Source organism: Perognathus longimembris, chromosome 5 (assembly GCF_023159225.1).
Source record: "Perognathus longimembris pacificus isolate PPM17 chromosome 5, ASM2315922v1, whole genome shotgun sequence".
Taxonomy (NCBI): domain Eukaryota; kingdom Metazoa; phylum Chordata; class Mammalia; order Rodentia; family Heteromyidae; genus Perognathus; species Perognathus longimembris.
This window is the reverse complement of record NC_063165.1, coordinates 63,654,345-63,726,433: the sequence shown is the minus strand read 5'-3', so window position 1 is coordinate 63,726,433 and position 72,089 is coordinate 63,654,345. Positions and strand designations below refer to the sequence as shown.

At 42.4% G+C, this 72,089-nt stretch overlaps 1 protein-coding gene across 1 annotated transcript; it reads right to left on the bottom strand.

The window, feature by feature from the left end:
- Window positions 1-12,040: 12,040 nt before the first annotated feature.
- On the bottom strand, window positions 12,041-65,599 carry LOC125351928 (kelch-like protein 6). Its single transcript, XM_048347031.1, has 7 exons — window positions 65,213-65,599; window positions 47,623-47,788; window positions 30,211-30,660; window positions 19,787-20,024; window positions 16,390-16,592; window positions 14,619-14,832; window positions 12,041-13,119 (listed from the first exon to the last, which is right to left on the bottom strand). The coding sequence occupies exons 1-7, from the start codon at window positions 65,494-65,496 to the stop codon at window positions 12,818-12,820; spliced, it is 1,857 nt and encodes a 618-aa protein (XP_048202988.1). The 5' UTR covers window positions 65,497-65,599; the 3' UTR covers window positions 12,041-12,817.
- Between the last annotated feature and the right edge of the window lie 6,490 nt (window positions 65,600-72,089).

The following is a 72,089-nucleotide window of genomic DNA, read 5'->3' as shown; positions in this document are numbered from 1 at the left end:
AAAACAATAACAGTTAAAAATAGAGAAAGGATATGAGCGGACATTTCTCCAAACAGGACAATGGAATGGCCCATCAGCAAAAAAGCTCATCTCCACTCATTAGGAAAATGCAAATTTATTAGATACTACTTCATATGTCCCAAAATAGTTATTAAAGACAGCAAGTACAGACTATTAGAATCCTTTTCATTGCTGGAGAAAAATGTTAGATAGTACAACTACAAAAACAAATAAAACATTGAACATGTTACAACATGGGTGAACCTAGAAATTATTACCTAAGCCCCAAAAGCCATTATCAAAGTCAAAAGACCATACATTCTGTCATTCAATTTTATTCAAGGGCAAGAACAGACAAAGAACCAGAAGTACCAAGGAGCTTCCAGGAGACACAGAGAAACACTAGAATAACAGAACGGGGATAGTGGCTGCTAGGCCTGGAGGGACTGGAATTTAGAGGGTGATGGGGAAGGCTGAAATCCCTAAAATTAGATTTTGATGATGTTTGTGAAAATAAGATTCTTAGCCATCAGGCCCAAAGTTAGGAATCCCAACTTAGGTCTGGCCACTTGCCTCCATATATCAAATAACGCCACAGGGCGACCGGCAGAGAAAAATTTATTACTTGGCAGCCGTAGGAAGACAGCACTTCAGTACCTCTTCAGCCAGCTTCAAAAGGGCAGACATTGGCGTCACAGGAAGAATTGGGGGTAGAGGGTGAGAAAGGTATGCAGAGAATTAAGGCAGTGTCAGGCCACAGGTGTAGACTGGTTGACCATTATCTCAACATTTGTCCTGGGAGGAGTTACAGGAGAACCATTATCACTGGAACGGAAAGGATCAAGGTGGATTCTTGAGTTTGGGGCTGTACTCTTTAAGATGATAAGGAGAAGGCCTTGCCTTTTCAGGGCAGTTTGCCTTCCACACAAGATGCTTATCAGTGACTCCTCTCCTTTCCTGGGGTCCATGATGACTGCAGAGGGGCTGCAGCAGGGAATAGCTCAGATCCTAAGTCACAGATATTAAGCTGAACTTTTATAATTCACGGGACCTGCAAAAGCATCTTTTAGGTTTCCCTTTACATTTGCACATTTGCATTATCAGATTATGCTTGAATCAGTTGAATTTATGGCATGTAAATAAGAGCTATTTGTTTCCCAATCCTGGGGCTTGAACACAGAGCCTGTGCTGTCCCTGAGCTTCTCAGGCTCAAGGCCAGTGCTCTACCACTTGAGCCACAGCACCACTTTCAACTTTTTCTCAGTGGTTTATTGGAGACAAGTTTCACAGACTTTCCTGCCCCTGTTGGCTTTTAACTGTGGTCCTCATATCTCAGCCTCCTGAGTACCTAGGAGTACAGGTGTGAACCACCAGTGCCCAGCTAAGAATTCTTTTTTTGGTTGTTTTTTAAAGAAAATAATAAATCTCAAGCAAATTGCTGAGTGAAAGAAGCTAGGCAATAAATTACATATTTTAGAAACTTGTAGAAAATGCAAACTAATTCATAGTGACAGTAAGCAGATCACTAGTTGCATATGTGGTAGAGTACAGGGATGAGTGAGGGGGTTATAAGGAAGTCGGGGGGGGGGCTTAAGGGGCATTGATTTCACTATCTTGTTTGTGAAGATGGTTTCCCAACTTCTACACATGAAAACACTTTATCAAGTAACTGCAGTTTGTTGTATGTCAATTACAACTCAGTGAGAATTTCCTATGAAATTATCTCATGGTAATAATGATATGATTGGTTACTGAAACAAAACAGTTATGCTGGTTCATGCCTGTAATCCTAGCTACTTAAGAGGCTGAGATCCAAGGATTGCAGTTTGAAGCCAGCCTAGGCAGCACAGTCTGTGGAATGCTTATCTCCAACTAACTGGCCAAAGGCTGGAAGTCGAGCCATGGCACAAGTGGTAGAGTGCCAGCTTTGAGTGGAAAAGCCAAGGCAGAGCACAGGGTTTTCAAGCAAGGACTTCAAGCCTCAGTAGCAATACATATTTTTATTTTACTAACAAAGTTGTGCACCTGGAAATTGAGCAGTGGACATAAATTTTGTATTAGAAACAAATATTTATGATAGAAGGAGTGGTTTACAACTCAGCTTTTCTTGCATAGAAGAAAGAAGTGTCATGATCACCTAAGTAAATGACTCTATGTTACAATGTGTTGCTGAAAATATGTTAGAAAGATCCTCTGCATTACATAAGTTCTGCATGTGCAGGGTAGACCTAAGACATTTAAAAGTAAAGCAAAGATGGTCTGACTGATTGACCACTGGGCCATTCCGTCATAAATGCCAGCGCTGTATTCTTTTCCTCTCTTAGAATCATCCAAGATGAAGAGGAATTCAGGGAAGAAGGGGATCAGAACCCGAGCCCCGATGACAGTTGAAGCAGGAGCTTTTCTTGGTACAACACTGCAACCCAGCCAGCCTTGGCTCCGCCCATCACCCGGAATGTAGCTAAGGAGCTTGTGGAGGTCCTCTGCCCCCCGGTGGACATTTTAAAAAGTGCAGCCCTATGTCAAGCTACAGGCTGAAAGTGCGTTTAGAAGAGGTCATGTCCTCCCCTCGTTTTTTTGTTTAGCATGGGTCTCTAGTGTAGCACAAGTCACACAGTGAGCTAGTAGTAAGCAGTTCTTGGTTTCTTTCAGGGGTACCTTAATGTTGTGACATGTATGACCTAAAATCCTCAAATCACAGGCCCATTTAATATAACCCTGTCCCTGCAGAGGAAGGGCTCCAGCTTCAGGAGGACTGGTATACCCCAGACCACAATGCTTTTCAGAAGAGAATATTCTCTATTCGTTCTGGAAAGCTCAGTAGGAGTAGGGCTACCCTCTGTTGATTTTTTTAACATCACATAGTCCAGGGGCTGGGGATATAGCCTAGTGGCAAGAGTGCCTGCCTCGGATACACGAGGCCCTAGGTTCAATTCCCCAGCACCACATATACAGAAAATGGCCAGAAGCGGCGCTGTGGCTCAAGTGGCAGAGTGCTAGCCTTGAGCGGGAAGAAGCCAGGGACAGTGCTCAGGCCCTGAGTCCAAGGCCCAGGACTGGCCAAAAAAATAAATAAATTAAAATAAATAAATAAATAAATAAATAAATAACATCACATAGTCCAGAAAAGTTATCTATGGTTTTCATTGATCAGCCTCTGATGTGAAAAAAAAAATTTCAAAAGGTAATCAATAATGGTGGAGTCATTACTAGGTAGAAGCTTCTAGAGACTACCTGGCTTCCTGACACCATTCTAGACAGTGGAACCTTTGCAGCAGCATTTCGTTGAGTGTACACCCTGTGCCCAGCTTCGTGTTGTATTACAAAGGTTGGTGCAAAAAGAGCCCAGCTCCATGGGTTTTCCATCAAGTAAGAACCATTATGGCACCTAACGTGATTGGAGCACTTACAATGTCAGGCAAAGAGCTAAATTCAGTTGTATAATGTCATCTCATCCTTCCCCAAATCCCATAAGATGTCATCCACTGTTATTCTACTTTCAGGAAAAGCCTATTTGGACCAGAGACAACATTGTAGCAAAAGACAGAAGTATAAGGAAGTGCAGCCTCTAGAGAGGAAATAAGCTTCTACATCTCACCAAATGACTCCTGTGTTCTAAATGTTTTCTCCTCATGATATCCTTAGGTATGATAAGGCTAAAACAACAAGCAAGCTGTTGAACTGGTTTATGGTCATCCAACTCATAAGTAAATACTGACTTCAGTCCCACAGTTACTTAAACATTGTGTTTTCGTTTGTAAGTTAATGTGTTTCCCACTGATGGTTCCACTGGTCTCCTGGGAAGATGCCTTATCCAAAGTAATTTGGAGAAAACATTGTTAGGACCCAATTTCTAGTCTGCATTGGCATTGCTACACAGTTTAAACAAGTTTTTTAAAAATTTGTTGGGTTGCACTTAGCCTCTGAGGATTTTGATTACAGCTGTCCCTAGTGTCTATGAGGAGGGGACCACGGATGCTATTCTCTGAGGATACAATATCTTGTACACAAAATGACTTAACTTACTCTTTGTTTATCTTTTAAAATACTTGAACTCACCACCAGTTTATTTACTAATACCTAACATTCTATACTGTATTGTTTAGAGGACAATAATAGGGAAAATGTCATTTAATAGCGATGCAAGATTTTTTTTTCTTTCCATTAGTAGTAGTATTAGTTGTGTGGGGGTGGTTGTGTGTCCATACTGAGGTTTAAACTCAGAGCCTTGCACTCTCACTTGGCTTTTTCCACTCAAGACTGGTGCTCTACCACTTGAGCCACAATCCACTTCCAGCTTTTTGCTGATTAATTGGAGATTAGATTCTCATGGATTTTTCTACCCAGCCTGGCTTCAAACCATGCTTCTCAGGTCTCAGTGTTCTTAGTAGCTAGGATTACAGGTGTAAGCTACCAGTCTCTGATCTTATTTTTAAATTATTTGTGACTGGTGGTGGGTAGAGTCTATTGCTGTGTTTCCATGAAGAAAGACTGGCTATAATTTGTGTTTTAATGCTCAATCACATTTCTGTTGGCCTCTAAGAAGATGTTTTCAAAATTTAACCATACTTCCCAGAGCTTATGGATGCAAGATTGAGGTTTCATTTGCTGGTGTTCTGGTAGTGCCAGTTTGCAGAAGGAATGGATTGGCAAGCTCATGCGGTCTGCCTGCTTTAAGCACGCAGGAATGAGCACAGTCTTAGCCATTTTCGAGGCAGGGCCTCCTGCTAGGATGGTGGGGCAGGCTGTGTGCAAAGCTAGCACAGCCCACCATGATGGTCATACTCAGAACTCGATCTGAGAGACCAAGGATCTGGAAAGAAACTCAACATGTTCTGGAGTCAGGTGGTGCCCCCTCCGTCAGTAAACGACCTCCTGCGAATGTCACCGACCTGGATTGGCAAGCCACGAACCTGAATGGGCAGCCTTTGAAAAATCTTTGGCATTTCTGAATTTATTTCATTTGCTATCTTCTTACTCTGATTCCACCCAACGGGGTTACAGTAACTCCCAGTGATAGCTTTGAATTCATTCCAGCCATGCAGGCCTTTTCTAACCACATTGAGCCCCTTGCCTCAAGGCCTTTGCATGGGCTGTTCCCTCTAGCTAGAACAAGCTTCCCCCAGAAGCCTCATACTTTCTAATCTCTATTCCAAGCCAAGAGTTGGTGGCTCCCATTTATAATATTAGCTATGCAGGAGGCTGAAATCTGGGATCACAGTTCAAATCCAACGTAGGCAGAAAGGTCCCTGAGTCTCTTATCTCTAATTAATCAGCAAAAGGCAGGAAGTGAAGGGGTGGCTCAAGTAGTAGAGCATTCCTCTTGAGCAAAGCTAAGGAGCAGAGCCTAAATCTTAAGTTCAAGCCCCAGTACTGGCACCCAAGCAGGAAAAAAGAAAACAAAAAAGCAGCCTCCTTTCATCCTATATAAAGCAGCATGAACTCTCTTAGCTTACTTTAGTTGTCTTTAGGGCTTCTCTTTTTTTTTTTTTTTTAGCCAGTCCTGGGCCAGGGCCTGAGCACCATCCCTGGCTTCTTCCCACTCAAGGCTAGCACTCTGCCACCTGAGCCACAGCGCCCCTTCTGGCCGTTTTCCATATATATGGTGCTGGGGAATCGAACCAAGAGCTTCATGTGTAGGAGGCAAGCACTCTTGCCAGTAGGCCATATTCCCAGCCCCTAGGGCTTCTCTTTTTAACATTATATTTTTGCTTTGTTTTTGTTTTTGTGCGGGTCCTGGGGCTTGAATTTAGGGCCTGGATGCTTTCCCTGAGCTTTGCTCAAGAAAGTGCTACAGACCTACTTCTGGTAGTTAATTGGAGATAGGAGTTTCTTGGACTTTCCTGCCCCAGTCTGGCTCGACTTTCAGATCTCATCTGTAATCCTGGATTCTCAGATTTCATCTGTAATCTAGCTGAGTCCTAGCTGAGTAGCCAGGATTACTCAAAACCATGTTTGGTACATAGTAGGTGCTCAATAAATACCCATTGCATTATATGCTGCTTTTCTCCTGGGTTTCTTTGGTGAGCTTTTTGGGGAATGCAACTTTCTTCCAGGATGCACTCAGACAACTGAAAAACCTTAGCATTTCTACTTCAACTGGTTATGTCACTGGCCTAACCCCTCAAGCTCATGTTTCTGGGAAATTACCCAATAGATGTTCTATTGCTACGTTTTTCTTATGAAATTTCCCCCATAACAGTCCTGTCTTTTAAAGTCAGAGGCGTTCCTCTGGTTTGTATGGGGTGCTGCCGCTGCTGCTGCTACTGCTGCTACTGTGGAGAACAGAAAGCTTCCCCTCCCTGCCTCTACCATCTTCTCCCAGTCAGTGCCCTCTAGCCTCGTGTTTGCCATGTGGCTTGTGACTGCTCATTCACTGGAGGTAATGAACTTAATTTGATGGATTGTGAATGACGCTTTAAGAAAAAAGAGAGTCAGAAAGACCAAAAAGGTATCTCTTTTGTTTATTTGTTTGGGATATGAACTCAGGGGCTTGCTTTTGCTGGCCTTGCTTGCTCAATTGACCCTCTACCACTTGAGCTATGTCCCCAGTTCAACTTTTTTTGGTTAATTGGGGATGGAATTTCTTGGATATTAATTTCTTACTGGCTTTCACTGCGATCCTCCAGAGCTCAGACTCCTGAGTAACTAGGATTATAGATAGAAGCCACTGGCACCTGGTTGGTTGGTTGGTTGGTTGGTTTTGAGACAGGGTCTCTCTAGGTAGCCTGGATTGGCCTCCAACTTGTTGTCTTCCAGCTTCTGTTTCCAGAGTGCTGGGATTACAGGTGTGCATCACTATACCCAGCTGAAAATGTGTTTTTATTGTAATACATGGTAGTAAAAGTTTGAAAGCACTGCTTTCATTTTTATACTGTTATCTGCCAACAGCACTGTGGTGTTCCTTTACCTGATTCACAAAGCAAGTGACAGGCTGGGTATCGCATCTGTACTCTACAGAGACCTTGTGCTCAGAGGCTCACCACACTTTAGCAGGAACCCTAGCAGCCTCAGGCCATACCCTGTGATGACTCAGCCTCTTCTTGAGCCACTGTCTGGGAAAACCATGGAAACAAAAGAACTTAGTAGTGACTGATGCCTGTAATCCTATCTACTCAGGAGGTTGAGGTATGAGGATCAGGGTTTGGAGCCAGTCCAACAGAAATATTGGAGACTATTATCTCCAATTAACCAGCAAAAAGCCCAAAGTGGAAGTGTGGTTCAAGTAGTAGAGCACCAGCTATGAATGAAAAACCCAAGCAAGGGCACAGGGTCCTGAGTTCAAGACCAAGTACAGTACTCTCTCTCTCACACACACACACACACTCTCTCTCTCTCTCTCTCTCTCTCTCTCTCTCTCTTACTTTATTGTAGTCAACACCTCATCAGAGGTCTCAGACCTTTCTCTTGGAGCATGTACTAAAGGCAGCTTGCAATTGTGAATCCTTCCTCCGTCCCTTTGTGATGCACAGGTCGCCTGCATCTTGAAAGCATCTTTTTGAGCACCTGGGAGCCATTCATTTAAAGAAATTATTGGAGACGATCTGCCAGTCCCGATGGGAAGATAAAACCCCCACTTGGACAACTACCAACTAACAGAGAGACACAGTGGGCCTCCATTTGTTGACCCAGACCCACTCTGTAATTCTTCACACCCCCGAACCTCCCTCCTTCCTCTTCCCTTTTCTCCTCAGAGACCCAATGGTTCCTGCACAAATTGTAATGGAGCACAACTCTTTCTGTTGCTAACAGCACATACTGAGCAGAACCTGTCTGTGCTGCTCTGGCAAATGTCTTGCTTTGTTCATCCTTAACAGCACATTTGTGAACTTGCGTGTACACATGTGGATGCACATGTGTGTACACACATGCCTGTCACATACTCCTCCTAAAGACCAATGCTGCTCTTACAAGATAGGGACCTCGTGCCACCCACAGCCCAGCGTTGTTGCTTTCTCTGCTTGTTTCCCTGTGTCATCTCTAGGTGATCGTGACGTCTTACCTAATTGTCCCAGTCTAGTTTTGGTATTCTCTGGGAAATTAAGTGAGGAGTTGAATACAGGACAGTTTCCTCATGGGGACAAGATGTGGCTTACTGTCTAGCTGTCTGTTCCCTCAGGGAAAAAATTGTCCAACTCACAGAAGCTGGGCAATGTCCCTGGGTCATGAGAAAGATGTCTTACACACAGGAGGCATGCTCCCTTGCTTCATGCCCAGCATTGGTAAGCAGGCAGGCTGTTATTGCAGTAGTTGGGAACAGACCTGAAGTGCTCAAGACAAGGATCTTGAAGTGCAGCTGCATACCAGAACAGAAATCAAGGCATAGGCTGTATAGCAAGAGAGCATGCACTCCTCTATGAGGCACTACTATATAAGCAAAAAGGAAGCTGGGCAGAGGTGCCACAGACCCACAGGAACTCAGGAAGATGCTAAAAAAAAACAGCAACAACAACAAAAAACAACCAACAACAAAACTGAAAAGGTCACAGGCTCAAATCTGTAATCCTAATTATATCTGAGGCTGAGATCTGAAGATTAAGGTTCAAAGCTAGCCCATGAAGAAAAGTCTGTTAGACTTATCTCCAAATAACCAGCAAAAAGCAGGAAAGTGGAGGTGTGGCTTAAGTGGTAGAGCCTTGAGCAAGATAGCTAAGGAATGGCATCCAGACCCTGAGTTCAAGCCCCAGCACCATCACAAAGCCACAATTTTTCTTTTCAAATGTATAGGATGGGGCCTGGGGTGTGGTTCAAGTAGTAGAGCATTTGCCAAAAATAAAGTCTTTAAGTGGATGCTTGCATTGTAATCCAAAGCACACCAAATGGATGGTACATTTTTTCATGGGAGAGCCCCAGCACTCAGCTGACATGGCCCACCCCAGTGTGTCTGACAATTTGAGAAGCACAGTGGTTCAGGTCTCAGAGAGAATACTAAGCACACTGGTTGAAAACAAGGCTCACAACCAGAAGTCAGAACCAGGCACCAGAGGCTCATGCCTGTAATCCTAGCTACTCAGGAGCCTGAGATCTGAGGATCCTGGTTCAAAGCCAGCCCAGGCAGGAAAGTCCATGAGATTCTTATCTCCAATTAGTCACTAAAGCTGGAAGTAGAGCTGTCACTTAAGTGGTAGAGCATTAGCCTTGAGGGGAAAGAAAAAGCTCAAGGATAATGCCCAGGCCCTGAGTTCAAGCCCCAGGACCAACACTAAATAAGTAAATAATCACCCTTCAAAGTGACACCTGGAAGAAGAGGGCAGGCAAGCCAGGTGGATGAAGGTCACACAACGTGCACAAGGGCTGCTGAAGTTTGTTCTAAGAGATGGCGTGCTGTAGGGAGGGAAAAGCTGTTCCTGTTGTCACTCCATAAACTAAACTTGGTTAATCTTATTTTTGGATTTGACCTAAATCAACTGAATTATTTTACATTTTCACCTCCTAATTTGTGTTCAAGTAGTATTTATTTATATCAACTAAAACGAAGCAAAAAAATCATCCAATGACTACACATTCTTAACCATTTCATACATACTTTATTGAATAAATAACAGCTTCATTTTTTAACATATAAACAATGATCTTAATTTGATCACTTAAAAAATACAACCCCAGGTACACTGTACTCATAAACTGACATGTTCAGTTGAAATCCCTTTGTACAATTACTTAAAGATAATTTTAATAAAAGCACAACCTAGTATAACCAAAATAGTTAAAGGGTTGGTTTTACCAAGTGCTGACTGTCTAGGCCTATACCTATCAGAAATGGTCTTGTAGAAGCATAGTTGAGACCAATGTAGATTTCCAGAAAAGTTGACTCTTCAAAGTGTGAAATCTGAGGAAAATACAATTCATCAACTCCAAATTACATTCTGTATACTTTTTGTCTACACTCACTGAAAAAGTTCTACTGTGTTCTTTCATAAGTAAATAGCCAACAATAGTACCTTAGGGACTTTTATAAACAACAAAGCTATGTATCCCAGCTGCAAAAGAATGATAATTGTATTTCCCTAAGAGCACAATGTGATTTGAGTTCAAGGGCACTCAGTGGTGTGTGTGTGTGTGTGTGTGTGTGTGTGTGTGTGTGTGTGTGTGTGTGTATTCTGAAACCACTGAGACAACAGAATGAAGCTAAGAAAAAAGGTTTCTCTGTTGGTGTTTGGGTGAGTTTAGCCCCCTACCTTTTTTAAGCCAATCTTGGCAAATGTGGTCCACTTGACTTCAGTCTCCATTCCATCAAGTCTTGAGACTTTTTTTTAATTTTTGGGCGGTGGAGTGTGTAGTATTGGGGCTTCAATTTGTGGCCTGGGCATGAGTTTTAGCTTTTTCACTCAAGGCTAGAGCTCTACCACTTGAGCCACAGCTCTCCTTCCATGTTTTTGCTTGTTAATTGGTAATAAGAGTCTCTTGGATGTGTCTGCCCCAGCTGGCTTTGAGCTGAGCAGCTGGGATTACAGGAGAGAGAGAGAGAGAGAGAGAGAGAGAGAGAGAGAGAGAGAGAGAGAGAGAGAGAGAGACAGACAGACAGACAGACAGACAGACAGACACAGAGAGACCGACAGAGACAGACAGACAGAAAGACAGAGAAAGAGTGAGAGAAAGGAGGAGGAGGAGGAGGAAGAGAAGATGCTGCTCTTCCTTAAAGTAGCATTTGAACTAAAACTGATTTTTTCTGTCATTCACAGATGGCTTCTAATCAAGATCTTGAAGAGACAAACATGTAAGTAGTCAAGTTAGGTGACCCAAGCACACAGCTTCCAGAAGGGACCCCATCGCAAAACAACCAAGACTTTCATTTCCATCTTATTTTTAGCTTGAAGAAAATAAAATATTCGGGGCTAGGAATATAGCCTTGTGGCAAGAGTGCTTGCCTCGTATACTTGAAGCCCTGGGTTCAATTCCTCAGCACCACATATATAGAAAATGGCCAGAAGAGGCACTGTGGCTCAAGTGACAGAGTGCTAGCCTTGAGCAAAAAGAAGCCAGGGACAGTGCTTAGGCCCTGAGTTCAAGGCCCAGGACTGGCCAAAAAGAAAAGATTCACTAGGGGCCTCCTTACCCCTTTGAGCATCTGTACAGCTGAGCTTTGCCATTCATTTGTGCTCCTGAGTCTTGCTGAACTAGGCCAAATTGCTTCAGTTGAAGGTTATTAGTGCTAAAATATAATATCATATAATTCTAAATGTTTGTTTTGGCTTCTTTTCGTAGCTCAAGGCATTTGACATACCAACATGCATTTCTATTTATCTCAACAATCTAAGCACAAACTGAACTAAATTTTCCAGTATGTCCCCCCAACATGAGATAAAACTCTATAAAAATAACTGAACTCATCCAATAAAAATAAAGCACCACAGGTAATGCAGTTACTATATTTTTAACTACAACCTAAGTAACAGAGTCTCTTACCTATTTCTTCACCTCAAGAATTAGAATGTATTTCCAACGAGCTTATTGGGAAGCTCTTCACCTAGAATGAAGGACAGTTTCTGTTCTTTGAGTCAAATTGAGCAAAGCTGATCCAAAACCCAAAGTGAAGGACTTAGAGAATCCTGACAACTAAGGTTGTAGGAGGGCAAGGTCCTAGACACAGACCCCAAACTCTCTAAATCCCAGAATGTACACCACCCAAAAGATTCTGTCTCTCCTGTAGCCAACCATGTTCACACTTAAAAAGAGCACAGTAAGCTGGGTACCACCGTCTCACACCTGTAATACTAACTACTCAGGAGGCTGAGATCTGAGGATTATAGTTCGAAGCCAGCCCAGACAAGAAAGTCTGTGAGACTTTCATCTCCAATAAACTATTCAGAAAAGGCCAGAAATGGCCCGGGAGGTAGCTTAGTGGCAAAGCACTTGCCTAGCAGGTGCAATGTCCTGGGTTCAATCCCCAGTACAAAAAAAAAAAAAAAAAGGCCAGAAGTGTTGCTGGGACACAAGTGGTAGATCACTAACCTTGAACACAAAGAAGCTCAGGGACAGTGTCCAAGACATTCAGGGACAGTGTCTGAGTTCAAGCCCCAGGACCAGTAAGAACAAAACAAAACAAAATAAACAAAAAAACAGAACAGTAGTTTGAATCTCTTGTCTCGACCATACAACATTAAGAGGCAGGTCACCAGAGTTACAGGGAAGGTCATTCTGTCCAACAGTGATAGTTCTTATCCAAAAATGGGCTTCAAAAATAGAGGCTGCTGTGTGGGGAGAGCAAAGAACAAGCTCTTTAGCTTTTTCAAGCAAACATGCCTTCTGAAACTGGAGCCCACATGCCTGGCCTATGGAAGAGCCTATGAAATGCTCTGGAAATAGGACGCAAAGTCTCCAGGGTGAAGGGTATCCTTTGGCTTACCTATAAGGAATAGAAGGAAGAAAGGAAACAAAAAAAAAGAGAAATATTTATTTTCTCTGTCTTGCTGAGTCAATCTTCAGAGCAGATTTGAGAGAACAAGCCATTGGCCAGATCTGGGGGTTTGCTTTTGTGTTGCCTGATCTAAGTATGGTGGGAAGGACACTGGCTTTAAAATGGAAAGACCTCTGTTCAGACTAGCTTAGGTATTTGCTGAGTGACCTGGGCCAAGTTTCTTAGCCTCTATGAAACTCAATTTCCTCATCTGTCAGTCATGAGAGATCATATCCCAGAACTATGTATTTTAACAGTGGCTAGGCTGAATGGGTTGCTATGGGACAGGGCCTGGCATTAGAACCAGGGATGGTAGGTGCCTTTCCTCGTGAGGTAGCTCTTGCGAACATTCCTGTCTGGTGTCCTGTGTCCCAAAGCTGTACTTTCTTAGGTGACCCACAACAAGCTGGGCACCTCCTGTCACACAGACACTGCTCCTGGCACAATCCTCCGGATGTGGGTGTATGACTTCCTGATGGTGACGCTGCCATGGTGTGACACTCCCCGGGGCAACACGCACTCCTCGGTCAGTTTCTGGGCCTCAGGGTCCCAACACAACACAGTGGCAATGACCTCATTCTTCTCGTCCCTCCCACCAGTGATGTAGAGCCGGTTGTTGCAGGGTGCGATGCCACAGCTGGCCCGCTCATGGCTGAGCTGTGTCACCAGGCACCAGCTGTCTTCCAGGGGGCTATAGGCATACAGTGCTCGCATGGCCCCACCTGGAAAGGAAGAGCACACACAGTGGGCATCCTAGCATCTTTCTGGTTCTCCTGCCCTTTAACCTGGAGAATTCTAATTCTAGTAAGGTCAGGCCTACCATCTTGCTAAGAGAAGCATAGACTGACCTGGCAAATTACTAATGTGAAGACACTTCACAGTGTCCTTCAAATTCCACAGCTAGGTGTAAATTTGATTCTAAAGGATACCTAGCTTAACATGGCTGATATCATGACTCTGGAAGAAACACTAGCCAATGCCTCAAGTAGTCTTGGTCTGGAAAGCACGATAAATACCAAGACCATGTGGTAAAAGAAGGAATCAGAAGGATCATGCACATGAAGCACCTGGAAGAGGCTATTCGTAGAAGCCATCCACCCCTTGTAGATAGGAGTGGCAACTCTTTGCAGACTGAGCATGATTTGGGATAGCAGCCCAAGCTGCACATCCTAAGAGTAGAAGAAAACACACCACAGAAATGTGAAGCAAGAAGAGAAGTGTTTTCTTTCTTAATCCATTCCAATGTTCTGCCTCCAAATGACTTCTCTGACTCTGATTATCACTGAAGTTACTTATTTTCTGACATCCTTAATCATTTTTCAATCCTGGCTGTACATTAAAATCATCCGAGTCTTTAAAAGTACAGTTATATTGTTCTGTAGCATGCTCCTTCCCATTCTGATTTCACTTTTCTGGGGTATGACAACTACTATCTTTTTTAAAAAGCTCCTTGGTGACTGAGAGCTCCCATCCTTAACAATTATTCTCCAACTGTGGTCTGACCAACCAAACTTTCCTCCCAACTAACTACAACTTTTCAGACCCTCTCTAGCAAGCAAGGAGGAGAAAGAAATTCCCATGGTCACAAACTAAGAGATATTGATGGCTTCCATTTCTTAAGCACTTATTATACAGTACACATTTCAATTTCTATGTGTTTGCTAATGTCTGAAATATAGCTTTGCTCTTGCTCCTACCTTGAGCCATAGCATCCATCTGTTTTGTGTCCCTATTCTGCCTCCAGGACTTGAGGAGAAATTCCAAGAGAGCCTGGACCCACCCCATCTTTTCTTCCTTTTCAGCCCCATCCACAACACCCAAGAGTTCTCAAGGCTACCTTTTCTTGCTGGGTGCTGGTTGCTCATGCCTGTTAACCTAGATACTAAGGAGGCTAAAATCAGAACTGTAATTCAAAGCCAGCCTAGGCAGGAAAGTCTATGAGACTCTTTAATTAACCACCAAAGCCAGAAGTGGAGCTATGATTCAAGTGGTAGAGAACTAGCCTTGAGTATAAAAGGCTCAGGGTCGGCGTCCAGGCCAAGTTCAAGCCCCAGGACCAACACACACACACACACACACACACACACACACACACACACACACACACGACAGAGAGAGCGAGAAATAGAGCGAGAAAGAGAGAGGAATAACATTTATCTGATTTCCCACATGGCTGCATGAGTAAGGTATTCAAATGAAGAAGAAGCCATCATTCACTTACCAACAACATAGATTCGGTCCTGGAAACTCACTGCATTGATACATTTAGCTTCTACTGGCATGGATGACTTCAAACTCCATTTATTGGTGGAAGGGTCATAGCACTGAGTCTTGTCTGTGGCCAATTTTCCATTGGGCCCACCCCCAATCACATACAGCTTCCTCTTGTGGCTAGTAGCTGCGAAGGAACTGACATGGACCAGGAGAGGTGCAGCCTGAAAAAGCACAGGCACAAGAAGCTGTCAGTCATGCTGCCCTGGCTGGAGGGGCTCACAAGGCACACATAGGACACTTGGGCATCCTTTGCCTGAAGTGATGAGACTCATGGGACTGATCTCCCGATAGATGTGCAGATAACCAAAGCCTTTATTTCCCACCCTCTCTACAGGCTCCAAGTAACCTGTCCCCATCTGCTTTTCCAGAGGCCAACTGTCAGGGAAACCTATACAGGGCCCTCAGGGAGAGCAAATAGGGCTATATGTAAATGGGTCCTCATTAATATGACAAGAGAAAGTGTTTAGACATATGAAGCCAGTCCATCTTGGAAACAAACGATTTTTCAAACAAGAATATTCACGTGTTCATTCATTCAAAGATATTGTATGAATGTTGATTAGCCCAAATGTCCTGATTACTTTCCAGAAAGAAAAGCTACTATAAGAGTTTACAGTGGCCACAGGTAAGTAGACTGCCCTGCTCTGGGGCAACATTGGAAATTTGAGGATTAAGCCACATTTTTATTTCTACCTTGATAAACGCAGGTCACTAAAAAAGATTTTGAAGACTATGCCCATTTACAATGATCGTGTGTGTGTGTGTGTGTGTGTGTGTGTCAGTTATAGGGCTTGAAGTCAGGGCCTGGGTACTGTTCTTGAGCTAAAATTTATTGTTTAAGGCTAGTGCTCTATCATTTGAGCCATAGCCCCAACTCTTTTGGTAGTTAATTGAAGGTAAAAGTCTCACAGGCTTTCCTGTCCAGGCTAGCTTTGTGAATCACAGTCCTCAAGTCTCAGACTCCTGAACAGCCCAACTACATGGCCCTTTTGAGTCATGGCACAACTCTGTGATGATCTTGGGCCCCTACCCCACAAGTGTTGAGAACTCCCTGAGAGTGTTGTTGAGAAGGTTAACTTGGTAACCATGACATCCAGCTCCACCCAAAATGACTGAGTCTTACACTCCCCAAAGCTGGGACTCACTCTGAAGTGGATAGAAAAGATTTTAACTTGAGAACCACCTGGAGATGCAGAGGTAAGGTCACTTCCCTTCCCTCCACTATGATTTACACCTCATTGCTAGCAATTTGTATGCAGGCATAAAAATGGCTCTTCGTTAATATGAAAATAAATAAGGACTCCCTTCTAATCATGACCAAGTGACTTTGGGCTCATAAACAGTGTAGCAAATAGATCCTTAGGTATCTGTTATGGAGAGAAATAGAACAGAAGGTACCGAGGAAACAGAATAAACAAGAAAACAGGACCAAGTGATCTACCATCTCAAGCAGCCTCCCTCCATATCTGTGGCTCTGGCCAGAACAGGACAGTGCCCACACAGAGCCCCACCTCCTGGAAGGATGTTGGTACTGTAACTTACCCAGCAATACTGGAGCCATGGGTCCTAGGATGGAAAAACAGAGCCACCCAGATGTCTCCCATGGAAGCAGAGCAATCAGAAAGGTAGCAGCAACCATAAGCAGGTGCCTTTGCATTAATGTTAGGCTTTGAAGTATAATACAGATGGAGTTGCTTATACAAAATAATCTTCCATACCTCTGACCAGCAGTTGTGGAAGGGATCATAGGTCTCCACATTGTTGATCCTCTGTAAGCCATCGAAACCACCGATTACATAGACCTTGCCACCCAATACCACCATTTTATGCCTCCAGCGGCCTATGTTTAAATACTCAATCTGAATCCATTTGTTGATTGAAGAATTATATTTCCAGACATCATGCTGTGTTTCTTTGCCACCTACAAGAGATACAAACATCTAAGAAGCAATCAAAGGTGTCAGAAATGTAGCTTCTCCCATCATTTTCCAAAATGCAAAAGTGCTAGTCCTTCAGCCTGGTACCACCCTGAGGGAAGACAAAACAAACACAGGGGAAGAGGAAGAGACAGAAATGCTGATGGGGGTAGAGTGTGATAAAACTGAGAGGATAGACTGTGTGCTGGACCATGAGAATTCAGAGAGGTGGCTAAATAAGCCAGATTCCTAGAGGATGGTCCCCTCTTGGCCTGGGTAGGTAAGGGCCAGGGGGAGAACTGTGTGCCCAGAAGGAATAGAAAGTAAAGCTGGGCGGGGATGGTAGGCCCTTGGCCAGCTGGAAAATTAAAGGATAGCTTAAGTTTTGTATTTACTTAAACTTAAAAAAAATATAAATAGAGAAACAAGTTTAGGTCAAGCACTGGTGGCTCACATCTGTAATCCTAGCAACTCAGGAGGCTGAGATCTGAGGATCATGACTTGTTTGAAGCCAGGCTAGGCAGCAAAGTCTGTAAGACTCTTATCTCCAAGTAACAACAACAACAAAAAGAATAGAAAAGAAAAAGCTGGAAGCAGAGGTGTGACTAAGTAGTAGAGTGCTCATCCTTGAGTGAAAAAAAAACCCAAGGGACAGTACCTGAGTTCAAGTCCCAGTGCCAGTAACCACCCCCCCATACACATGAAAAGAGACAGAGACATTTTACAAAATTCAAAATCAGTTGGCCTATATCTCTGATCTATGCAAAAATATATGTGGAGCTTGTCCTATTTTTAAGTTAATTTCTTATTATGAAAGTATGAGATGCTCATAATAGATCTTTCAAGAGTAATATTTTCGTTGTGACAATTACCTTAGTAGCAGAAAATGCATAATTCAGCAATTAGGGACCCAAACAAAGAAGAGCTGCTTTTGGTATAACTTTAACAAAAATATTTTAACAGCTTTGCATTCTTATTGTTCTCTGTAAGCCTATAGTACCACTAACTACTTAGAGCAAAATACTAGCCTTTTCAGACTTACAAATGTGCACTAAATGGACAAAGACCATTGACAAAGTTTCGTGTCATGAAAGCTTTCTAGGGTTGGAACTCAGGTGTGGGAAATCTAGGTCAAGGGTACGTGTGTGTGTGTGTGTGTGTGTGTGTGTGTGTGTGTGTGTGCCAATATTGGGGCTTGAACTGAGGGCCTGGAAGCAGCCCCTTAGCTTTTTCACTCAACACTGGTATTCTATCACTTAAGCCACAGCTCCACTTTTGACTTTGTGCTGGCTAATTGGAGATAAGAGTCTCACAGATCTTCCTTAGAGGCTGGCTTTGAACTGTGATCCTCAGATCTCAGCCTCCTGAGTAGCCAGGATTATAGGTGTGAGCCACTGGCACCTGGCTCTAGGCAGTTTTAATAGTGATAAACTTCCAAGAAACTTTAAATAATAAAGAAAACACTTAATTTTATGCATCAGATTTGATTAGTATTTTTTTCTAAACTTGGATTTCTATTTATTAGTTTTTCTTTTAGAAAAAAACAATGTTTTAATTGTGAAAAATACAGAAGAATGAAGATAGACTTTTCTTATTAAAAATTAAAATATGCACCCAAAGCTATTATAATGAAAAGTATGGTATAGACAGACATACAATTAAGCAAACTGATCAGTTAAAAATACAAAACAGGGGCTGGGAATATGGCCTAGTGGCAAGAGAACTTGCCTTGTATACATGAAGCCCTGGGTTCACTTCCCCAGCACCACATATATAGAAAACAGCCAGAAGTGGTGCTGTGGCTCAAGTGACTAGCCTTGAGCAAAAGGAAGCCAGGGAACTGCAGTGCTCAGGCCCTGAGTCCAAGGCCCAGGACTGGCCAAAAAAACAAAACAAAACAAAACAGGTGGAAACATATAGAAATTAAATAAATGTTACTGGAACAATTAGTATTGTTTGAAAAAAAGAAGTTATTCACTTATTTCACACTACATTTAAAATAAAATCCAAATGTAGCTGCTATCAAAGTAACTGGAGAATATAGGAGACTATCTTGATTTTAGGAATAGAAAAGTTTTGTAAGCATAACATGTAACTCACATAGGAAAAATTAAAAAGGTTATGTAAATATCAACCAAAGTTGGAAGAGAATATATGCAACACAAAAAACAAAGGAGATGCAATGAGCTCAAAAGTATAGTAAATTAATAAAATTTAAATGGCACAGATAAACTGCTATTATTTACTTTCTATTCTCTATATCACTTGACTCTTATGTAAAAATTGAAGATATTTCTACTGTAGCCTGTTACTATAGCCTAATCAGTGACATAAGAGCTGGCCTGCCCTTGATTTTAAAGGAAACTAACTGTGGGAAGCCATTCTTCCCAGACAAGTTCAAATTGGCAAAGAGGCTCTAAGGGTGAGGAGGGGCCTCTGCCTCCTAATAAATGGTCTCAAGAAGAGCCAGGTGGCTTCTGATGTGAAGAGGAACCTGGAACTTGACTCAGCACCTGGATTGAGATTATGCCTAACATTTATCAGGTAGTTACAAGATGGAGCCTCAATTTTCTCTTAAAACATCTACTTTACCCTGATGAGAAAGGCAAGAATTTGAATGCTATTAAAGTTATTCACATTCTATACAGTAAAGGTGATTCTAATTGTGCAAGTATTTATCAAACAGTTACCCTCTGAGATCGGGCACAATGCTAAGTGCTAGAGAGAGTGTTAACTCTCACTTTGGGAATGAAGTAATTATAACTACTAAACACTAATTCAGAATTAAAAAGTGTTCTTTTTTGAAATACTACTTCAATGAGATTCTGAAGTGTATAAATGTATGACTAGTAGACTTGAGAGGGAGTCAAGCTTGGAGAAAGACCAGATGTTTCATTCACTACTATATTTCCAGGCTTAGCTCTGTGCTCTATGTGGAGATCAAATGAAGTCTAGCTCCCCTTAGCTTCTTTCTCTATGAAGGGCCTGGAGCATGCTGCTCACTCTTTAGTATTTATTAGGTAGTAATTCACTCTCTGAGATAAGAAACAAGCACCTGGGCCCCTAGGTCTGTATCTTGACTCAGAGTGAGGCCATTGCCAACTCATAGTCACCTTACAGGATGGTCACCTGGCTGGCACTTGGGAAAATGTGGAGGACTACTGAGGACTGGCGTTGGCATAACATGGCTCCTGCTTACCTGAGATGTAGACCTCATTTTTTAATGTCACGCATGCAAATTCCACCCACTTCTTATTCTCACTCTCCAGCTCATGCTCTGTCAGTGGGAGTTTGGCCACCTCCAGGCGGCTGCGCCTCAGGGGGTCCAGGCAGGTTACCTCCGCCACAAATCGCTCATCCTTGGTGCAGCCACCAATGATCATGAACACCTCAGACTGGAACTCGTGCATCCTGGGCTTGGTGCGCTCCGAAATAATCTGGAAACCAATCGGAAGAATATGTAGGCTGGGGTCACAAAACAAAATGGTGAGGAGATTAGGCTATGGGGGTGAACACAGCAGGTCCCAGTTACCAAGGTGATATTGCCCTCCTTGAGCATCAGTTTCATCATTACTATAATGGGGATTTATACAATGGGGATTATTTCAATTAATACTAGTTTAGTATTAATGACCTCATCTGTTGTTAAGGGTTAAGTGGGATAGTGTGTGGAGTCTTTGGCCAGGGGCTGGGGTATAATAGGCTTCAGGTCTACACTATGTGAAGAAACCAGGGACTCTTGACCATTAAATGCACTTCCTGGCCTGAAACCTTAAATCCTGGAATGGAATTTCATTTGGGGGTATTTCTCCCTTATTTCAATTTCTTCATTATTTCTCACACTTTGCTTACCACTTACTTTTTCTGTAAAGAGAAGTCTTTGACAGTCACCATATAGGATGTTTGGAGAAATAAGAGCAAAGGAGAGATCAGGGTGTAGCCAGGGAGGCTGGGGCCCAGTCCTCACCTCAGGCATATAAGCCTTGAGAGCCTTCGAGCCTTGAGGTAAAGTCTCTCATACCACAGGCATTTGGACCCAAGAGGTTTGGGGGTCAAATACACATGATCTCCATTACCTCTTGCCATGTGACTTTGGGGGTATGACACACATCTGTAATGTGCCTGTTATTGCCATCAGGTTGTTGTGAGTATTCAAGAGCCTTGAAGTAAAGGGATGAGCAGGGCACTTGTCACATAACACAGCGCTTAACATGTTGTCCTGTCTATAGGAGCAGTAGTAGGTGTCAGATGGATATTACTAGAAAAGAAAGAATTGCCTCCTCCTGGACCATCCATCCCCTGGACTCGCACAGGAAAGTCTTGAGGCCATGATAATGGGAGGCAGAAAGACTGTATCCACTTCTGAGATAATCAAAACAACCACTTTTTCCTACAAAATTAGATGGATCTAACAGAGTTGGGGGTGTTGGGGATTCATCTTGGCCTTAAGTGGGGAAGGGCAATGAGCGCGCTCCCGAGGTGCTGCCCTTCCCCCAGCCCTGGGGCAGTGTGGAAGTGAGCCACACCTATCTCCTTCTGGGTCTGGAACCAGAAGGGATAGCTTTGAGACCATCCCACACCTAGCGCCAGCAAGCACTTGTGCTCCCTTTTGACGGGCTTTGCCCAGAGGGCAGTACTATGGGAAGTGACATTAGCCCATGAGGGAGGTCCTTGGGAACTACTCTTGGACGGACAAGCTCACCAGCCTATCGCCAGCTCATGCTCAATCCTCATCATCACTACTATATTACTGTGAGCTCCCGAATAAACCGGATTGCTCTCCGAAGCATCTCCGAGATCCATCTGCGCCTGGCTTCCTTGGTGGGTAAGGAGGGAGGAAAAGGAAATCTCGTTTGGCCGCGTGCACTTTAGGCTTGCCTGTGAACCTTCATTCCACCTTGGCCGCTCGCAGGTCAAGCGCCCAGGGGAGAGGGTGAAAAGAGGAGTACTGATAAGGGAGTAATCTTAGCATCCCCGCACCAGGGGAGGTGAATCTAGCCCAGCAATTGGCGCCCGAATGTGGGGCCCAGAGCCCGTGGGAGGGAGTCCGGCAGCTACCGGCAAGCCCTAAGGGAATTGGAGTAGAATCTCGGGGACACGTGGTTCTCCCATCAGGTCTGCAAAGAAGATGGGACAGAGTCAGAAAAGGTGGAATAATTCGCCTCTTAAAATACTGAGGTTCATCCTCCAAAACGCGGGGATGGCCATGAATGTGAGTCCTGGGCAACGCGCAGCTTTGTGCGTCTCCTGGAGCCAGGTGGGGCGGCGGCAGCCGTCTAGTTTGGGGCTCCTCCCGCCGGGGATTTTTAAAGTCCCAACTTGCGAGCGGCTGCGTGCACCGAGTGCTGGGCTCCGGGGATGCGGGGCCCAAAGCCGGCCCCAAACCTACTGGATTGGACTGTGTGGCTGTTGGAAAAAGAGACAGAATCTTAGATTTTTGTTATCAGTGTTTGCTAAGTCGGGATGATCTCCTTCCCCCCCCCCTCTACCTCCACCCTTGCTGGTGGGCATGCCAAATTCCTGGAGACTGGCAGGGACTCAGGGATTGGCTGACCTTTGGCGACTTCGCGCAGCTGGGCGGGGTTAGCAGTCTGCCTGCAGCCCGCCCCACGCTGTGGCCCTGCAGGCTTTCCTGCAGTGTTTTCTCTCTGTGTTAAACTATAGCTCACAGGCAGAGAGAACAAGGAAAAGGCCTCAGGTAAATGCAGGATGGTACCGGACCTAAGAAAAATTAATGAGCAGATAGTCCCCGCCGGCACCCCTTTATGGGGGCTGCCATGGATCCCCTCCATTCCTCGGGATCATAATTTCATTATAATTGATATCAAGGACTGTTTCTTTTCCATTCCCCTTGACCCCCAGGACTGTGAAAAGTTTGCTTTCTCCATGCCCTCGGTTAACTACCAGAGGTACGAGTGGGTAGTCTTACCTCAGGGCATGGCTAATAGTCCAGCCTTCTGCCAACATTATGTGTCACAAGTTCCTCAACTTCTTAGGAGCCAGTCAGATATTATTTTATACATCTATTTGGATGACATTATTATTGGAACAGCAGATGTCCAATTGCTAGATACTGCCTCTAGCAAGCTACAAACACTCCTACAAAGAGTAGGACTGAGGGGCTGGGGATATGGCTTAGTGGCAAGAGTGCCTGCCTCATATACATGAGGCCCTGGGTTCGATTAACCAGCACCACATATACAGAAAATGGCCAGAAGTGGTGCTGTGGCTCAAGTGGCAGAGTGTTAGCCTTGAGCAAAAAAAAAGCCAGGGACAGTGCTCAGGCCCAGAGTCCAAGCCCCAGGACTGGCCAAAAAAAAAAAAAAGAGGATGACTGCATATAGCCAGTGACAAGGTTCAGAAAGTATACCCCTTTAAGATCTTGGGGGCAGAACTTAAACTAGACTCTGTGTGCCCCCTTAAACCGCAGTTATCCTTCCAGTCATCTTATACTCTGGTGGAGATGCAAAGACTGTTGGGTGAGATTAACTGGTTAAGACCCTGGCTTCACCTGCCTACAGAGGAGCTGCTTCCATTCCATGACTCTTTGAAGGGCAAAGGGCCCACTAATGTTATTATAATAACTCCATCACTTCAAACAGCCTCCCAGAAAATCCAAATGGCCCTAAATATGGCACAGTTGGCCCACTACAAGCCTGAGTGTCCACTTTGCCTTTGGATCCTCCCCGGATCTGAGCTTTCCTCAGCCGCTATTACCCAGTAAGGCAAGCCTCTTCAATGGGTACACGCATCAGTGGGAGGAGCTCCCAGGGTTTATTCCCAGCTAGACCAGCTAGCTGACTTGATAATCAAGGGCAGGGATACTTCCCTGAAACATTATGGGCAAGATCCCGATGTGTTAACCATTCCCTACCAGCTGTCAGATTTTGAATGGGTCAGAAGGAATAATGAACGGGTGTCCAGTGCCCTGGAGAGTTTTATGGGAAAGGTAGATTGCCATTATGGCACCTCAAGGTGGGTGACCTCATTTTCCAGGCTACAATGAACCCCTCCTGTACTTTTCTCTACCAAGCCTCTTGTCAAGGCTGCCAATGTTTTTACAGATGGGGGAAGAGCGGGGTCTGCCGTGGTGGTACACTCCACCTCCCCTCCTGCCGATGGGAAAGGAAACACTTATTACTTTGAGGCAGTTACTGGATCTGCACAGTTTAAGGAACTGTATGCAGTCGCCCTGGCACTGACCCACGTCAAACAGCCGATGAACCTGTTTTCTGACAGTTTGTATGTGGTTAATTTGCTACCAAACCTGGTGTCCTCATATATTAAATTAGACGAAAACCCAATCACCCCTCTGATGATCCAAGTCAGGTCTCTGTTAAAAGAGCGGGCTGAGCCTATATTCTTACAGCACCTTCGCAGACACCAAGGACTGCCTGGGGACCTGACACAAGCTAATCATATGGCCGACCTGCTGGCCACTAATGGGACTATTGTAGCTATGGTTATTGTACAACCTCAAAAACTTCAAATGGCCCAAGGACTCAATGAGCGTACACATTTAAACTGGAGAGGGTTACATCAGAGATTTCCTTCAATTCCTATAAAAGACTTAAAAAAGACTATAAGGACTTGCAAGTCATGTATGCCCTTGCTGCAAGTCCCTCCTCTGCAATCTCCTGGGGTCAACCTCAGAGGCCTAAAGCCTAATGTTATCTGGCAAACTGATGTAACCCACTACGCTCCTTTTGGAAGGTTGAAATATATATTTATGTCCATAGATACTCATTCACATGTGTGCTGTGCCATGGCCCATTCAGGGGAAAGAGCACAGCATGTTGAGAGCCACTTTCTACAATGTTTTGCTATCCTAGGGCTCCCCTTACAGGTAAAGACGGATAATGGACCTTGTTTCATCAGCAAGCCTTTATAGGCCTTTTTCCAAACGTGGAATATTAAGCATACCACTGGAATACCATACAACCCAAAGGGTCAGGCCATAATTGAGAGGCGTAAAAAGACCCTGAAGGATCAATTATTAAAACAAAAAGGGGGGGGGAGTCCCCATGACCAGCTGAGGACAGCGATGTTTACATTGAATATTTTAAATTTCTCTAAGGACCAACCTCTGTTGGCTTTCCAGAGACATTGGTCAAGCCAAACACCTTACTTAAAGGTGAAAGTCCATTGGTAGGACTCCCTTACAGGAGCATGGTGACGCCCAGACCCACTTATCAGTGCGGGAAGGGCCTTTGCATGTGTTTTCCCAACTGGGGGACTGAATCCAATCTGGATACCAGCTAGAGACTTAAAATATTGTTCATCTGAATGACCACCCAAGGGCACCTGCCCTTGAGGGATGTCTCTCCTTGTTTTCTCTTCAGGAAAACAAAGACAGTGGTGGATTTTTCCATGGAGAAATGGGAAAGCCTGCCTGTACCAGCGATGGACCCAGTGTCGGCCCTGTTTCTTCCCTGGACCTTGCCTGGCGCCTTTTGGTGTAATGTTTGCTGTGGCAGTGTGGCCCACAGCATTGCACAAGAACTGAAGGAAAATTTTACACACTGTTGCTCCTTCCTTTGCCCTCCCCCTTGCTGCTTATCTTAGGGGCCCCCATTGGAGGGAAATAGGAGCTAAAGGATTTGGACACCTTAATGTTTTAGGATAAATGTTTACAATAAGCAAGGGATTGGTACCTTGCTGCAATGTTTTCTATAAAGTGTTTACTAACCTCAATCGTTAAGTTACCAGCACCCTGGCTGCCAAATCGCCAGGACCTGATCCTGCCTCTACTTCACCATCGAGGGAAGGGAGAGCCATCTGCACTAACTTGAGTGACACTGAAATGGACAAGCACTCCTCTATCTCCTATGGACTGAGCCAGATAAGAGACCCTCCATTGCATTGTGCCTGTGTTATAATTGCTCATGTGTTACAGTTGCTCTTGTTGCATTTGGCTTGTGTTATGATTGCTTATACTCATGTCTGCTTGATGCTTCCATTTGCATTATGTTTGCATTGCCCTGTGCTAGACAAATTGGTCTCTTATATTGTGAGTGAAAAGCCAGAGCTGTCCAGACAACAAGTGGCCTTTGGCCTTTAGCCATTTAGGAACCCTATGAGGTTGGTCACTCACCCATTAGGACCCGCTGCTCACTGAGGCCTGCTGGCATGAGAAAAATTAACAGGGCTTTCTTTCAAGTGCCAATCCCACTCTCCCCGAGTCCCCTCATCTGGCTGGCCAGCCTGGCAGGCAGGTTGGCCTGAAGTGCTAGTGCGTTAGCCGAAGACGGGTAAGATCCCCCATGGGGGGGGGGGGGCAACCTAAGACATGGAGCGCCCTCAAGTAAGGTGCCTCCTGCTGTTCAAAAGGAAAACAAATAAAAGGGGCAGATGTTGGGGATTCATCTTGGCCTTAAGGGGGGAAGGACAATGAGTGCGCTCCCGAGATGCCGCCCTTCCCCCAGCCCTGGAGCAGTGTGGAAGTGAGCCACACCTATCTCCTTCTGGGTCTGGAACCAGAAGGGATAGCTTTGAGACCATCCCACACCTTATGCCAGTGAGCACATGTGCTCCCTTTTCGTGGGCTTTGCCTAGAGGGCGGTACTATGGGAAGTGACATTAGTCCATGAGGGAGGTCCTTGGGAGCTACTCTTGGATGGACAAGCTCACCAGCCTATCACCAGCTCATGCTCAATCCTCGTCATCACTACTATATTACTGTGAGCCCCTCCCAAATAAACTGGATTGCTCTCCGAAGCATCTCCGAGATCCGTCTGTGTCTGGCTTCCTTGGTGGGTAAGGAGGGAGGAAAAGGGTATCTCGTTTGGCCGCGTGCATTTAGGCTTGCCCGTGTCCCTTGGCCGCCCGCGGGCCGGGCACCCGGGGAGAGGGTGAAAAGGGGAGCACTGATAAGGGAGTAATCTTAGCATCCCCACACCAGGGGAGGTGAATCTAGCCTGGCATGGGGGGATATTTATTTATTTATGTTTGTTTTTTATTCACAAATGTTGATAAATAGGTTGTAGTAGCAAAGACTGAGTCCTCAAGAGGAAAATCCAAGCAAAAGCCCAAACCAATCAATATACAACCTTTACTTTTCCATGCATTTTGTTCTGTATCTGTTTTTCCTTTTTCTTTTTTGGTACTGGGGATTGAACCCAGGACATTGTACTTGCTAGGCAAGTGCTTTGCCACTGAGCTACATTCCAGCCCCTGGTATCTGTTTGTTTGTTTTTTTTTCCTGTATCAAACAGCCAGATATAGTCAATTTCTCATCCTCAGTTCTTGAGGCTGGACCATGGCCTTACCTCTTCTTTTTTGAGTCAACAGAAAGAATTATCAGAAGGGGTCATTTGTGGCAGGACAAATCCTCACAAGTGGGCTTAGCTTGAGGGCACTGACAGTAGAAAGGCCATCAAAGGAGGAGATGGAGGCGACAGAGTGGTGATTGGTCCAGAAATTTAGAGACACTCAAGGCACCCCATCAGCAGCACAGATATGAGCAACCAGTTCATTATCAAGACATACTCTGCCACTCTGTAGCCTTCTCTCCAGCTATGAGTCAAGGGTCTGTCTCTAAGCTTCTCTTCCCTCACTGCTGAGTCATAACCTATAGTCTGGTCCTCTACCAGAGGGGATTTTTGGTGCTGCAGAGAAATGCTTAAGGGCACAGCACAAGCCTTCAAGCACTGGTTCATTTGTCTGAAAACCAGGCTTCGGGCTCCTCTCTGTAGCCTCCATCTTTTTTACATCTGCTCCCCTATGTCAAGAACCTGAGGGTCATTGCTGTTACTGGGGAACCTGAACTAGCCATGATCTTTCCGCCTGACTCATGAGCCAGCATCTTGTTCTTTGGTCCTGTCTGTCCTATACCCTGCTTCTACCAAAGTTCTTGGGTTCCTGCCTGCTGCCTGGATCTTCCTCAGATACCTACCCCTTTCCCATGCTGTCCCTTCCATCTACTTAGCTTTTAAGCATTACAAATTATTACACATTGCAATGACACTATCCCCTCCTCAAGATGCCGTTTCTGACTTTTCATACCTGCTCCCATAACCCTTTATCTACACAGCCTTTATAATTTACCCCGAGGTCCCTGATGTCAGAAAGAGCATTTTTTCTCCAGTGGATTCTCAGCAACAAGAACAAGTCCTTGAGACTGTGGGCTTTAAGCACTGAGCAAGTGAGTGAGTAAGTGAATGTGTGTATGCAAGCTAGCTAATCCAGGCCTCTGGGTTACTTCTTTCCATTCTAAATCCTGTCATAACCCATCTCCACAATAGTCCCAGAGCACCTTCTGCCTCCTTGTATTCTGACCTGATATAGTTCCCTCCCCATTACAGCCCAAGTAGTGGTTCATCAAGCATCAAAGTCCCTATAGCTCCCATCTTGGTTGCTCTCACAGTCTTAGATCACTTGCTTTAGGGGAAATCAGAAATGAAAAACTCTGGCCAAATCTAGCAAAGATCAGATGCCTGTCAACAGTCCTGTGAGATAGCTTGAAGTGGATCCTTGAGTTTCATTCAAACATTGAGACTACTACAGCTCAGCCAATAGATTAACTGAAACTTGGAAAGAGACCAATGGTCAGAACCAATCACATAAATCTTACATCTAAAGTGCCTAAATTTCTTTCACTCAGAACTCATGATATAATAAATGTTGTTTTATATGTGCTATGTATTTTTTCCTTTTCTTTTTTGTAGTGCTAGGAATTGAACCTAGGACCTTGCATATGTTAGGCAAGTAAGCTACTACTGAGCTCAACCCCAAGCCCTGGACTGTTAGATTTGGGGGTAGTTTGTTATGCAGCAATTGATAACTAATATAAGCATCTAGCTGGATATCGAGAGTTGCCTTGTAACTTAATAGTGCTAAGCAGTGGTGCTAATAGGAAATCATACATTTAGCCACACTTAGCAAAATATTAACCCCAAAGGCATGACAAATATTAACCTGAAGTCGTAAATGTGAGAGTTTATTGAAGACATACAAGTTTGTTCAAGTCATATAATGAATTAATTGCACGCAACCATCATGCCTAACCACTTAGTTTCAGATCGTTAAAAAAACAACAAAAAAGCAGACAATACTAACTGCTCATTGTCCAGAGCCTGTACTAATGGACCAACAAAAATGACTATGTTGTTTCAACAAGGCTGTCCCAGGAGTGGACGGTGGCGATATTCATTGCAGCCCTTTTTGAGGACAGGGTTGGAACTTAACTATATCAGAGGACAATTGTATCACCTGAATCTTAGGGAACTCAAGAAATAGGAAATAAGAAACAGAAGCAAAACTGACACATTGGAATACAGAATATTGGAAGTATAGTTAACTGAGATTCTGTATTTTAAACACTGAACCAAGAGCATGAGCAGACTGTGCCCTGCCTCATATTGTATGCAGGCTCTGATCCTCACTGCTGAGCTGGTTGACAAGGATCACATTTACGACTTCAGGTTAATATTTGTCATGCCTTTGGGGTTAATATTTTGCTAAGTGTGGCTAAATGTATGATTTCCTATTGGCACCACTGCTTAGCACTATTAAGTTACAAGGCAACTCTCGATATCCAGCTAGATGCTTATATTAGTTATCAATTGCTGCATAACAAACTACCCCCAAATCTAACAGTCCAAGTATGGGAAAGTCTGCTTAATTCCCTGCCCTTCATTTGATAAACATTCATGATCAGTGATATAGACCAACATTTCTGTAAGGCAGAAAGACTGCTTTTGCAACCTACTGTGGTTTGATTTGGGTGGTCCTAAGAGGCTGGAACCTTAAGGGGTGGGGCCTTGTGAGAGATCTTTAGCTGATTGTAGACTACCTTCAGAAGGGCCTCATGCTGGCTACTCACAGTGGATTAGTTGGCAGGACAGCTGGTTAGTTAGGACAGTGGGTTGTTATGAACCCAGGCCACCTACATGCTTGGTCCCTTGTGTTAGTTTCCTTTTTTACTTCTTGCCCTGTTGTCACAGTAAAGGAATCCTTGCCAGGATGCTGGTGAAATGCCAATTAGAGCCTCCAAACATAAGAACCATGAGCTTAGCTCAGCTTCACTTGTATCTCTGACAGTCCCTAGTTCATTTTTTTGAACATTTGGTTGATTTTGTTTTTGTTGTAATTGTTTGTGCCAGTCCTGAGGCTTGAACTCAGGGCCTGGGTACTGTCCTTGAGCTTTTTCATTCAAGGCTAGCTAGCTATCACTTGAGCCAGAGCTCCACTTCTGATTTTATTTATTTATTTGTTGGTCATGGCACTTGAACTCAAGGCCTGAGCATTATCTCTGACCTTTTCACTCAAGGTTAGCACTCTATCACTTTAAGCCACAGTGCCACTTCTGGTTTTCTGAGGGTGAATTGGAGATTAGTGTCTCATGATCTATCCTGCTGGGGCTGACTTCAAGCTGTAACCCTCAGATTTCAGCCTCCTGATTAGCCAGAAATACAGGCATGAGCCACCAGTGTCCAGCTCTACTTCTGATATTTTGATAGTTAATTGGAGACTAGGGTCTCATGTACTTTGTTGCTTGGGCTGGCTTCAAATGAAGATCCTCAGACTCCTGAGTAACTAGGATTACAGGGATGAGCCACTGGCCCCCAGCCCCTGGCTCTTTACCTTGCCAGTTAAATACACCATGTCTCATCTCCAACTCACCTCATTGCCAGAAAGGTGGTACATCCTGGCTTCCTGGAGCAGTGGGAAGACCTCTGGGCACTGCCTGATGAGAGGATCTGCTTCAACTGTCTCCACAAAGTACCACGGGTCCAGAAGTGGTAGGCGCACGTTCTCAAGGATGCAGGGGAGCAGGCAGAGCCGTTCTGACTGCCTGTGGCGCACCCAGTTCATCACAGTCTCAAACACCTGAGCCTCTTCAGTCACATAAAGGTCATCACTCTTCAAGATGTGGTACAGAGTGTCCACAGGAAGTTCAAGGAACTCCTCAGAATTCAGAATCTGCCCAAAGTTTTGAATGATGTAACTTTGTACCTGCTTCTTTAGACTGTCCAAGGAGTGTGTGTCTGCCAGCCTTAGGATTCCAACACAGTTTTCTGGGTTCAAGGCTTCTGTGAGGAAGCTAGCACAGGCATCCACCATCCGCGGGAACTAACAGAAAACAAGGGGACAAAACAGGAGAGAAAGTGATTAATCCACAAAGACATTGATCAGTGTGTGGAATATAATAATAAAAAAATGTCCAACATAGAGGACTAGCTAAGTACAAGATGCATTCTTGCAGTCTATAGCTCTAAAATCATTTTAAAGCATGTTGTAGATGAATATATTTGGGGAGGAGGGAATATACCAATATACTGAGACTTGAACTCAGGGTCTAGGTGTTGTCCTTAGCTTTTTTGTTCAAAGCTAGAGCTCTACTACTTGAGCCATAGCTCCACTTTCAGTTCTTTTTTTCATTTTTAAATTTTTTTTGTGATTAATTGAAGATAAAAGTCTCATAGACTTTGCTATCCAGGCTGGCTTCAAACCATGATCCTCAGATTTCAGCCCCATCAATAGTAAGCATTACATGTGTGAGCCACTGACACCTAGCTATAGATGGATATAAAATCATAGATAAAATATTTATGATGTATTGAGTTTAAAAACCTATCCTGTGAATTGATCAAGCCTCTACTTTTTTTTTCAGTAATGGGAATAGCTTGGGTATTGCATGTGTTACACAAATGCTCTACCACCAAGTTATATACCCAGTGAAGCCTTGTCCAAATTTAACCACCATTTACAGAAAACAGGGGGACATTAAAAACACATTACATGATGCCATAAAAACACAATCAGCATGTCAGGTGCCAGTGGCTCATGCTTGTAATCTTAGCTACTCAGGAGGCTGAGAACTGAGGGTCACAGTTCAAAGGTAGCCTGGGCTACCTGGGTAGACTTTCTAGTCTGTGAGATTTTCATCTCCACTTAACCAGCGGAGGGCTAAAAGTGGAGCTGTAGCTGACATGGTAGAGTGCTAGCCTTGCACAAAAAAAACCTGAAGGACAATGTTCAGGCTTTGTGTTCAAACTCCAAGACTGGTATGCATTTATGTGCAACACACACACACATACACACACACACACACACACACACACACACACACACACACACCACTACACTACAATACAACCAGCAAAATCCAAACTCAGAAATTCTCAGAGCAACTGGTTTCATTTCTTCTACAAATGTATTACAAGGGAAAAGAGAGAAAGGAAAGGGAACTCAAAACTAAGAGGTCTAAGAGAGATGCATCAACTGCAAAGTATATGGACCTTATTTGGATCCCTGATTTAAAGAACAGTAACAACTTAAAAGACAGAGACGTGTTTCCTAGGACTCATATTTGGTGATATGAAGTAACTTTGTATTCATTTTGATTATGATAATGTTTTTGATTATTTTAACAAGACCCTTTTCTATTAAAGATACACAGTAAAGATTCACAAAATGAAACAAGAATAGCACTCTGCAAAATCATGTGTACAGCTGGGGATATAGCCTAGTGGCAAGAGCGCTTGCCTTTTATACATGAAGCCCTGGGTTCGATTCCCCAGCACCAGATATACAGAAAATGGCCAGAAGTGGCGTGTCGGGAGCCGAGCTAGCAGCTAAGCTCATCCTGACCTCTGGCTGTGCCGATGTCGCCAAGATGACGGGAGCCAGACCTGCAGCTAGGTTCATTATCACCTCTGGCTGTGCTGTTACCGCCAGGATATGCTAAAGGCAAGGACATTTGTTCACAGCCACTGTCCGGAATTGCTTTGCTATGTCCCCACCTTGCTATGTCCGCTGGAGTATGTTAATCAACCTTGTCCTGTGTTTACTGTAATCAAATGTTGCAAACTTCAAAGCCTCTTTATGTTCTGGAATTTTAACAACCCTATGCTATTCCCTGGTTCCAAAACTGCATATAAGCTGGAAGTTAAGAATAAACTGTTGCTGCAGTCTTGAGGTTCAACCTCACGGCTGCAGACCTCCCGTACCCCATCTTTGTCTCTTGTCTTTTTTTCTCTTGCCTTATTTTTCTTTTTCCATATCCCTGCCGCCCCTCAGTCAGGATTTCTGTTCCCCTGCCGGCTGGCCCGGCAGGGTGGCGCTGTGACTCAAGTGGCAGAGTGCTAGCCTTGAGCAAAAAGAAGCCAGGGACAGTGCTCAGGCCCTGAGTCCAAGGCCCAGGACTGGCAAAAACAAACAAACAAAACAAAACAAAAAAACAAAATCATGTGTACATTATGAGCCTGGTTTTATAAAGACAAAACATATAGAGGCAGGCAGCAGTGTCTTACATTTATAATCCTAGCTACATAGAAGGCTGAGATATGGAGGATCTTGGTGCAAGGCCAGCCTGGACAGAAAAGTCCACAGACTTTATCTCCATAATAATCACCAAAAGACAAGGTTGGAGTTGTGGCTTATGGATAGAATACAAGTTGAGCAAGCTATAGGCCCTGAGTTCAAACCTAATTTAAGAGTGTGTGTGTGTGTGTGTGTGTAAGTATAGATAGAGGCCAAAGGATACAAACCAAAATATTAACAGTTTTTTCACCGTTCTGTGTATCAAGCCTCTCAGGGCAAATTAAGCTGTGGTGTGTTAAATCTAAGCATCAAATTTTAGGAACTTAGAAGAGTGTATATCCTCCACATGCCCTTTGCAAGGCTCTTCACTCCAGAACCCAGGATAATGGGAGAGTGCTTACCTGAGATATGCTGGCTTTCTAAAGTAGGGAAAAATGATTGCAGAACCACACAAACCCTCTTAAACTTTCCCAGGGGCACCATGCCATTTCCCTTTGCATTTAACTGGCCAGAGAAAGTCATATGGCAAAATTTTGTCACCAGAGGGACAACAATCCTCCCACAGAAACAGGTCCCACAGAGATGGATAGAGAATATACTACATAAAGATGATAATATAACATGTCATAGTTTCTAAGAAGTTGATAGGGAATTTAATTTTTGCTAATCTACATATTTCATTGAGTTATATATCCCCCTGAAATGAATTAGTATCATTTTCATAATTTAAAAACAAATTTGTGAGGGCTGGGGATATGGCCTAGTGGCAAGAGTGCTTGCCTCGTATACATGAGGCCCTGGGTTCGATTCCCCAGCACCACATATACAGAAAATGGCCGGAAGGGGCGCTGTGGCTCAAGTGGCAGAGTGCTAGCCTTGAGCAAGAAGAAGCCAGGGACAGTGCTCAGGCCCTGAGTCCAAGCCCCAGGACTGGCCAAAAAAAAAAATTTGTGAGCCAGGCACTGGTGGTTCATGCCTCTAATCTTAGTTACTCAGGAAACCGAGATCTGAGTATTAAAGTTCAAAACCAATCTGAGCAGACAAATCCAAGAGACTCTTCTCTCCAATTAACCAGAAAAAAATGGAAAGTGAAGCTATGGCTCAAGTGATAGAACACAAACCTTGAGCTAAGAGCCAAGGGAGAATGTGAAGCTATGAGTTCAAGCCCCAATACTGATATAAAAACAAAAATATAAAAATATTGATTGGTACCTGGGTTTCTTCATAAAAATGAATCTTTTATGCATTGACAGTATTTTACAGATTATAGAATTCTGTCATATCCATCATATTATTTAATACCTCCTTTACAGATGAGATTTCATTACTATTTGTTGTTCTCTGGAGCTTTGTTCTAAATAAGTTTAATCTCCTAGATACCCTCTTAATATACTGGATCTCTGAGTCAAGTTTTCAGAAAAGGGCCAAGGGAAATGTATCATGAGAAATGTCCATCAGGGGCTGGGAATATGGCCTAGTGGCAAGAGAGCGTGCCTTGTATACATGAAGCCCTGGGTTCAATTCCCCAGCACCACATATATAGAAAATGGCCAGAAGTGGCGCTGTGGCTCAAGTGGCAGAGTGCTAGCCTTGAGCAAAAGGAAGCCAGGGACAGTGCTCAGGCCCTGAGTCCAAGGCCCTAGGATTGGCAAAAAAAAACACACACACAAAAAAGAAATGTCCATCAGAAGGCAGATCCTGGTGAGAGGATGAATGGTATGCATATGAATATAGTGGGGTACAGTGTGCAGAAGGCTGGCTCAGGTGACAGTAAGAGAACACAGGGCCACAGCCTGCAGGTAAAGGGGGATCAGAACTGGCTTTAGAATGTACCAAGTTGATTAAGGTCCAGCTACACTCCAGAGCAATCTAGAAGCACATTATCACTAACTTTCTGAAGTAATCTTCATCACAAAATATGACCTTTTTCCAGTCAGACTTCACTTTGCAACTGTCCATTTAGGCTATCTTGCCCTGAGAGTCAATGTAAAATTGGTGAAAGCCCAACTTCTGCCTCAGTTCTCCTTGATTGCCGGCCCCAGCTGCCTGTGGCCTGGCTCCTCGCTTGAGCAACTATGGAAACCGTTGAGAGTTCTAACACCTGTTCAGTTGTTTGTAGGTTTTTGGTTTAAAAAGTAAAAATACACACTGGAGCTCAAGCATTGTTGAGTTCTCAGAACTTTTCACCAGAATCTCATTGGCTCTGTTTCTGGAAACTTCTATGAAACATCACTTACATGAAACTCACTCAATATGGCAACCTCCCATGCAGAACACCATGTCCACTCATGCTGGCTTTAAATGACAAGAAGGAATATGAAAATTAAATAGTTATACCTAAATACTTATACTCTTCTGGGTGGGTGGGGGAGGCACCCGGCTGAGGTCAAGGTTAATAGTTGAATTACATCTAACTGTTTCACTTTACAATCACATGTCAGAATTACCTATTTAACACAGATAAAATGGGCACCAGTGTTCACCCTAATGCTAGCTGTTCAGGAGGCTGAGATCTGAGGGTCATGGTTCAAAGCTAGCCTGGGCAGGAAAGAGGCTCTTATCTCCAATTAACCACCAAAAAGCCAGAAGTGCAGCTGTGACTCCAGTGGTAGAGTGCTAGTTTTGGGCACTGAAAGCTCAAGGACAGAACATAGGCCCCAAATTCAAGCCCCAGGACCAGCTCAAAAAAAATAAATAAAAATAAAATAGATAACGTTTTACATAACAAAGAACATATCTGCTAGTAACAATAAAATGCTAATGCTCATAAAGTGATTGAGTTGGGTTTTTTTTTTTTAGATTTTGCTATAGACTAAATTTTCTATCCTGAACATGTATTTTAAAATCAGAACAAAATATTTAAAATGTTCTCATGATTAAAGTACACAATGAGGAAATAAAATTAAATGTATAAAATAAAACAAAGGCTACCTATTATATGCCAAACTGTTTGGAAGTGGGTTTTTTTTTTTTTTTTTTGAGAGTTTTGGTCACACAGACTGGCCTCAACTTGGGATCCTTCTGTCACAGCCTCCTAAGTTCTGGAATTATAACCACATGCTACCATGCCAGCTTTACCAAATTCTTATTTTGAAAAATTCTGTGTGTGTGTGTGTGTGTGTGTGTGTGTGTGTGTGTGTACTAGTACTGGTGCTTGAACCCAGGGCCTAGGCACTGTTCCTTAGATTTTTTTTTACCCAAGTCTGGCACTCTACCACTTGAGCTACAGCTGCCCTTCTAGCTTTTGTGTACATGCATTCGTGTGTGTGTGTGCGTGTGTGTGTGTGTGTGTGTGTGTTTAATTAGAGATAAGAGTCTCACAGACTTTTCTGACTGGCTTTGCTTTGAACCACAATCCTCAGATCACAGCCTCCTGGGTAGCTAGGATTATAGGCATGAGTCACTGGTGCTTAGCTCTATAGTTCTTTCCTTTTTTGGTCTCGTTCTAGGGCTTGAACTCAGATCTTGGACTATAATCCTGAGCTTTTTTGCTCAAGGCTAACACTCTACCACCTGAGCCACAGTTCCACATGTGGCATTTTGTTGGTTTACTGGAGATAACAGTTTCACAGACTTACTTGCCTGGTTTGGAGCCATGATCCTCAGACTTCAGCCTCCTGAGTAGCCAGGATTACAGGCATGAGCCTGCTGCACCCTGGCCCTGCTGTTGCCTTTACCAAATAAAACTTTTTTTTTGCTTTATAAAATGAAATTATCTAGCAAATTAAAAAGAGGAAAGTTCTACTATCCTCATTAATATAGAGAAAGAATTAGAGAATTGAGAACTAACGGCACTGCCCAAGGTCCCACAGCTAATGGGTGGTAGATATGACCTTGAAGACCTGCTAACTCCCCTCTCTAGGCATCACCTTGACACTGTAATTTGCACTGATGAGCTAATAAAACGCCAGGGGAATCCAAAGAGGCCTGGTGAGCACAGGGGCTGCCCTGGGCGGGGGTGGGGGGGGGTGTAGTGGATGACACTAACATACCTAACATTTTCTTTTTTTTCTTTTTTTTTTTTGTGCCAGTCCTGGGGCTTGAACCCAGGGCCTGGCACTGTCCCTGAGCTTCTTTTGCTCATGGCTAGCACTCTTGAGCCACAGTGCCACTTCCAGCTTTTTCTGTGTATGTGGTGCTGAGAAATCAAACCCAGGGCTTCATGCATGCTAAGCAAGCACTCTACCACTAGGCCACATTCCAAGCCCATACCTAACATTTTGAATATGAAGGGTTTGGGGCAGTATCCTGTGATCCCTACCAATGGCTGGTAAACTTCTTTTGGGTGAGAAATAGTAGAAAAAAGAAACTATGTTTTAACACTCTTTTTATGTTTCCCACATTTACGATTATTCAGATTTTCTGCCTCAGCCTATCCGATGAGCTTATTTGATAGAAGGGGGAGATGGTAGATAATAACAACAGACAGCAGCTTCCTGTTGGTGGGGAAATGCGAACTAAAGGTTTCAGCCAGCACCTGATTGTCTGATGAGATAAAAAATATGATCAACAAAACCACCAAGACACAATGACACTTCCCATGCAAAGTGTCTGCCCTAGTGAGGTTCTTTGTATTTCTTCTTTTGAGAAGTGTCTGTTTAGACCATTTGCCCATTATTTTAATTGTCTTACTTATTTTTATGTTACATTTTATGAGTTCTTTGTACATTCTGGATATTAATCCTCTGACAGATGAATAGTTACAAAATATTTTCTCCTACACCTAAGGGCCTCCTACTCGCTCAGCTTTGCTTGCTCAGTTGGCATGCTACTACTTGAGCCACACCTCCAGCCTTGCTTTCATGCTGGTTATTTTGAAGATATGATCTCAAAGACTTTTCTGATTGGGTTGGCTTCAAACTGTAATCTTCCAGATTTCAGCCTCCTGAGTAATAGGATTACAGATATGCCCAGAATGCAAAAGTTTTATACTTAATATATTGTTCCTATTCGATAGAATTTGTCTAATTTTGCCTTTCTTCAAAAAACTAAAAATAGATCTATCATGCAACTCATCTGTCCTATGCTTGGTTCATATTCAAAGGAAATGAAATCAACATATTAAAGACATACCCAAATTTATTGTAGCATATTTGATATAAAATCAGCGTAGGTGTATATCCATAGATGGATAAAGAAAATGTGGTGTAGATACACAATGGGGCTTCATTCAGACATAAAGAAAAATAAAATCCTGTTTTTAGAAACAAAATGGATGAACTGAAGGATATTATGTTCAGTGAAATAAGTCAGACTTGGAAAGATAAGTATCAGATGCATTCTCTCATACATGAAAGATTTTAAAAAATTGAGCCAGGTTCCAGTAGCTCATGCCTGTAATCCTAGCTACTCAGGAGGCTGAGATCTGAGGATCATAGTTCAAAGCCAGCTAGGGCAGGAAGGTCTGCGAGACTCTTAGCTCCAATTAACCACCAGAAAACCAAAAGTGGAGCTGTAGCTCAATGTAGGAGAGTGCCAGCCTTGAGTGAAAAAGCTCAGGGACTCTGCCCAGGCCCTGACTTCAAGCATCATAACCAGCAGCAGCAGCAACAACAACAAAAAGCTCAGGGTTGGTGCCCAGGTCTTGAGTTCAAGATGCAGTACTAGAGTACTAGTACACACACACACACAGTCCTGTTTTTCATTTCACTGCCTCCTTTTCCTTTTGCATTTCCCAAAATCTGTGATCCTCAGGGCTTCATGCAGTTGCTTCCGCATTTCTCTGGAGGCTCCTATAAGTCTACTACACAATAATGAAGACCCATTTTAATCCAAACCAGCAATTCTACCAATCACAGAACCTGAGTAGCCTGAGTCATTGCAAAGGGTTTTAATTCCACCAACTCAGTGTATGGAAGATAATTTGCTGAGAATAATAAAGCTCAAATTTTTCTCAAAACATTTCTAAATGTATTGTAAATTTTTATTATAATTTTTTTTCTCCAAGGTGAAGTATTTCTCCTGTAAGACTATCTCTGTGCCCAATTTTCCATCTTCACCTCCTTTCCCACTTCTAGGCCCTACCTGGGAGTGTCATTGGGAGAAGGCTTAGCCAGGTACTGCTGGCTTACACCTATAATCTTAACTACTCAGGAGGCTGAGTTCTGAGGATCATAGTTCAAAGCCAGCCCACACAGGAAAATCCATGACTCTTATCTCCAATAAACTATTCAGAAGAGTCCAGAAGTGGAACTGTGGTTCAAGTGGTAGAGCATTAGCCTTGAGCACAAACAAGCTCAGGGACAGCACCCAGGCCCTGAGTTCAAACCCCACAAGTGGGACACACACACAAAATAAGAGTCTCTCAGATTTTCCTGCCCAGGCTTGCTTCAAACTGGGATCCTCAGGTCTCAGCTTCCTAAGTATCTAGGATTACAGGTGTGAGCCACTGGACCCAGCTCTGGGTCTGTTTTTGCCTTAACTCTACTGGCACTTGTTGAAATGTTACCTGTTTGATGAGATCTGGCCCTATGTTATTTCCTTCCTGCTTTGGGATCTGTTTGCATTGTCCACTAGTTTGAAAGCTTACTGGGGATTCTTACTTTTGAGGATTTGTTAGTAGTGGCTAGAAGTAAACATATGGAGGCAGTAGTTCTGGACTTAGGCCTCAGACTCTACTACCTGATGAACAAATCTCCTCATGAGCCACAGTTTCCTCACCTAGGAAGTAATGAGACGATAACACTCACCTTGCAGGCTTACTGTGAATATATTACCTGCCTGCTCACTCAGATATTGACAATATCAAGTGAGATCATATAGGAGTAAGAATATTAAATTGCTGCATAAATGTGACCAATTAATTTACACCCCCCCCCACCCAGCTTCACACAGACTACCTTACTTTTAGCAAATTGTTAGTAATTGGTGATAGAAAGGGAGCAGTAAAAGTGATAATCTGGTAAATGTGTTGTCATGACAACTAAAATCCAACACACCATTTCTTGTATTCCATAGCCTATCTGGTTGTCTTTTGACAATCAGTTTATTCAGGAAAGGGATGATAGGGAAGAGAAGAAAACAATTCTTGATTTGGGTGCTTTTTTTTTTTAATATACTAGTAACTTGGGTTTGAAAGAACACCACCAATTAGTGGCAAGAACCTAGCTCTATTAGCATCAAAAGTTAGAACCCTAAATTCTAAGTATAAAGTTTTTGCCAAAAAGTTAGAATTCCCTAAGCAGAAAATTTGTGCCAAAGTTAGTGTTTGGTAATGTAAGAGTCACTCTTTCTCACACTAGGGGAGACAACCATCACCAGGTCGGAAGAGGGAGGAGAAAGAGAGGGCCTAACAAAAGAGTAAGAAACAGGCCTAGGTTCCTGAGATGATCCTGCCTTTCAACCCAGACCAAAACTCTGGAGCAGGACATGCGACCAGCCCCTTTCAGGAGGTGGAATAGAGAACAGGAGAATATTTGCCTGGATGGCTGGGCTGGAAGCAAAAGAACAGCAGCCCAGCCAAACAATGACAGATGAGATGCTGGAAGGGACTGCTACTAGGCCAAAAGGACCTCTGGTAGCGTTTCCATGTTCTCTGTGGTTCCAGGCTGGCACAGGAGCAAGTGAAAGTGTCCTGTATAGCCCAAGAGGACACAGAAGTAGATGAGATGACTAGCAGACTTGAAGCAAGACAGATGCTCCAGTGGGTACTGGCATGTAGCAAGTGACTATGGTGAGGATGGACCGCTTTTCATGATGCCCTTGCACAGCATGTATGAACACCTCTATAAGCAACAATAATCTTGAATTGACTAAACTATCCTAAAGTAAGGGGTCATTAAATTAGCAATGATTTCTGCCTCTGGTAGAATTAGAAGCTAGGGATAAGGATTAAGTTCATTGGTAGAAAAATAACAGCTTAAATCTCATTTTTTTCACTCTTGAATTTGTACCCCAAGACAGACTTTGTATATGAGTTACAACTCAAAAAATACAAAATTTTGGCCAGGCACCAGTGCTCATACCTATAAATCTAGTACTCAGGAGGCGGATATCCAAGGATCACAGTTGGAAGATCAGGCAGGAAATGTGTGAGACTCTTACCTCCAATTAACCACCAAAGGACAAAAGTGGAGTGGTGGGGAAGCTCAAGGACAGGACCAGGACGTGTACATGTGTGTGCATGCACACACACACATGCGCAAACACACACATAAACATGCACACACAAGCACAGAAGAATACAAAGCTTCAAAAACAGGCAAAACCTTCCCATGATGATTCCTTATTTATTAGACAAATAAGAAATGCCAGGATCTTGACTGAAGGTTCCTCTAACTTCTACCATGACAAAAGTGACATCACCCCCCCCCCAGGGGGTGCTGTGCAAGTATCTTCCCAGGCCCTTCCCAGGCAGGCCACGACTGGACCTGATCTCTCCTGACAGTCACAGCAAAGAGCCTCCAGGGATTTTTCCTTCTAGTTCATTGCTCTGTACTTTAGGAACTCTTCTGTTCAAAGACTAAATGCATGATAGCCTGGCTACCGCTACCACATCTTCTTCCTGCTCTGCAGAAGAATCTCTCATGCCCTTATTCTTCACAAATGTTTAAAATAAAATGAAAAATAAAAGTAAATGGGTAAAAAGGAAAGTAGCAAACATGGTGAAGTTCTCTAACTGAGAAATCTTGCAACTTCTTATGATCATTGACCCAGGTCTGTCCTTTCTGACTGACTGACTTATACATCTCTTACCTTTACTTTCTAGACTGTAAAACAAGCACTCAGTAGATAATAGGAAGAGATTGAGAGAAGAATAAAAAGCAACAACAAAAATTATTAGAGCAGATGAGTCAATCAGCGGTGGGAAGACTTCGAGATCTTTACTACCAGGGGTGGAGAACACGAGATAATCTAATCTGATGCCACTGGTTTCAGTTTCACAAAAGTGGTATCCACTTCTGTGACTGTCCTAAAATAACAAAGGAAATGCCAGTTCTGATACACTTTTGTCTATATACAATTCTAAGTGAATTAAAATAGGTACCAGTTTCTTCTTTGTTCTAATAACATGTCGTTTGGACATCTTTTAAACACCAACCTTTTCTTTTACACAAAGCCTTCTGTAGTCCTTTCCCCATCCCTCCCAACCTTCCAGGCGGTCTTGGGAACTGAACTCAGAACTAACTCAGGACTTCATGTTCTTGCTTTTTTCTTTTTTCATTGAAAGCTGGCACTTGACCACTTGAGCCACCCCTTCACTTCTGACATTTTGCTAGTTAATTGAACACAAGAGTTTCACAGATTTGTCTGTAAGAGCTGACTTTGAATCTCAATCCTCAGTTCTCACCCTCCTGAGTAGCTAGGATTACAAGTGTGAGCCACTAGCACCCATCTTTATAACCCTAATATGAGAATATTATAGATTTAAGGAATGCTGTCATAGCTCATGTTAGCCCAATTTATCCAAAGGAAAAACTATCCAGGGGGGAAAAACCTACCCAAGGGCTGGGGATATGGCCTAGTGGTAGAGTGCTTGCCTCGTATACATGAAGCCCTGGGTTCAATTCCCCAGCACCATATATATAAAAAAAGCCAGAAGTGGCACTGTGGCTCAAGTGGTGCTAGCCTTGAGCAAAAAGAATCCAGGGACAGTGCTCAGGCCCTAAGTCTGAGCTGGAGGACTGGCAAAAACCAAACCAAAACAACAACAAAAAAACCCTATCCAGAGTAATGTATAAATAACATAAATGATGGAAAATTTTTTATGACATCTATCATGTCAGATACTTTACAAATATCCTCCCATTTAGTCTTCATAATAAGTCACCATGAGAAGAAGAGTGGGTGAAAACAGTCATAATATTCAATGTACGTGAAATAGAACCAGGTAACTTGAAGGGAGAGGTGGTCTTGGAAGAGATGAGACAGAATGATGGAAGGTGTGACATTGATCAAGATACATTGTAATTATAAACTGACACCAAGACATGAAACCCTTTTGTACAACTACTTAACGATTATAAAAATTTAAATAATAATAACTCTCCTAAAATAGTAAGATGTATTAGTATTCTAATTTTACAAATGAGAAGACTGAGGCTCAGAACACTTACATAACATGACTTCAGCCACAAAACAAAGAATTTACCCCAGAAATCCAGATCTATATATCATCTTCTCTCTACCCCTTCTACCTTTATAAGACCATTTAAATAACTAGATTATGTCACATCTCAGGAAACTCCAACAATATTATGTGTCCATAGGGGAAAAAAGCACAGGTTTCTATATAACCTGTAGAAGTCATCAAAATACATTATGGAGAAAACAAAAAAAAAAGCTGGATGCAGAATACATGTATAGCATGTCAACAAATATGCTTTGAAGACCAAGAGCAATCAATGGGCATGGTATATACACATGTTGATGGCTGACAGTGATAATGAAAAGTGTGATTATCAGCTGGAGGCAGGTGGCTCACCTTTAATTATAGCTACTCAGGAGGCTGAGATCTGAGGATCAAAGTTTGAAGAGCCAGCCCAGGTAGGAAAATCTGAGCGACTCCTATCTGTAGTTAACCACCGGAAGCCAGAAGTAAAACTGTGGTTCAAGCGGTAGAGTACCAACCTTGAATGAAAAATCTAAACAAGAACTCTATGCCCCTGAGTTCAAGGCCTTGTACTGACAACAACAAAAGCTATTGCCTTCCCTTCTGTATGGCTGAATTTGGAACTTGAGTTTTACCCATTCAAAATGATATTCTAATCACAAAGACATTTCAATAGCCTATGAACTTCTATAGTTTTTGGTGCCTTCAAATATGAAAATATTCCCAATTTCCTATGTGACTTCACAGCAGGTAGTCCAGAAACAATGGAAACCAACAGGTTCACTTAGTATCTGGAGCCCACAGCACTTTTCTCTTATTTTCAGAAGCACTAATAATTAATTGAAGTAAAATAGCCTCAACTTGAAGCATACTGGTTCTTTGGCCTAGAAAGTGAAAGAGACTTGGGGAAATTGGGGGTAAAGGATTACTAGAATAGGGAATCAATAGTGAGCAGAGCTTGCCTTATCTCTACCCTATGTCAGTTCTCTCTGACTCTGTCATTGAAACCATCCTCTCTATTGAAGTTCAGACTTGAAGAAGAAGGATACAGAAGGAGGGGAGAAAATACCAAAATAATTATTATGCCAAAATAATTCTAGATTTAGTAAAAATTTAAATATCAAAGTTGTGAACCTATAAAGTTATAAGCAGCTATGTTTACAGATAATCAATGGGTGGTCTTTCTAAAATACATGCCAAAGATACACACCATAGAAATGGATCTAAAACTGTACATCACTATTTATCATAACAATTAAAAATACAAAATATTTAGATATGACTAAATTTTTAATACATGTGCAAAGATCTAACTAAAAGCTAGGAGTCAAGCTAGGCCTTGATGGCTCATGCCTGTAATCCTAGCTACTCAAAAGGCTGAGATCTGAGGATCAAGTTTGAAACCAGCTGGGGCAAGAATGCCCCAATTATCTTTATCAATTAACTCCAATTATCTCCAATTAATTACAAAAGTGGAGCTGTGGCCCAAGTGGTAGATTTCTAGCCTTGAGCTTTAAAAAAACAAAACAAAACAACAACAACAAAAACTTAGGGACAACGTCCAGGCTCTGAGTTCAAGCCCCAGCACTTACAAAAAAAAAAAAAAGGTCAAATGATCAGTGGAAAATATTTGCAGTGTAACATAATAAAACATTCTTGTCTTTAAAAGCTTTAAAGTTTTTTATAGGTTATTTAAAAATTACTCCAAATTAAGAAGAGAATAAAAAACAGAAACACAACTCTCAATGAAGCCAAGATCCACCATTACCCCAATCACAGACTACAAAAGCTGACAAGTGACTTTTTGAAGGGAGGAAGGTCAGGCCAAGTACCGAAAGAGGAACAAGAATAAAAGATGAACAAAGGAGCAGGAATACTACAGACTCAAGGAATAAGGAAATCAAGGGTACATGTGACTGATAACAGGATATTTGTTTAACAAGTTGTTTCAGATCATTGTGGTGACAGGTGTGGGAGCCCTAGGAAACTGCTACAGACACTAAGATGAAGCAAGCAAAGAAACCCAAACAAAAGGAGTGTAACAAAAACTCCAAATATATTGCTATAGCCTCAAATGTGTAAGAAGGAAGAATAAGCATCTCCTAAAATAAGTAACAAAGATTCTAAGAAACAAAGGATATGGCAATGGGTGTATATTTCTGCTTTATTCACAGAAATGGAGAATTAAGGAAATCACCTACAAAGGAGAACAAAAACTGGTTGTTGGTGGTTCATGACTATAATCCTAGCTACTCAGGAGACTGAGATGGAGGGTCAAAGCCAGCTCAGACAGGAAAATCTTTAAAACATATCTCCAATTATATACCAAAAAGCCAGATTAGAGGTGCAGCTGAAGTGGTAGAGGACTAGCCTTGCTCAAAAAAACCTCAAGCCCTGAGTTCAAGCCTCAGGACCAGCTTCCTTCTCTGCCCCACCCCCCCAACCACACACATAAGTAGAACAAAAAGGCTAAAACTGTCAACAGGGTAGAGAAGGTTTTTTTTTGTTTTGTTTTGTAATGATAGTTTCAGAAGACAAAATACATAAATAGAGCAGGAACATTGAGGTTCTATTTCACCAGAGTCAGAATGGCTATCATCAAGAAAACAATCGACAAAAATTTTAGTGAGGCTTGAGAGAAGAAAATATTGTACAGTTAATATATTAGTGCAATTAGTGCATCTACTGTGGAAATCAGTATGGAGGTTCTTCAAAAACTTAAAAATAGTAGTTTGTACTTGTAATCCCAGCTACTTGGGAGGCATAGATCAGGAATTTCAAGGTTAGAGGTCAGCCTAGAAAAAAAATTAATGAGACCTCCCATATCAACCAGTAAGAGCTTGATGTGGTGGTATTTTACTAGGTATATGGAAAGTATAAGTAGAAAGATCTTAGTCTAGGCCAGCCAAGGAATAAATGGAAGACTATAGAAACAACAACAATTAGAAACAAAAAGAACTGAAAGTATGGCTCAATTAATAGAACATCAGCCTAGTAAACGTAAGGCCCAGAGGTCAACCATCAGTTTCACAAAAATTAAATTAAATTAAAAATAGAACTTCCATGTAATTCTGCTGTACTGTGTCACTCCTGGGTATATACTAAAAAAAAAAAACAAAGTCAGCATATGATAGACATGCTGGTAGCCCATGTGTATTGCTGCATAATCACAATCGCCAAGTTATGGATATAGCCTAGGTGCTTATCAGTGGATGAATGGATTTTTAAAAATGTGTCATACTACTTTTTTTTCTCTTTTTCCTTGTCAGTTTGTTTGACTGAGTGGAATGTCTAGTTTTGTTTCTCTTGTAGTCCCTTCCTGTGGCTGTACCCTTGCTACCACTGTGCTACATCAGAGTACCCTGGATATTGTCTGATGCGGGTAGTAGAACTGGGGAAGAGAGAGGGAATACAAGGATTGAGAGACAAAGAACAAAAAGGCAAACCATTCAAAAAGCAACACTTAGAAACCATTTGGTGTAAACCAACTGCACAACTCTTGGGGGGGAGAGGGAAAGGGGTAGTGGGAAGGGGGAAAATGAGGGAGGAGGTAACAAGTAGAACAAGAAATGTACTCACTGCCTTTCATATGAATCTGTAACCCCTCTGTATCACACTTTGACAATAAAAAAGAGAAAAAATCTGATATATATATACACACATGTGTGTATCACATGTATATATGTGTGTGTATGTATGAAGCTTTGTTCATCTATAAAAAAGAATTAAATTACTCTGTTTGCAGGAAAATGGGTAATCCTAGTGATCATTGTGTTAAGCAAAATAAACCATACCAGAAAAGCAAATACTATATTTTCTTCCATATGTGAAATACAGAGGTAGAAAGGACATGAAACTAAAAGAAGGACTAGTTCAGATGTGGAAGGGGAAAAGGAGAAAGAGAGAAAAAGTAAATGTCATAATGAAGCCTATTACTTTGTACAATTAAAACAGGGTAATGATAAAGAAAATAGGACACAGCTAAGTGAGCAAGGAACAAAAACAAGTAGGTAGGAAAGACAACATCAGAGATAATACAAGAGAACTTCCAGAATCAAAAGACACAAGTCTTCAGATTGAAAGAAATTACTGTATCCAGTACAATGAACAATAACAAAAACCCTTGCTGCTGTTGCAGAAATTTATATATTTCTGTGCAAAAATGATCATAATGCAATATAGAAGAAATAGATTTAAAATGATATGTCAAATAGGAACCCATCCTTATAAAATATGGAGTAGAAAATATTATAATTATTCACAACCTTTAATTTTATACCCAAACTACTAACCAAGTGTAGAAGGTAGAACAAAAGCATATTTAGGCATTTAAATCTCCAAAAATTTATCTCCTAGATCCTCTTGTCTATTTGAGGGCATCCATTAAAAACAAGAACACAAAAAAGAAGACCCAGTGCCCTAGTCTGGGCTACTATTATAACATGTCACACACTATGTGGCTTACAAACAGCTGCCTCATCTTCAATAATACACTATTCTTCCACAGCCACCACAACCATGTGGACCCAGGGTTCCTATAACAGCTTTGAGTTATCCTCCGTGTGGACTTAGGTTCCCCCCAAAAATAGAAGAAGACAGTCACCTCAGGCTGTGCTACAAGTTAGAGATTATGGAGGGTTGGGAAGTGCTAGCTGTGGTCACTGGCTCCAGCTGGTCTGCTACAAGTTGAAGTCATTGTCCTGAGTTTATTTACACACCTGAAAGAGGTTGGCAGCTTCCAGAACCCTCTGGACATTCTGCTTCGTGATCAGCGCCTTGCTGGTATAAGTGTAATCCAGGAGAATGTGCATGGTCTCGGCATCAACCCCTTTAATAATGATCCTCTTCTCATACTTTTCCTTTAAATCATTGCAGAACATGGCCCTGAAAGAGATATGTGCGTATGACTCTTGTTAGAACATGGGGTTCAAGACCTAAAAAGATCCCCTTTTAGACAGCCTGCCTTCCTGGAACAGTGAGGTCCCAGAGTCAGGACCATGAATGATCTCTGTTTCTGCAGCACATACCACACAGCAGACATTTATCCAGAACTTACTGAACTGAACTTTTCTCCTCCACCAATGCCTACTGTGGTCCCCAAGGCCAGTCCCAGGCTCAGAGTTCTGAAGACCCTTCTGGGGACGCCATAGGGTTTCTAAACCTCAGCTGTTTTTTCTTTCTCAATACCTAGAACCTCACAGGGTTCTCACCCTGTTCTCAGGCCTCATCCCAGCTCTCCTCTGGCCTAGAGCCTGGCTCTACCCTACCCCAGTCTGGCCATCCAGGACTCAGATCCCCTCCAGGACACTAAGTGGCTAATGCAGCTGCTTCTCACCCCAGAGGCTTGTCACTTGCCCATGGATTTCTGTTGTAGTTGGGAGCCTTGAATTTCCCATCCCAAAACTAAACTCCTAAAGCCATGGCTCTCTCATCTCTAGCTATAATTTCCATGGTCCTTCCCCAGGACTAGATTTTAGGTATTTAGCTTCTTTCTTGGAAGCAAAGGAACAGGGTGTTGGGTTTTAGCATTAGAACGATGAATATTTGAATACCAGCTTTGTCCCTAAATCAAAAGTAGTCATGTTACTTAATCACTATGAGCTCTAAGTTCTCTCTTTTTCTCTCCTTCTCCTCTATCTCTTTTCTTCTCTCTCCTCTCCTTACCCTCATGCTCTCATTTGATTTCCTTGCTGTGGTTGGCACTCTACCACTCTTAAGTCACAGCCCAGTCCCAATTATTTCTCATTTGTATCATATTTTTGCTAGATATTTTTAAAGATTATTGTTAAGGATTAGTTCATTAACTGACAGGTAAAAGAGATATACTGATGTTTTCCACTCCGTGCAAGACTCATATGAATTAAGCATGATTCTTTGACATTTGAGCTTTTACTCCCTTCTCAGGGAATGCGTAAGCAAGTTCACTTATCAAATACATAAAACCTAAATGGGTGAAGGAAGGAGAAAGAAGAGTAATTATCATCAACAAACATTGTATGCATAAATGGACTTATTTAAATGAAATCTCCTTGCCTGCTGATAGATCATGCCTATAAGTGAAATTACTCAGAAGGCTGAGATCTATAAATTGTGATTCAAAGCCAGTTGGGGCAGACAAACCTGGTGGCTGCTTGTAGTGTGGGGAGGAGGACGAAAGGGGAGAAAGAGGTAGGGAGGGTGAGAGGAGAGAAGAGAACCACTTGATTTTCTTACTTCTTGAAATTAGTCAATGACACCTTCACCCTCAGGTCTCCCTTTGTCTTTCTTGCTTTAACCATTGAGAATCCATCCATCTCCCTCCATTCTCTCCTTTCCCCTTGACTAGCATACTTTCCCTCTGAAGACCAAGACAGTATGAAAGGGGAAAAAATGATGAAATCCTTGGCTTCAAAGTGAGTAAATCTCAGCCTGGAAGCAATTATGGTCAGGCGACAGATTTACAAGCTATGGTCTTCCACTATAAATCCTCTTGGGCCATGGCATGCAGCTGTCTGCAGCACCACTATCATGTGCCCTCAGAAATTATGTCTTGCAGGGCTCTCCTTGCTGACCTCTGTTCCTACCTCCTGCAACTATACAACTTCTTTGTTCAGTGTCTCTTTCTGAAGGAGCTGGCAAGGCTATGCTGCTGTGAGCCTCTCTTTGCTGGAGTCTCTGGGACCAGGCTCCCCAATTAGTATATAATGAAAGTTATATATGTAGTTTTACCTTTTCTAGTCACCATACTTTTTCTTTTCAATTGTGTGTGTGTGTGTGTGTGTGTGTGTGTGTGTGTGTGTGTGTGTGTGTGTGTCAGTGCCAGGGCTTGAGCGCAGGCCCTGGATGCTGTCCCTTAGCTTTTTGTTCCAGGCTGGTACTCTACCATTTGAGCCACAGCTCTACTTCAAGCTATTTGCTGGTTAATTGGAGGTCAGAGTCTCTGCCAGGTGCTGGTGGCTCACATCTGTAATCCTAGCTACTCAGGAGGCTGAGCTCTGGGAATCACAGTTCAAAGCCAGCCCCAACAGGAAGGTCCATGAGACTCTGATCTTCAATTAACAAACAAGAAGTGGGAAGTGGAAGTGTAACTCAAGTGGTAGAGTATCAGCCTTGAGAGAAAAAGCCAAACAAGAATGTGAGGCCCTAAGTTCAAGTCCCAACACACATACACACAACAAAATAAAAAATAGAGAAATTAGAGGGAAATGGGTGCAGCTCATATTAAGTGAGGTAAGCCAAGCTCAAAGAGAAAAATGGCATATGTATTCTCTCATATATGGAACCCAGATCTAAAATATAACTGGACATGATAATCTATACATGACTCTAGACATTCACATACAGTTAGACCAAAGGAGGATACCAGTAGGGGGGAGAGCCACAGGTGTAACTCTCCTGCACATGTAAAATACTGTTTACTGAAATAAACTTCAGGAAACACAAACATGGATTATTTATGTTGTAGGTGGTGGTGGTGGTAGTGGTGCTATGTGCTTTTTATTTCCATTCTCTGTTTTTAGGAGGAGAGTCAAGGAGGGACACAGAAAGGAAGAGAGGAAGGTGAACAAATGCAGTCATGCTATTCAGTACACACTGTGTGGAAAACGGCCTATGTAAGTTGTGGGCAGGGACAGAAAGGGAGACTGGGGAAAGCGAAGGCAGAAGTAACACTGTCCAAAAGAGAAATGTGCACATTACCTCAATGGTGAAATGGTACTTTCTGTACAAAGTCTTAATAATAATAATATTATATTTTAAAAATAGAGAAAGAAATATATGAGTGGATTAAAAATGTAGTACCTATACACATGGAATTTTATGTAGCCATTAGAAAGAATAGTATGTCATTTGCAGGGAAATGGATGGACCCAGAACAAATCATGTTAAGTGAAATAAGCCAAGCTCAGAGACACAAATGATGCATGTTTTCTCTCATATGAGGAAGCTAGATCTAAAATACATGGAGACATGATAAATTATACAGGACTTTGGGCATTCACACACAGTGAGAACAAAGGAGGATACTCTTAGGAGAGGAATACAAAGGCAATGCCCATGTGTATCTGATCATATAAAATAGTATTCATCAAGACTGGGAATGTGGGGCTGGGAATATGGCCTAGTGGCAAGAGTGCTTGCATCCTATACATGAAGCCCTGGGTTCGATTCCCCAGCACAACATATACAAAAAATGGCTAGAAGTGGCACTGTGGCTCAAGTGGCAGAGTGTTAGCCTTGAGCAAAAAAGAAGCCAGGGACAGTGCTCAGGTCCTGAGTCCAAGCCCCAGGACTGGCAAAAAAAAAAAAAAAAAGACTGGGAATGTGGCTTAGCAGCAGAGTGCTTGCCTCATATACATGAAGCCCTGGGTTTGATTCCTCAGCACCACATATATAGAAAAAGCCAGAAGTGGTGCTGTGGCTCAAGTGGTAGAGTGCTAGCCTTGAGCAAAAAGAAGCCAGGAATTGTGCTCAGGTCCTGAGTCCAAGTCCCAGGACTGGAAAACAAAAAGAAGAGAAAAAAAATAATATTCATCAAAATGAAAAATAAAACAGAGAAAGAAAATCTTAAGTGCTACTGTCATTGTCAAACAAGTTCTTTGGCAATGTGGTCAGTGTACCTCCTTGATTAGCAGTGTGAAATCTGTGCCTGTGTACATCAACACATTTGGGCTCCAGACAGGCCTCTACAAGCCTCTTTCGACAGGATTTATTGGGTCTAGTAAGGAGTCCTGTCTATTAGATTTATAAACATCTGAAATTTTATTCCTCTCTTAATTCATATTTACTAGAATACACTAGACAATTTTAAACTGGATGGATGGATGGATGGATGGATGGGAAGAAATCTATACATGGTGTCATCCTACACTTCAAGTAAGCTAGGTAGATTTTCTTACACCAATCCACACTCCAAATTCACATTTCTCCTTTAACTGTGATGAGAAACAACAATCAGCTCTGGAATCACCTTGCATAGGCTTGTATGAATTGGAACTGCAGGCCCACTGATGTGTATCTTAAGGCCTGCTGTCTGATATTTTATATTTCAGGACATGGTAGTTATTCTTTGCTTTCATTTGCTGCTTTTTTGGTTTGTTTTGGTATATGTGTGCCAGTATTAGGGCTTGAACTTAGGTACTGGGCTCTGTCCCTTTGCTTTTTTGCTCAAGGCTCATGCTATACCACTTACGCCATACTTCCACTTCCTTTGTTTTCCTGGTTAATTGGAAATAAGAGTCTCACAAACTTTCCTATCAAGGCTTTCTTTGGGGTGCCAGTGTTGGATCTCAGCCTCCTGAGTAGCTAGTATTACAGGCCTGAGCCACAGCGCCTGACTTTAACTTTTTTTTGATTTTGTACATTTCCCACTTCCCTGCTGGAGATGAATCTGTCCTCTAGCCAACCACCACTTCCCTCCAGCCTTATTATATGAGAGTTGCTTAGATTCTCACTTCCCCACTGGACCAGGATCAGGTCAGCATTTGTGCTTAGTGTCCCTGCCATATCCTGAACAGGCTCTTCGCCTGGAGCTTGCACAGCCCCCTTTTTTTCTGAACAATTTCTATCCCAACTGTCCAGGACCTCATGCTAGCTCCTTATAACCACCATTACAAGGATTGGCCTGTGTTTAGAAACTTCTCTTCTCATTTCCTAATTCCACCCACTAAGAAACTTTTACAAATTGGCACTAGTTCTGATCTTTACTCCAAAATATTCAAATGCAGAGGTCCCTCTAGTCACAAATATGACTCCCCACTGTGACAAGGCAACCATGATCATATGTGAGTTCTAGTCTGCTTCCTCTGCCAGTCACCACAGGCATGCTGGGCTGCAGACCTGTTCCTGGGCCTTTCACATCCTACAGCCAGAAGACAAATAGCAGAGACACAGGGGAGGAACTTCTGAAGGCGGGGCTAACATAAGTGTGCCAGGGTAGTGCCTAAGTTGGGCTCCAGCCCAGCCCTGATGATACTCACTAGGCCTTGTACCCTGAGGTGAACCGTGAGTCTCAAGAGACTGAAACCCCTATTTCTAATTGGTCCTCTCAGACAGGGAATTTTTTTAAATTAAAATAAAAGGCATTTTCAAAGCCAGTACTGGTCTAGATATGAAAAAAGGAACATGGAAATGGAACTGTGCCTCAAGTTGTAGAGCACTAGCCTTAAACAAAAAAGCTCAGGCTCTGAGTCCAATCTCTAGGACTGGCTAACTATACACAATAAAAAATGTTTTGGCTGGTGTGGTGGCTTGAGCCTATAATCCTAGCTACAGGATGCTGAGACTTGAGGATAGTGGTTCAAACCAGCCTGGATAGGAAAGTCTGTAAGACTCTTATCTCCAATTAACCAGCAAAACACAGGAAGTGGAGGTCTAGCTCAAGTGGTAGAGTTCTAACCTAGAGCAAAAAAGCTCAGGGACTGTGCCCTGGCCCTGAGTTCAAGCCTCAGGACAAAAAAAGAAAAGACAAAAAAGAAATAACAGGGTTGAATAAGAAAGGTAATGTGTATCTTCTTCAGAATATACAAAAATTGGAAGTTCACAACTTGAGTTGCTTTGAAATTCCTTGTTTCTAAGCTTTACCCTCTAATATGCAGGACCTGGGCAGGTGGAAGGTTGCCTTGTAGATATTTCCAACCTCAGAGCTGGAGTTGCTGTAGTAGTCTGGGTCTCCCAAACTTCTGTTCTTTCCCTCTTTCTCACTGAACAGTGCTACTTCTCCCTGGGCTCTGTGGTGAGACTGCCTGAGGACTTTCTCCTTCACAGAGAACTCTGAATGTAGCTTGAAACTGCCTTCATCAGATCCTCATCTGCTTTCTAACCAAGGTTCTCCCTAGACCAGGGATAGAGCACTTTTTCTCTGTGAAGGACTACCTGGATATTCATAGCATTGTTTGCAGACCATATAAAGCTAGCAACTTAAAAGTTAAACTAGGTAGGGGAAGCTGGAAATGTGGCTTGGTGGTATGGTAGAGTGCTTGCCTAGCATAGATGAAGCCCTGGGTTCAATGCCTCATTACCACATAAACAGAGGTGGTACTATGGATCAAGTGGTAGAATGCTAGCCTTGAGCAAAAGAAGCTCAGAGATAGTGCCCAAGCCCTGAGTTCAAGCCCCAGGATTGGCCAAGAAAAAAAAAAACATTAGGGGCTGGGGATATAGCCTAGTGGCAAGAGTGCCTGCCTCGGATACACGAGGCCCTAGGTTCGATTCCCCAGCACCACATATACAGAAAAAACGGCCAGAAGCGGCGCTGTTGTCACATGGCAGAGTGCTAGCCTTGAGCGGGAAGAAGCCAGGGACAGTGCTCAGGCCCTGAGTCCAAGGCCCAGGACTGGCCAAAAAAAAAAAAATTAAACTGGGTACCAGTGGCTCATGCCTGTAATCCTAGCTACTCAGGAGCTGAGAGATCTAAGGATCAAACTGAAAATCATCAAAATGATTATTCAAAGCCAGCCTGGGAAGGAAAGTCCACAAGATTCTTATCTCTAACTACCAAAAAACGTCCTAAATGGAGCTGTGATCCAAGTAGAATGCAGCTTTGAGCAGAAAAGCTCAGGGAAAGTGACCAGGCCCTGAGTTCAAGCCCAGGACTGGCACACACACACACACACACACACACACACACACACACACACACACACACACATTTACTGTTTGGTCAAACATTTAACTAACTTAGCCCTGATGTGAGAACTGGAGATGTACTCTTTAGTGATGTTAACTGATATTGACACTGTTGCTACTAGCAACTGTTTTTCCAGATTTGCCCTGGGCAGTCTGGAGTGAAGTGACTTTGGCCATGGAAAATTTTGAAAAGAACTGTTCTCACACAGTAAATTGTTCGGAACCCAGATGCATATGTCAGTGTGTGTCTTCTCAAAGTGGGAAATTCACCATTGCTTGTGTAGTATTTATGGAACTCCAGGTTGTCATACTTAGCTTTCAGCTCATCATCACTGCACAGCTGAATGCTGATATCATGTTGTATGTTATCAAACATGTCAGTTGGTTCCATATTGAACAGTGTAGTGAGGATGTTCAATTCCATTTTTTTACTTTTTGCAGCTTCAAATCTTTCATTAAATGCCTCAATTAGTTTTGCACACTCACCAGCATATTCAAGTGTAGCAGAAAAGCACCATGGTATTCCCCTTGAGCCAAACTTTCCACAGCCTTAATTTACCTTTCAGTGATTTTACATATGAAAGCAGAGAGGGGAGAAGCTGACTGTAGCCCTGCAGCTTGATGATTAGTTCTAGAGGGATTTGGCAATGTCCACCCACTAATACTAGATCACATAGTCTCTTGCTATCATTCAGTCCCATGACAAGTTTTCCCTTCACCTCCATGAACTGCTTGACTTTAGCCTGCAGTTTGTACAAGCTTATGAGCATATTCCTGAGATTCACCACCACACTTATCAACTTATCAGTGACAAACAAGATCACTATACTCAAAATCTAGATCATTCAGAAATTCCTTAAACTGGAGGATGTTAAACTCTCTGGGTTTGACAAAGTTTCTGCACAATACTACTATGACATCACATTGAACTATAACAACTAAGCATAAGAGACTTAGTATAGGATGCAGTGGCATATAATCAAATCATTTGGATCAAGAGTGAGATGATTCAGTTCTTTCTTGACAAATGCAATTAACTCATTTTGTGAACCAACTGGAGCTGGAGCTCCATCTATAGTAAGGCCACTTAACTTTTCAAACATTAGCTCAAGTTTTTTCATTGATTAGACCAGTCTTTTCATATAAGTCACCACCTCTTGTAGTGTCATGCATGATACAGTGAGTGTCAGCAGTTCCTTCTGCGTGTCAAATTCTGCAGTTAAACCATGAACAAAAATGGCCAGTTGGGCAGTGTTTGTTATGTTCATTTCCCCAAGTCTGACAGAAAAATTAGAAATCTCCTGCAGAATCTTTCAAGGTGTTTTCAATATTTTGTGCTAAGTAATAAATCTGTCTCAGAGCTGACTATTGTTCTCTGGGACAAAATAACACTCTGAAATAATTTTACTTAGGTGTTAAAGCCTCCACAGCAGCCACCAGGCTCTTGTACAAGTTCTCCCTCTACATGAGGCTTAGCTTCTTTGTGATTAGCTGACTCGCTGCCAATCTCATCTGGTAACGTTATCTCTGTCACAACAAAGCCAGGAGAAAGCAGCTTGTGATTCCAAACTCCACTGAAGAGCATGGATTTTATCCGCACACAGGTGGCTTCCCACTTCATTGAATTTAATATGTTTTGAGCTATAGTAATGCTCCAGATCACCCTTCTTCATTACTGCTAATATGTCGCCACAAATCAAGCATAAAGGTTTCACTCTGACTTCAACTACAACAAAAATCACTGGGAACTTGGGGCACCTATAATCCTAGCTCCTCAGAAGGCTAAGATCCAAGGATCTGCTTGAAGCCAGCCCAAGCAGAAAAGTTCATGAGACTCTTATCTCCAATTAACCACCAGAAAACTGGAAGTGGAGCTGCGGCTCAAAGTGGTACAGAACTAACATTGAGGGAAAAAAAAGCTCCGGGACAGTGCCCAGGCCCTGAGTTCAAGCCTTATAACCACCACTTCCACCACCACCAACAACAACAAAATGTCTCTTGGAAAGATCACATCTAAATTAGCATTTCTATTCTTTGTAGTCACCATTTACAAGACATCATATCATGTGAGTTTTAATAACTATCCAAAGTATATCATCATCAACACAATTATTTTACTTTGGCTACTGTTCTAATCCTGCATCTTAGATTTGGAAAATATCCAACGTTGATCTCATTGATTCTTTGAGGTCTTTTCTGTGGACTTATTCCCTTAATTTTCATCAGAGGCTTAGTTTCTTTGAAGATTGTTGATTGTGGATGTGTGCATAAATGTTGGATTGGAATTAACGTTTATATTGATAAAGAAGTCAACAATATCACTGTCAATCATCAGAGACAAGGTCACCAACACAATATGAAGAATCACCTCATCACATCTCTTCTTCTCATCTCAGTAGCTTTGCCAGCATGTGTTAACACTTGTACAAGGTGTGCATTCTCAGCCTGCTTGGCTGCCCTCTGAACACTGTAACACAGGCAGCAAGCAGCCAGTGAGGAGCCCACATATCTTTCCCATCATGAACTGTACATATCTCTCTAATCTATAATGAATGTTTCTTGCTTGTCCTTCAAATTTTACATTAATATTAGGATTCACTTAACATAAATTAATGTTGCTATGAGAAAAGCTTCTAGATTTATTGAATTGCTAGTCCTCCTGTGACTGCCTTCACAAGGTCTGATCAAATGACTTCCCAGGCTTTATATGGCCTCTGGGATGGATGTTTCCTACCCCGACCCTAGACTGAAGGGGCCTCAGCCTACCCACCACCTAAAGAGTGATTTTACGGGAGATCTCAGGTCATGTCACTTTTTCTTTTTTTTTCTTTTTTTGGCCAGTCCTGGGCTTGAACTCAGGGCCTGAGCACTGTCCCTGGCTTCTTTTTGCTCAAAGCTAGCACTCTGCCACTTGAGCCACAGCGCCACTTCTGGCCATTTTCTGTATATGTGGTGCTGGGGAATTGAACCCAGGGCCTCATGTATACGAGGCAAGCACTCTTGCCACTAGGCCATATCCCTAGCCCCATGTCACTTTTTCTGTTTGAATCTTCCTCCATGGCTTCCCACTGACTATAAGATATATTTCACTCCCTACACATGCCTGGTCTGGTCCCACTCCTTGTCCTCATTGGCCCACCTTTCTCCTTTCCTTCATCCCTCCTCTTCTCCTTGTGGTTCCCATGCTTGCACCATATGCTACCTCCCTAGATGCATTTCCTTTTAGGATGTTTCCCTCCTTTTCCCTACTCTCTTTCACTTATCTCCTTCAGGCCAATGTCTACTCAACCTTTCAAATGCTGCTCAAATATCACCTCTTCCAGGAAGCATTAACTGACTGCTTTTATTCCAGCATGGTTTAATGCCCTCCTGCAAGCTCCCATAGCCCTTATGTAGAGCTCTACCATCACATTTATCACCCAGTATTGTAAACAGTAATTTCCATGTCTCCATCCCTTAACAACGTTGTGTCTTCGGGCCAGGCACTGGCACAACATAAGATCTCTCTTTTTTTTTTTGCCAGTCTTGGGGCTTGAACTCAGGGTCTGAGCACTGTCCCTGGCTTCTTTTTGCTCAAGGCTACCACTCTACCTCTTGAGCCACAGCACCACTTCTGGCTTTTTCTGTTTTTATGTGGTGCTGAGGAATCAAATCCAGGGTTTTGTGCATGCTGGGCAAGCTTTCTACCACTAAGCCACATTCTGAGCCCAAAGGATCTCTTAAATCTAGTAAGTCTTGCTTGACACCTAGGCCTAAACCATTTTATGCAAATTTTTATAGATCCCAGACACAACTTATTCATGTGAGTTTGATTTTGTTTTAGAGTCAAAGTACTAATGAAATGAAACAATGTCTACCTTTAACAGATGGTTAGAGGCATGCTGGTTGACCAAATGATATTCTTTCATAGCAAGGAAAAAAGCTTTAAACAGAGATGGCCTCACTGAAAAAATTTAAGATGGCTTACATTAATTTAATGGCTTACAAAAATTTAAGATGGCTTACAGAGATAAATGTGGTACTTATACACAGTGGAATCTTACACAGCCATTAGAAAGAATAATATTATGTCATTTGCATGGAAATGAATGGACCTAGAACAAATCATCTTAAGTGAGGTAAGCCAAGCTCAGAGAGACAAATGACACATGTTTTCTCTCATATGCAGAAGCTACATCTAAAATAAACTGGGACATGATAAATTATACAGTAGTCTAGGCATTTATGTACGGTGAAAGCAAAGGAGGATACTATTATGGGGAGGGGGTCACAAAAGTACAATGCCTCTGTGCTTCTGATTATATAAAATAATATTTACTGAATTCCAGGAAATTGAAACAATATTTTTCCTTTATTTCTTCCTTGTTCATTTATCTGTCTTTGAGTGGGGGGAGATAAAGGAAGGAAACAGAAATGGAGGGACAAAGGGTGAATGAATGCAGCAATGGTACTCACTAGACACTATGTTGAAAACGAACAACTTGTGGGATGGGAGGGGAAAATTGAGAGAGAGCATAACGTCCAAAAAGAAATGTACTCATTACCAGACTTATGAAACCAACCTCTCTGTATATCACCTTTGTAATAAAAAATAAAAATTAGTTAAAATAAAAAGGAGCAGAGATATTTTAGAACACAAAACAGTAACAACCAAAATAAAATAAGAACTGAGTGATTGAAGTTGGATGGCACCAGTGACTCATACCTGTAATCCTAGCTACTCAGGAGGCTGAGATAGATCTAAAGATCATGGTTTAAATCTAGCCTAAACCAAAACAAGTCTGCAAGACTCCATCTTTAACTAATCAGCAAAATTCCAGGCTCAAATGGTAAAGTACCAGCCATGAGCAAGCAAGCCAAGTGAATGCATGAAACCTTGAGTTCAAGCCCTGGTACCAGCACAGGAAAAAAAAGAAAAAGGAAAGGAATATAGCATTGAAACTGAGGGGACACGCACATGTGCATATTTCTGGCTGAACCTACGTTAGGCTCCTCCAGTGTCCACTTCCCTGACACTGAGATTGGTTTAGGGCTGTGTAATTTAATAAACCTAGAGCAGTCAGCATCTTTCCCAGGGGCTTCTTATAGTAAAAATATAGGAAGTCCCTCAGATCCCTTCTGGAACTAAAACTAGAAGTAAGCCTCAGAGCTTTAAACAGGTCCACTTCCAAACACATGACAAAGTGACCTAAGAATTCCAGTGTGCGAGATAGCCAGGTGAGGGATGGAGAGAACGCTTTCTGATTGCAGTCAAAGCCTTAGTTCCTCTTCTATGTGGGCTGGGCTGCATCCTTCTCATGATTTCCTAATATAACCAAATACCTTCTTCCGGTTTGCATCAGCCTATTTGATTTGAGTTTCTGTCTCTTACAATCAAAAACCAAAATATGGACTAAAGCAGAAACATTGAGCAACGTAAGGGATGGTGAGCTTCATGGCTGTTTAACCAAAGGCACAGATGTTCCACATGTGGCCACCACATCTCATGGAAAATTTGGTGTGAACCATCCTCAAACCCAGTCCTATAAAATATTTTCATGGCGGACAGTTATATGTTCATGGGCTTGATGTGGGCATGAGCTCATGACCCAAGATACAAATGATGCAAGAATTTCTCTATGGTGTTTTAGTTGGGAGATTGTATGGAACAGTATTTCCAAAAGTATAGAGAAATAAACTTTGTATTCTGTCTGTGTGTGCATGCACTCTGGTTCTGGAGTTTGAACTCAGGGAATTGGTGCTGTACATTAGTTTTTACACTCAAGGCTGGTTCTCTAACCACTTGAGCCACCACTCTACTTTTGGAATTCTGCTAGTTACTTGAAGATTAGAGTCTAATGGACTTTTCTGCTTCAAATTGTAAACCTCAGATCTCAGCCTCCTGAGTAGTTAGCATTTCAGGCATAAGCTATCAGTGCCTAGCTCAACTTTTTAAAATCTTGGCTGAAAGAAGACCCATATACTCTAGATACCAGGAGTAGAGATGACAAAGAAGGTATTTGATTTAAATATCAAAGAGAGGAAATATGATCTAGTGTCCCTCAGCCAAAGCCCTGGAGCATAATGTTCCACCTCCCAATGCCAAAAACAAATGAAGAAGAAGACTGAAAGAGTCACTGTATAGGCACAGCCCATCTGTATCCAGGTGGTCACAAATGACTTGTTCAGTACAAATTCTAAAGCATTTTGTAGTTTTAATTGTTCATTACAATTTGTCCTGTGATAAGCATACTTCGTGTGTGTGTGTGTGTGTGTGTGTGTGTGTGTGTGTGTGTGTGTGTGTAGTGTGTGTGTGTGTGTATTCCTTTTTCTTTCTTTTTGGTGGTACAGAGGTTTGAACTTATGGCCTTGACAAGCTCTCTCCAAAATAAGATACACTCCAATCTTTTTGGCTTTAGTTACTATTTAGATACACTTTCTACTTTTTACCTGGAGCTGGCTTCAGACTTTGATCTTCCTATCTCTATTTCTAGTAGAGCTAGGATTAAAACCTGTCTAACTGTATATTATTGTTTGTTTTCTAAATTTTATTCTCCTCAATTTCAACTAAATGTTTTTGTTCTCCAACTTCCTCATTCCTCTCAAGACTTTTAAATAGACCCACAAAGGGAAATACATTGTCTGACGTTACTAATATAGCACTTGTTTGGCTGACACATGCTCACCCCATCAGACCTCTGGCACCACAAATAAGTTCAAGAAAATGCTTTTCTCTGCATATGGTTGGGGTTTAGTAATAGTTTGTGAGAGATACTGGGGTAGTTAATGACTAAAAAAAAAATCCTCTCCCGCAAATAAAAAGTGATATATGGTCTTGGTTTCATTATTTTTCTAACCGAAACCTGAACAGGATAACTAATATCCATTGACTTTCTCTGCATTTTTCCTAATCTTTTGGAGAAGCACATCTTTGCAAAACTCAGAGGTTGTCATAGAAGTATTTTGTCTCCTCACATCTCTTTGAGGCCTTGGGAATGTTTCTTCACATTTGAATATCTTGTCTTCTGCTTCTGTGAAGTGGAGCTAATAGAGACAATTAATGTAATTATTAGGAAGATTGAATTGGATAATGTGAGATAAGGGTTTAGCTACAGTGCATTCCAAAAATAAATACATAAACAGCCCTAAGGGGGGGGGAGAAAACAGCAGGTAGTTTTACAGTATTAGAACCTCCTCTACTATTAGTCTAGCAGGTCGGAGATCATCACAGAAGACCATATGTGGATCTAAGCCTGGAATGAACTCTAATTATTCTCCATAGGATTACTTCTTCAAACTGGAAAGATTCAAATACTGAGAAGATGCATATGGAACTGCTAAAATCCAAGAACTAGTGAAGATGGATCTTGAGCATGTCCTCTCTAGAGATCTCTAGAGATCACCAGAAAGACTTAGGAACCAATAACCACTTTAAAAAGAGGAAGGGGCAGCACAAAACTAAATTCTGTGGGAAAATGGAACTGGTAGATACTTGACATTCTAGCCCCCACAAAAGAGCTTTGTGAGAAGCTTGAAACAAAAGACACGCCAAAGACTAAGCAAATAGAAGAAAGAAAACATTTTTATTTCTATGTGTTTGTTTGTTTGGTTTTGGTGCTGGGGATAGAAACTAGGGCCTTGAGTATGCTAGTCAAGTGCTCTAATCAAATGACTGTCATTATAGAACTGGTTAAATAAACTGGTTAGTCACTTACTGTGAAGTATTTTCTTACTAAATTTAAAAAACTATATAATTGTGTATCCAAAACACAGGGAGTTATTTGGAAACCTGCCAATGCAGGGTTTTTTTTTTTTTTGCTGTTTTGGTAGTCACTGTTTATTCATTTATTTGTTTGTAGCAGAGTTTCATTATATGTCCCAGGCTAGGATATATAATTCTCCTACATCAGCCTCTCCAATTCTAGGATTAGAAAAATAAACTACCATGTCAGCTCTTTAGCCTTCTTAAGTCTGAACATAAGAGGAAATTGGCTCCCAGATCATTTCAAAACCTTAGAAACAAAGTCAGACACTGCTGAGTCATATCTGTAGTTGTAGCTGCTTAGAAGGCTAATATCTAAAAGTATTGTGGTTCCAAACCAGCCCAGGCAGGAAAATCCAAGAAATCTCATCTCTAATTAACCATATGGACTGTGAAACTCTGTACTTCAGTTTCTTATCTCTAAAACAGGGATAAAATCCCCACCTCACAGGGATTTAGTGGGTTGTACACCTCATGGGCCATTTGTGTGACATAGGCCTGACTCTCAGACGTGCTCAACAGAGAAATGACATTAGTATTAATAGCCCCAGAAATTAGAATCCTACATCCTTTATTATTTATAATTGGAAAATTGTATTGGAAATCCCTAGATATGAACCTAAAGTCATTGCTCTGAAAAAAATAGAAGGAATTTCCCTCATAATCAGGCAATTTGGGCAAAAGTCTCCATCAACAGACAGCACACCTTCAACTTTGTGTGCCTGTAGCTTCTCCAAAGATTGGTAGAGACTTTCTGTACGTGTCCCACATTGGCAAAGCTGGGTGATCTGAACCCAGAAGAAACCAGAGAAAATTGTGACATGTCAAAAACACATGGCCAGCAGTCCTGTCCCCTAGGCAGAACAACCTACTAACATCATTACTAACCAAATTATAACAACAATTTTCCAGTCATTCCAAACAGAAACAATAAGCCTAAAACAATTACCCAAGGCACTGATCTAATATTGCCTACATTCAATTCTAAGATGGGTTGTGATTGATTGTCAAGGCAAGTGCTTATTCAGTAATGCTGGAGTAAGTCAGATGTTTAACTAAGTCAATCTACTTGTATTGCTATGCCTACACTTTCTGTGGCATGAAGCCCCAAACTTCTTCCTGTCAGCTGGCACTGCAGTAAAAACAAGAAATTCTAGAATGTGCTGAATCCCTGCTCCAGCAATGACCAGACATGTAACGTTGACCTTCCATTTCTTCATCTGTAAAAGGAAGATGACTGTCACCTTCATCCAGCTGTCACAAAAATAAAACTCAGCCAGGTACCCAGTGACTCATGACTGTAATCCTAGCTACTCAGGAGTCTGAGATTTGAGGAACTTGATTAAAAGCCAACTGAGGTAGGAGAGTCTGTGAGACTCTTATCTCCAATAACCAGCAAAAAATGCCAGAAGTGGGGGTATAGCTCAAGTGGAAGAGTGCCAGCCTTGAGTGGAAAAGGCAAGTAAAAGCAAGAGGCCCCGAGTGCAAGTCCCAGTACTGGCACTAAAACAAAATAAAACAAAACAAATATCTGTTTGGTATGCAGCAGACATGACTTTCCTCACAACCAGAGGTTCCTTGGCCCTGCCAACATAGGGAGCTACTCAGCCCTCTTCCAAAATCAGCTGGCCTTGCTTTTGCATTGCAAAGACATTTCCCCCTAAGTACCTCAAAACAAAACAAAACAAAACAAAAAGCCTTCCATGACACTTAATTTCCTCAACCAGAACTGAGAATTAGAAAGCATAACACTAAGAAGAATTATAAGGATATTATTCCTTTTCAAGTTCCCTGGATATCTTCATCCACATTGCCCTTTCAGACTGCCCCTCCCTACCCATTCTCCCTCTCTTCTCTCCCTCTCCCTCTCCCCCATCAATCTCCAGTCATATTCACAGGATTCCTGGTTCTGCCATGTTCCTACACCAGGGATTTGCTGCTTGTGAACACTTAGTAAGTGTTCTTAGCTGAACCAAACAGAAGTAGGTGGAGAATTTCAACACAGATATAGTGAGCATCTACAATATGCTGGCCACTGTGCATGCTTTTCAGTCACAGGTTCCATTACCACAGCAATGCTGTGGTACTCATCATTGACTCCATCTCATAGATGACACAACAGAAATTCAGAGCAACTAAGAGACTCTCCTAAAGTTTCAGAGCCAAAAAGAATAGACCATGTCTCTCAGTCTCCTAGCCTCCTGGTCTTTCCACTATGAGTTTTTTTGGAAGCAAGAGATGTATGTATGAGTCACATGCCAGTACTGGGGCTTAAACTCAGGGTCTTAGCTATTCCTTAGCTTTATTACTTAAGGCATCAGCTCTACCACTTGAGCCACAACTCTTTTGTGGTTAATTGGAGATAAGCATTTCACACTGCCCAGTCTAGCTTCTAACTGCAATTCTCATATCTCAGTCTTCTGAGTAGCTAGAATCACAGGCATGAGTCACTGATACCCTACTTACTAAGGACCTTTTTCATCTGGACTTCCTTCATAATCTACCCTTTGCATACATACATGCACTGAAGCTCCTAATTTCCAGCCAATCATTTGATAACTGCAGGAGGCCACATCTTTTCCCTTCTTTACCTCTGTTGTTGAACAATAACAATATCATTGTCCCAATACTTTAGTCAGAGGGAGGAAAGGGAGAAAATATTTCCATGACTTAGGTAATTTCCCATCCTTACGAACAAGGACATGGGAAGAAATCTCATACATGAAAGTTTGACCCTAAGAATCTAACACTGCTTTTAAACAATGCTAGTCCCTCTTATAATGTGGCATAAATCCTAAAATCCACATTTGCTAGCTCCCTTTCTTTTAATTCAAGTAGACACACAAATCTTAATAAAATACACATAAACCATATCAGCAAATGAGTTAGATTAAGTTCTCGTATAGACACACATTTTCCTTGCAGCTTGCACACAATTTGACTCTAGTCCACGCCATGCTGACCTGAAATAGTTGCTGGCTGCAGCGAGCACCACGCGGTGGCAGGAGAATTCCTGAATGTCCACACACAAGATGACATCTGTCAGAGCATTTTCCACCCGGAGGGTCTCCAGGCCATTCTGAAGAATTAAGGACAGTCCCATGTCATCAAATTTCACCTTTTCCCCATTTAAAATTTCCACCAAGTCTCGGGAGTTCTCTTCTGTAGCAGGTGCCAGAGGCCCTTCCAAATTCTTCTCTACCACCTCACCCATGGCCCAGGTGCCCCTTTGTCCCACCATCAACATGCAGACTAAAGGAGCACCCAAGTTTCAGGCAGGTCTCATTGCAGAAGCGGGCGGATTTCCTGTGCAGGGCCCTCCACTTATCACCAGCTGTCACACACACATAACAGGAAGTCTCACACTTTCTCATCCTGTTACTACAAATGCCGGCAGCTCCTATTCTCCTTTCTGTGACTTACCACAGGGCTAGACGTGAGTTAGAGTGTTTGTGTAGGAGGAGGCTCTAGGAGAGAAGGAATGGCTTCTTAGTATCCACTGGGAGTTCTGTGTGGCTATTTTGGTTCATCTCCCACCTCACATCCGTGAGCAGGAAGCCTCTGGTTCTGGTTATAACAGTTGTATTCCAAGTGGGACAAGGTGTCAATGATGGGATGGGCAGAGGACATTCCACAATCCTTCGCCTGACTGTTGCCAAGGCTCTGAGACCCTCTGAGACCGTTGTTCCTTGGGGACCTTGGGGACCTCAGTTAGCCCTGACGTTCTCAATTCATCAAGGCAAACAATATCTCAAACCAAAAATAATTTCTAAAAGAAGAAATACTCTCCAAAACTCCACCCCCAGAGTCTTGTATTTCAGAAGACCAGTTAGAATAGGTCAACAGCTGATTGGACTTACAAGTCTCAAATGGACCAAATCATATCCAATGCATTACATTAAATGGTAGATCATAAAGTACTTTCATTATCTCTTTAGGTCTCTGTTAATTAGCAATAACTATTAAAATTCTAAGAGCAAGTTTTCATCTTTTCACAGTGTCTGAATTTATTAAATTATAATCCATTCACAAGCTACATCAATTTTGTTGGTGTTAATTTGTTGAGTGCTACTGCTTTTGCTTGATAGTCATGAGCCAATTATCCAAGAGGTTTCTCTATTCCAATCTTAATTTCTAATATTAACTTTCTGGTCACACTTCATACATCATAATGTCATAAAAATTGCAGAATAGCTAAGAAAAGTTAAAGGGTGTTCAAAGAAGCCTAGCTACTGATAAGAGCTACTGAGGGTGGGTGGATAAGAAGCCATGGTCTGTTGAGGCACAGTAGGGTCAAAACACAGAAGGAGTTCGAATTGTAAATCTGTTTTTAAAATTAGTTCAAAACAGAGCTATCCCAAGTTTACTGGATCAGGACTGTCAAGCAGGAATTGAGCTAAGCTAAAGCCTCGGGGACTGAGTCACAAGTTCTTTGCCTGTCTGACTATGATGTATACTATGATGCTGTTCAAATGATGGGTCAGTGTGGAGCCACATACCCCAGTGCTAAGCACCCTTCCTTTATGTGATCCAGGTGAGGAGGTTGCATTATTCCTTAATGTAGTATGTTTCATAGTCTGTGGCCTGGTTCATGTGATATGATGTGTCTGATATTGTCTGATATGTGTCTATTTGTTTCTGATTTAATTTGATAAGTTCGTAGTAATTTTTTATTATGTATCAGTCTGCCTCATAATTTGGATGGTTATTTGCACAAATAAGATGGGGAATCATTCTGCTTCAGCATTTGCACTGAAAACGGATGTAACTGCTGTTTCATAAAATGGAGTCACTCAGGGAAAATCACACAGCCTGAAAGTGAATGTTTTCTACAATACAAAGTAACTCTGGATACAGAAAATACTTCTGGGACTTAATGTATGTTAGTCCTCATAGGAATCCAATGGAGTCAGCTATGAATTTCTTTATAGTGTAGCTCAAGAAACTAAAGTTACGGATTACGCTATGCCACATGTTTGAATCTTGTGTCCGTCTTCCCCATGGTGTCCCAGTTCAGCTCTCCATTGGCACTGAATTGGTTTGTTGGTACTTGGAAATCCTCCGGAAGTACGTCTCTGTACTACTGTCCTGTTCTGTGTTATATGTTTTTCTGGAACCTGGGACTGGTCCATCTGGAACTTCCCCAATAAATTCATCTTTTTACTTGAGACTGTCTCTGAGTGGTGGGCTCTTGGAGGGATGGGGGATTGCCCCTCCCTTGGACGCCATTACATTTGTGGTGCATTGGCCTGGTGCATTGGTCGGGACTGTCTGAGTGACCCCGTCTGTAAAGGTGTGCTATGGAGCGCACTGTCTGAGTGGGCCCATTTGTGTGGGTCTGTCTGAATCTGAAGGTGCAGGCTATAGGCTTGAGACAGAGAGAAGCTGGATGCAGCAGAGCTCTCTAAGGTGGGGGTAGTCAAGGGTCACCTTGACCCCCTTCAGAAGGTTCTCATAATGGAGGGTGAAGAGCATAGAGAATAAAATTGTGACCATTGTGCCCTAATGGCTATTTTGCTTCTGTGCCTTTGCTTGCTGACCCATGGGGAAGTGGAGAAATACCAGCATTCTCCATATAGCTACTCTGTAACCACACCCACACACACACACCCCTCTGTGAACTCTGTACATACCCGAACCTGAGTACTGGAGATAATGGCCATCTGGCCTGGGACGTGATTAATTGTCCACGCCCGGAGCCCACTCAAGGTTGGACATGACTAAGTGCCTGGTCTCAGACCCCGGCCTGGATCTGGGCACAAGAGACAAGAACCATCTGGCTCCAGGAATGTGGCTACGTGACCACTCCTGGAGGCCCCCCCGAATCTGTATCCCAAGGTTAAGGCCGGCTGGCCCATACATTAGGTGGGAAAACCCAGGCCAATCCTGAGGTGACCAGTAAACTAGGGCAAATGTCAACCAATCATGTACTTGTAATCAGGGGTCTTCCCCAACTTCCCTGTACTTGTCTGTAAAAGCTGTGCTGGAGTTGTGCTCGGGGCCTCTCAGCGTCACTGGCAACGAGTGCGCAGCTGGGGGAGGGGGGGTGTCCGGGTTTGAACTCGTAATAAACGACCCTTGCGGTTTGGCTTTGACTCTGGACTCTGATGGTTGTCTTTGGGGGCCTTGAAATCTGGGCATTACAGAGGGATGTGTTGGTTGTGATCTAACTTTACAGGAAGACATGGGACACTAGGCCTCTGCAGGTATCCAGTTTCAAACAGCCTCCCCAGGTCTCCTGGGATCTGGAGGACGCAGGGGAAGAGAGGTAGCTTCTTTAACCATTTTCTTCCAACTGAAGGTATTTAAAAGTCAATTGATCTGTAAAATGCTCTAGTCAAAATTGGGCTGAGACTAGAGTCAAGTACAGGGTGGACTGAGTCTTAATCCAGGGAACCCCCTTCCAGCTATCTTCAACAGAAGAGTATCTGGTGTGCTAAAATGTCTTGCTAAAACTAGCAAGCCATGGTAAATGAGGCTGGAGAATGTTAAAGCCATTTGTTAAAAGTTTTGTCTTAAATCTTGGATGGTTATTGCAAGAGTAAGATTGGCATAAATACCTCTTGCCACTGAAAAATGTACAGCCGATATTTATTTTGCACACTTTAAGATCTTTTGAATATGTGTGAGTGTGAACATATTCAAGATTATAACTGTCAGTATGATGTTAAAATGGGTGAGTTTAAGTTTAAACTCAAAGGTCAACAAGTTAGATGTTTTAAAGGATTAGTGCATTGTTTTAAAAGAGGAACTATAGTTCAAAAGATTTCTAAGGATTTTTAATTTGCAGTTGAAAAAATGTGGGTATCTTAATGAATTAAGATGTTTGAACTCTCATCAAGTTATCTAATTTAGCAAAAGGCATTGGGAACTTGAAATTTATTTTCCTCCACTGTTAAAATTTGGGGCTAAATGTTAGATATTTGGATGTAAAAGTTTGTTTATCACTGTTAAAGAATTGCTTGGGTTTCTCAGTCAGATGGAGAGAAAAAAAAAAAAAGACAGGAAAACTTAGGACAGGCCTGTGTGCCTACCCTAAGGAGTGAGGAGTGATCTAACAAAGGTGTAGCTTAGCCAGTCCACATGGTGGCACGGGCCTTGGAGGGAGTCCACATGGTGGGACAGCCATAGGGAGCATCCATTCATGGTGGAAGAGGGCAAACTGGCACCAAGACAGTTCATCAAGCTTTAAGGAGTAGGATGGAGATAGGCCATTCTGTAGGCCAATGGAGGCTATTCTTTTGTCTCTTTTGTTTTCAGGTGAGCATTGGAAACCTGGTGGTAAAAATAAATGATTTGACTGATATTTCTAAAACTGCTCCTTAGGATGGATTAAAATTGAAAAAAATCTTAAAGGAGGGTTAAAAGTTTATTTACCTGATATAATTTGATTTCTGTACTTTTTTGTAGTTTGGATGTATTGAAAAAGCAAAGATGCTAAGTCTGGATTCTCATGTTCGTAATTCTGGTGTACACTGTGGAATGTACTTTTGTTACAATTGTTTTGGGTATCAGTTTAATGATTCAGGTACTGAATTTTATGTGTATACTGTGATGTAATAGTAAGTCTCTAACTACCTTAAGTTACATATAATCAGGCAAATATTTTAAAGTATATTAACAAATGGGGATAGAAGTAAAATTCTCATTAACTCTCTGTATGTAGAAAGAAATAACAGAATGGGCTAACTTTTCTCACTAATTTGTTGGAAAGCTAAATGAACAAGTATTTCTATTTTTGTAATTGTAATTCTTGCATTAAGGAAAAATTGCCATTTGAGTTCAAAGGTCTTCATGCAGTAACTGAGACTGATGAAAAAAATGGCTCTTCTAAAACAGGCAGCCTGGAGGCAATGTGTGCCCTGGGCTTCAGAGTTTTTTGGATGCAAATAAAGGCTGAGGTGTAGGTGTTAAAGGAGGTTATTAAAAGGCTTTAGAATGCATTTCTAGATAAGAAATTTGGAGGTAAAATCAAGCAGCCTAAAGCAATGGGTGGCACCTAGGCTCCAGATTTCTTCAAATACCTCCAGGCTTCAATTTTTCAAATGCAAATGAGAAAGCTAAAGTGTAAGAGTTACAGCAGAAGTTGGTAAAAGACTTTAGAGATCAAAAATGGATTTCTAGGGCTGGGGATATAGCCTAGTGGCAAGAGTGCCTGTCTTGGATACACGAGGCCCTAGGTTCGATTCCCCAGCACCACATATACAGAAAACGGCCAGAAGCGGCGCTGTGGCTCAAGTGGCAGAGTGCTAGCCTTGAGCGGGAAGAAGCCAGGGACAGTGCTCAGGCCCTGAGTTCAAGGCCCAGGACTGGCCAAAAAAGAAAAAAAAGAAAAAGTCACTCCTGGGACAAAATGGATGAAACATCCAGATGCAGTAAGCCACTGCTTGGATGGCAGAGATGGTGTCAGATCCTAGAGTCATGTGTGCTTGTGAAATGCTCAAGTTCGGATCCCCCGAAAGACCTCCAGAGACCAAGACCAATGCAAGCAGCAAAAAGGGCATTTATTTCGAGCTAGCTCGGTCTTGCGCACACTCAGCATGCTGGTAATGCAAGAGGCCCTGAGCCTCGGGCTCCCAGCTGTTTTATACATTTTGGGGGGAAGGCAGGGACTTAGCATATCATAGCATCTTTTAACAAATCAACACACACCGCGGGAAAATTAAAAAATAATCCTAAAGCATGTTTGGCACATTTGGTAGGGGGAAGGAATCTGGAAAGGGCCATTGGTCAGTTTGAGGGACTGATGCATTTAAAATTGATTGGTTAAGCCATAGGGGTGTAGCAAGGGGGATGTGTGCACAGCTTCAGGGTTTTAGTTAGGCATTGGACATTGTACTCACAGTTGGATACTGGAAATCCTGCTCACAAATATTGGAAATCACACTCACAATTAGATACTGAAAATTCCACTTACAACAGCGAGGGGTGGGGGGAGTAGGACTTACGGTAAGGTCAGTCATATACAGAATGGGGTCTTAGTACAATATGGAGTTACTGTGATCCTTCTGGATTTATACTTGGCCCTTTAAAAGTTAATCAGAGCCAGGAGGTCCTAGAAGTATAGTTTGTAAGCTTGCCTTTCTAATGCCCATGTCTGTCTACTGGACAGGAACTTGCCAGTCATCTGTGATAGTGGGTAGCAAAACTGAAGTTTGTCACATGGGGGGATAATTTAAGATCCCAACCTCCTGCATCTGCTCAAAGCCCTAACTAGCAGTGAGAATTCTGAGTTGGCATATCTGTTCAGGAAAGGATGCTTGTGGATCTGAGATTGTCTTTATTGAGATCTAAGGCCTACAAAGGTAATTTAGGCATTGTTAGGTCATCAGTGATCAGTTTCCCCAGCCAGTCAGGAAACTGCTTTTGCAAACTAGAATGTTAAAAGGCTACAGTGCTGTAGCCCAAGAAGAAGTCTGTATAGTTGTTAAAGGTTAAATGTGATTTCCAGTTAGGAGTAAAGCTCCTAATGGACATCTCATCCTGCAGCCCCTTGGTAAAGAGGGCTAAAAGTATAGGTTCCTGGCTCAGTAAGGTCAACGCCCCTGAATCAGCCTGAAGAAGTTACAGAAGATGATGATCTTCACCCATCAGTTCCCCTTTAGGATCAAGGGATTGTAGTTATTTTTAGAAGATGAGGCTGGATAAAACAGAGCTATAGAAAATAGTGCTAACAAGTGTACAAACACACAGACTGCACTTGTGAGAGACAGTTATAGGCCAAACCTTCTAGGTTGGCCTAGAAAATCCTAGCCTTATTGAAAATGTCTGATTACTAAAAGTTATTGCCCTGGCATAATTACCCAAGTGCCATTGATTGCCTAAAGCTATTTTGAAATT

Excerpts from the sequence above, each read along its gene's own strand:
- LOC125351928 (XM_048347031.1), bottom strand. The coding sequence starts at position 65,496 with ATGTTGATGGTGGGACAAAGGGGCACCTGGGCCATGGGTGAGGTGGTA. Across the intron at positions 20,025-30,210 it reads ACCACCTTTCTGGCAATGAG|ATTATTTCGGAGCGCACCAA; the intron begins GTGAGTTGGAGA and ends ATTGGTTTCCAG. Across the intron at positions 13,120-14,618 it reads GGACCGAATCTATGTTGTTG|GTGGGGCCATGCGAGCACTG; the intron begins GTAAGTGAATGA and ends CTTCCTTTCCAG.